Source organism: Dermacentor albipictus, chromosome 9 (genome assembly GCF_038994185.2).
Source record: "Dermacentor albipictus isolate Rhodes 1998 colony chromosome 9, USDA_Dalb.pri_finalv2, whole genome shotgun sequence".
NCBI lineage: Eukaryota > Metazoa > Arthropoda > Arachnida > Ixodida > Ixodidae > Dermacentor > Dermacentor albipictus.
Window position 1 is genome coordinate 110,639,545 of NC_091829.1, and position 64,411 is coordinate 110,703,955.

The following is a 64,411-nucleotide window of genomic DNA, read 5'->3' on the forward strand; positions in this document are numbered from 1 at the left end:
TGAAAACATTTGGCGCCATCTGGTGCCGCCGCGGCGAAGTTTGCGCGTAACCTCCGAAATGCATTGCGCGCAGGTGCGTGGGAACGCTGAAAGGCGCGCCATGCGGTAACCAAGCTCCTCTCTCGAGCTTCTTTCCGGACACGCTGCGCCATCGAGTAACACTGTGGCGAAGTCCGCGCATGGCCTCCGAGACTAAAAGCGTGAGGCGCCGGTGCCCGCGAACACTGAGAATTGTTCCCTCGCTTGCCGCACATTCAGTGCCACATACTCAGTCGGTGAGAGGTTCATTAGAGAGTTTTAGAATTGGGGACAGAAGCTTTTGGGCCTCCAAGCCGCGTTCGGTTGGCTGCTCTTGGGTTTAGAGGAGTAGAAGAGTTTGGGAATTATGTCAAATCCAGAAAGCGTTGAGTCGAGCGCTCGTGATGCTTCAGTGGCGAAAATAAAAAGCTGCTTGAAAGCAAGAAGGAAGAAAAGTTTTTCTTACATGTGAAAACGAACAGGATACATTTTTGAGCAAGAATGGTGAACGCTAAAATGTAATGAACGTAATCATTATGTTATTACTATGAATGAGTATGCTGTTGTCAAGCCAAACCACCTTGGGTCGCCCTCGCGAGTGACCCAAGACGGATCGGAGACCCGCGCTAGTTGTCGACTTTTGGGTATTGGGTGCAAGGACCCAAGACTGGCTTGGGTTCTGCGCATGCGCACTTGCGGCCCACAATTTTCTTGGGCCCCAAAGCCGCTCGGGTCCCCAATTCTAGAACTCTCTATTGAAGAGCGGCACGTACGTACGCAGTGCATTTGTAGCGCAACCTGATAATGCACGGGGTCGCTGTCCTTCAGGAACACTTGTGACGTGGGTTCCATTCCGCTATGCATCGGACAAATTTAAGGCATCTTTTTCGTCATTGTAGAGCAACACGTTCTCAGTGAGACACACCTTGTACCCAAGTTGGCATCAAAGAGGTTCATTAAAGACTATCACAGACCGAATGACACATACCCAGTATTCCAAATAGGCGTCGAACAGTTTCTTCCCGCAGTGTTATCTACGCAGTGCAGCATCTACAGCGACACAAGTCGGCGTGAAAGAGGTGTACTGAAGAGCGGCACGGTACGTACTCATTGCCACATACTCAGTTACACAAGTTGGCCCGATGGTTGGTTTCGAAGCCTGTTACCTCAGCACAGCATCCCTATGCGCTACCCATTCCACGACTGAATACCTATAGGGGACCCAGGCAGGCGGGAAAAGGGTTAGATTGAGCAGCTGAGGCGGAGGAAGCTTGGAAACAGTCTCATCCACCACATTCAAGTTTATGTCGCAGTTCTTGCAGTTCGCGACGTAGCTTGTCTTCCTTCTGCTCTGCCACATTTAAATAAATAGGCCTACGCGATTCCCGGCCGCTCGGCGGAAATTTGCTGCTGGTGCTTGCTTGCTCTGGATTCAGAGGGCGCTCGGTGGCGGCGGGCCTTAGTGTTCCTGTATATGCTCCCGCAGGGAGCAGAGTTGCGCATACCTTTTCCGACGCCGCTCGCACCGCTATTGGCCAAGAGCGAAAAATGACGTCAAATGATCCGCGCCGCTGCGAAGCCAACTTTACGGGCGCATCGCCGACTCATGCGAACTCGTCGTTTCCGTCAGTGCCATCGCCATTGCAATCAGCGGACCATCGATCGTGCGTTGAGAGGAGCAGCTGCGGGTTTCAGGTACGGTATTCGACGATGTGAAGTCAAGGACCTTGGTGAAGTGATACGAAACACATCGTACTGGCACTTGTATTCCAGTATGACGGGGTGCAGCGCACCAAACTGCACAAACCGCACGGAAGTCAGCCATAGGAGTAAATGCTTCAGCCAAGCAAACTAGCTGGAGGCACACTGATACCATAGTGAGAGTGTTGTTGCTAACAAGTCTGGGCTTCCCGACTTTCAATGCACCCATCAGAGTTTAAAATTGAAATGAAAAATATGTACCTGTCGTCAACCGCAATTTCTGAAGAGCTAGGACATCTTTGCAGAAAGCACACAAGGGAACAAGGACAAAGCGGGTGCTAAGTTGGCATATGCATATTTAGCTCTCGAGCTGCGATAATTGTAATACATTCCTTCTCCGTGTGAAGTTTTGAGAACAGTAAAATTGATTCTAGTCAATTTATTGTCTTGAAGTGCACAGGCTTATTTATTTTGTTAACTAATTGCTGCCATCGAAGCTAAGCTGCAATTGTATGTGTGCTAGCTTGTGAGCATCATGTATCAGCCAGTGGAACAAAAACTTGTGGTTCATTTAAACACGCTAGAAATCTGCGTTGTGCTTTGGTGAATGCTGTTTCCTGTGGGCGGGAGTGGAGTGAATGCACTGTTCAATGACGTAAAATTTCCTTGCCTCTGATGCGATAGGTCACAAAGCTTTGTAACCTGGCTTTTTGGCCAAAACCTGCTTCAGTGATTGCATTGATTTGATACAGTGTCTTCAACTACTGGCTTTTCTCTGAGTGGTAAGAGATCAAGAAAAATGTGTTGTCACATTACAGTCTGCACTGTGTGAATAATTACTCTGCAAGTTTGCCATCTTGAAGAGATTAGTGCAATAAAAATAACCTGTTGTTACTCTTAATGGCTTGTTGCCTTTCCAGTTTCTTCGAATTCTGCCCGCAAGGTTCCAAGAACCAGCACACTTGGCCTGCTGCCAGCAGCCGTTCATGCATTCCCTTGTATGAAATACATTTGGTCTAGAAGCTCTTGCATCTTGAATTTTTTTCTACTTGCAGATTTGCTGCTACTATATAGCTGATTAGTCTGCGGTATGAATGAATCGTAGAAGTAAGCTTTGCTTAAAATCTGCGCATGTGAACATTTGAAATGCGCTTAAATCTGTGTCTGCACCGCATGTATCGAAAACGTGCAGCTGTTGTGAACGATGGTTATTGATAAATGACGCTCTGTTAACGGTCACTGACATAACTGCAGGCACGATAGCTCTCTTGGCGACGGTCATTAATCGGCTGGTTTCGGCAGCCAAAATGCGCTAAGTGTCCACCTTACGTGTGTGAAGTTTTAAACACTCTTTAAAACATTTCTTGCTTTCTGACAGTGATAAGACAACTTCATATGCATGCTGAAAATCATTGCACCGCCTTTTGTGGCAACGTACTGCGCGTTTGCGAGCGAACTTTGTAGCTTTTCGAGCCACGGGAGTATTTTATTTTGGGGAATCCAAGGGGGTCCTACCCCCTCATTGTACGTTCATGTGTGTTTGTATATGCGTGTTTACATACGTACATACAAAGTTTCGGTTGGTTGGAAGCCCACCCCCTCCGACTGCACGAATGACTCGTTCGAGCGTAGCCTGTATTAAGAAGTGCCCTTTGCTAAGCGCCTGAGAACAATTGGCGCTTGTAGCTCGCGACCACTAGAGAAAAAGGCGGAACACCGCGCGGCATTTGGCTCCTGCGCGCGCGAGGATCGAGTGGCTTCGCTGCAGAGCTGGATCACGACGGCGGACCTATGCGCAACTCTGCTCCCTGCGGGAGCATATACAGGAACACTAGCAGGCCTGTAGCAGCCCTTGGTGGGTGGTGTGCAGACTGCCCGCTGTAAAAGGTCTGAGCCACCTAAACTATACCGTTACAAATGTGATGGTTAACGGCTCTTGTCTCTGCACAAATATGCGGCTGCAAGCGCATTATTTATTAACTGAATAAAGAGAATAGCCGTTTTCCGAGGTTCCCGGCTATTCGGTATACATTCACACTCACGGTGGACGGTTTCTGCAGATCTTGCATCTGTAGTGTCTTTGTTCAGATGGGAATTCGTGCACCTATTTGCCATGTTGTTGCCTTCGTTCGTTATTTTTCCTTGTTCTTTTTATTAATTATTGACTTCCAAATATTAAGCTTTGACGCTTTGTTCGAAAGTTTTTCCTTTGTACTTATAATTTTTTTTCTATAATCAACTATTGTGTGATTTGCCTCTGTATTTACCTTGCCCCTCCCATCTGCAATGTACAACCTTACCTTTAGGGTATAATAAATTTTAAAAATTAATAAATAAATGTGTTTCCATAGGTCCCATCACTCGACATCGACTCCCTGCGCAATCTTTATCCCTTTGTGCCTCTAAATTCCGCATTAACGACTAATCTTCATCATATGGCTCGGTTAATTCCCTTGCACAAATGTGCTTAGTTCTACAATGTAGAAAAAAACTGTGTGAAAATGGGACGTTCCCAATTTCGTTTAATGGATTTCTCAACGTAAACTTCCGTAAAGAAAACAAACGCTCCTCAAATGTGCAGTTTATGAGCCACGAACGAGGTGGCCTGCTTTCCGCAAAACTGATACTTTTTAACACCACGAACGGCGCACAACGAACACCGGAGGGTTGGATGGTATGGCATATTCATTGGCCTTTGTAAGCATGGGCATGAGTGGTGGCGGCGATCTCAAGAGCTCGCGCCGGTATCGCGGCGAGCATGTCCAGCGCCAAGCGGACGACTTCGGGCCTCCAAGCACCGTCGATCGCTCGCCGGCCCTACTTGTCTTGGTTCCAGAGTGTCTTGATCATATCGTCCAACGGACAGCCGGGAGCGGGACCACCAAGCGTGAACCCAGAGTGCGCGTGGTCGATGAACCACTAGTTGGAAGCCTTGGAGAACAGCGGCCAGGCCCTCCCGTCCGCCAGGCTCGGGAGAGACCTGCGGGCCGTAATCACCGCCGTTACCATCGTCGGCCTAAATTAAAGGTACCCTAGAAGCCAGTGTGATCAACAATGCGCCGACACAAAATTACGCGTAATAAAAGGTAACGCACGAAAAAGAAGTTAGACAGAGCGCCAACTGTAAACCTGCGCTTACTGGTGACAAGGCGTGAGCATTTTGCCGAGTTGACGTCCCCAATGCGCTACCTTGATCGCAGGAACACATTCTTCGACACTGTGCAATGCCCAAACGCTGTTACACGTCAAGGAAACATTGAACAAGTACTTCACCGTTATTCTGGCTACGGAGAGACCATTCGTGCAAGGAAGCAATGAAATGTTATTCCAGTAAAAACCTATATGCTTAGAATAGCAAGTAATTGCTTTGTTGAACTATCTACTGATTGACACGTAGTAGCTCCGCCTTATCGAAACCGCTACTTTAGGCTATGCGTTAGGTTTGCATGCCTAAATCCAAATCTTAAGCCATCAAACTCAATCTGGCAAGACTGATGATACTTTACGCATACTCATTCATAGTAATAACATAATGGTTACGTTCATTACATTTTAGCGTTCACCATTTTTGCTCAAAAATGCATCCTGTTCGTTTTCACTTGTAAGAAAAACTTTTCTTCCTTCTTGCTTTCAGGCAGCTTTTTATTTTCGCCACTGAAGCATCACGAGCGCTCGACTCAACGCTATCTGGGTTTGACACAATTCCCAAACTCTTCTGCTCCTCTAAACCCAAGAGCAGCCAACCGAATGCGGCTTGGAGGCCCAAAAGCTTCTGTCCCCAATTCTAAACCTCTCACCGACGAGTATGTGGCACTGAATGTGCGGCAAGCGAGGAAACAATTCTCAGTGTTCGCGGGCACCAGCGCCTCACACGTTTAGTCTCGGAGGCCGTGCGCGGACGTCGCCACAGCGTTACTAGATGGCGCAGCGTGTCCAAAAAGAAGCTCGAGAGAGGAGCTTGGTTACCGCATGGCGCGCCTTTCAGCGTTCCCACGCACCTGCGCGCAATGCATTTCGGAGGTTACGCGCAAACTTCGCCGCGGCGGCACCAGATGGCGCCAAATGTTTTCAGAGAAGTGCGGAAGAGGAGTCCCTCTATGGCGCACTGCTCATACATACCTCGATTTGATGGTGTTGCTATAGTGATTCAGTAGTAACGCATTACCGTCGACAGTCATGGTGAGATGAGTTCCGCCGCAATTTTGCAGCCTTGCGTTCACTCAGACCAGCGTGTCCTAACTTGCACGCAGCCGCTCAGCGGGAACCCTAGTGGGCGCTGAGCCAAACGCTCACTCCGGCAGCGGAACGTAGAACGTTGCCCGCAAGGTGCGTCTTCTTGGTTGTTTTTTTTTTTTTGCCGTTTTAGAGCCGGCTGTGAGCGCGCCGCTGGAGCCTAAGCGAGATCAACGTAATTCAAGCAGCCACCGGTGCACATGAAAATGTAAGGAGAGCGGAGTATAAGCAGGGCTCTACTCAAAAATCTCTCATGAATCCGTTCCGACTTGGCCCTCTTGCAGTCGTTCTCGAGAGCACCTGCCCATTCCATCGGTGCCAAGTATGGTGAAAGCCCTGTAAATGGGTGAAAGAGCGAAAGAAAGCTGCTTGCTCGCTCAAAGTCCTTTTGTTCTTTTCACGAGGCTGTCGTGTAACTTGCGAAAGATAGTCGCCTATCTACCGCCGACAGCCAAGGCCTCTGTGAACGCCTCGACGTCTTCTCGATTCTTTCTTCTTTATACCACCCTGCCCTTCTGCGTGCTTCCTAAGGGGTTGCAGCAAATAGCGCCTTTTCATCTTCACAATCTCTCTGCCTCTCGTATACTTACAAGTTGCGAGTCCGGGGCAATTATTTTTGCCCAGAAAAGTTATCATTTGCGTTCATCGTTCCATATGGTTAAAAAGAGGTATAAAAGACAAGCGGCCTATGCACAGTGTTTCGCCATTCCTGCTTCGAGTGTAGGGTAGACACGTGCTGGAGGAAAAAAATGAGACGGCGGCAGTGGGGAGAGCCAGGAGAGGTACAGACGCTGTTTGAGACAGCACTGAAGTAGCAGCTCCTCGGAGCCTTTGGCTATATTACGTGGCAGTATTGAAAACCAATGTAAATCCGCCTGTGTGCCTCAGCTGAAAGTACCTAATTACAGGCATATGAAGAAAAAAATCCGAGGACAGCTAAGCACTTCTTACGAGTTGCGAATGCGAAGACATTAATGTGCAATTGAACGCGTAGCTAGGCTGACGATGATTATTATTATGATGATGATGATGAACGCCACTGAAAGGCTTGTCACACGGAAGGGAAGATAGACTCCCTCAAGGGACTGTGTCTTTCTGCGATTTCAACAGCAGTTCTGTCAGAGCCCGTACCGAGCTTAGACACGGGAACGAGAAGCTATAAAGCCACAATTTGATGAAATGTTGCGTAGCAAAATAATCCAGCCTTCGAAAGGCCCATGGGCCTCCCCTGCTGCCTTGGTGAAGAAGAAGGACGGAAGCCTGATGGGAGGCTTAGTAACAGGTGTCTCCTGAATCATCGATGAGATCGAAAAGCAGTCTCTGTGTTGTCGGAGAATTTTTAGCCGTTGCAGCATACACATTGGGTAACTTGTATCGATGTCGAAGGCTGGTGCGGTAACTATGGGCGTCGAGATAGATGCTGCAGAATCCAAGAGGACAAACGCTTTGCTAGTTTCCACAATTTCCTCGATGCATGCCATCATCATGCCCTTGTTGAAGTTTGTATTCCTGGCTGAAGTTTGTCTACGTTACCTTCGCTTTTCCTCCATGTTGTCGAGCGATTCCTCACATGACGCAAACTTCGTGAACTAGCAGTGGATGTTGGTCGCCCTCTACGACGGATTTTATGTCTGCCGGTGCTTTGTTGTCGACGGAAATGCACTTTAGCTGCACAGGTTACTCTTAATGACCGCTCGATTTCTTCTCGCACTACTTGCTAGAAGAAGTCGACGCCACCTGAGGTTGCGACCTTGGGTACGTCCTCGGTAGTTATTCGCGCACAATTGGTTGGATGTTTTCGCGCAAGTCGTCGGTGCCTCGTGCTTGGACCTCGTACTTCTGCGTAACATTTTGGCAATCATAATGTTTGGTGCGCATTTCCAGCGTCGTATTTATTTATTTATTTATTTATTTATTTATTTATTTATTTATTTATTTATTTATTTGTTTGTTCGTTTGTTTGATTGTTCTGTTAGCCCAAAGGCCGATACACGGTGGTGTAATCATAAAATAAGCTTCAAATATCGCTACAGAGACGAGCGCTACAAAATCAAATCAGAAAATGCAAGCGTTTGCCCAATTTTTGCGAATTTTAGGCTAGAATATTCGCCGATATTTCAAATAAGCATTGCACTGTAGACTATAAAGACTAAAAGCAAGAACAGCCGTACCATAGATAATCCAATTTTCAATATCATACACAGGAACTTCGAAAACATCACGTGGAGCCATTTCGAATCATGTCATGTTGCACACGCTGCCTATCGCTGCGCAAAGAAGCTAACGATGTTTGAGCATGGCTGCATAGAAGAATAGGCCAGTGCCGATTTTTCAAACTGTTCTGGCAAATCAATTCTGGTTATGCTATATGGTAGCGCATTCCAGTCTTCAATCCTTTTTGGACGGGGAGTACTAAATGCGTCAACTTTTTGGCTTATACTGATCCTCGTGGCTAGATATAGCGGCCCTTGAAATCCCACACATTCTGTTTTGTGTATTCCTTGGAGTGCTAAAATTGACGCAATTATGTTTTACTAAGTAAATAAATGTTAACCTAGCCTTCTTCGCAGTCAAAGCTCGTGAAATTTTAGTTGAGTGAGCATTTCAGGCACCGTATCCCATGCACCTATATTTCGTCATAAGAAACTTTGCTGCACGCCTCTGTATTCTTTTCAATTTTATTTATTTCATTCTTCCTATATTGATTCCTTACTATGCTAGCACGTTGCAACGCGGGACGTACCGAACCGATGCCAGATATGCAGTGGATCAAGTTTAAGCCTACACCCCAGTGATCAAAGTTTAGCCTCTGCGGCATTTCATACATTACCTATGGGTAATTGATGTGCTTCTATGTGCCAACGCAATAGCGTTAAGGAACCCGGGTCGCATAAGATCCGGCGTCGTGCGTTGGCTGCCGGCGTCCGTGGTACGAAAATATATGGGTGGTACGAAAAGCTATTTTCATGCCCAGGCTTTCCATGTGACGAAATAAATTTACTTAACTAATTTAATTTCTTAACCTTAAATACGTGAACAATAGTAAACTGTGACTTACCACACAACCTACAGATATGATAACTTTCGAATTGTAATTTGATTACACGAGAAAACGCATGTTACGCGAAAACTCAAAGAAACCCCTTGTCCAGCGTTTCTACCATTCACAGACCAGCCGCGACGTCCGCCATTTGAGCGCGCCGGCGCGCGGGTGTCTCGTGGGTCACGGAGCGGCGCGCCCGGTTCCTTTTACCTCAAGGTGGCGCTCGCCTCCGTCGCATCGCGGCCCACGCAAGAGGCCGCGCTTCTACCACAAAGCCCGCCTTCGTGCGTAGGGTTCGCGGCCAGCGTTTCCCTGTAAACATCACGGTTACATACGCTCCAGTTGCCAGGAAGCGTGAGAAGCAGGCAGGGATCTTTTAATGCTATCCCTTTCCACTCTAAAAGGCGAAGCTGAAGCGTCCTCCAAATTTTTTTGTCCAGGACATCTGGTATCGTTACGCCTAAGTACCTGAAGTGGCTCGATTATTTTATTGGTTTACCGTCTAGCTTGTAATTGAAAATCCCCACATGTCTTATTTTTTCTGGCTATTCATGCGTAGAGAGTTTGTTTTTAATCTATCTTCATTTCCCATCGGGTGCACTAATCGCTAATTGCTTCTAGAGATGAACCTAATTCTAATTGGTCCCGATGACATGTGAATTTTAAACTATACTAAGCAATCATCTGCAAATAAAGGAATCGTTATCCTTGTCATTGTGACCATTGGTAATGTCAATAATATAACACAGAAATACTATAGGTCCTAACACACACCCTTGAGGAAGACCTGTTACATTTAGAATTTTTGAACTTTTACCTTTCACTTTCACATGTTTCGTCCTGTTAAATATGATTTAATACATTTAACTATATTTCAATTGACTCTGAGATCAAGTAGATTACCAATCAAGTATGAGCGGGAAACGGGGTCAAACGCTTTTGATAACTCTGGGCAAATTTCGTCTATCTGACCTGTTTCATTAATTATCTGAGCGAAATTGTGTAGTTTCCGCTAGCTGAGTGATTGTGCACTATCAGCTCCTAAATCCCACGCTGGTTACAAATGGACATGCTCTAGCTTTCGAGATAGTAAAAACAAGCTTTTTTGAGGATATGCTCGAATATTTTACAGCAAGTAGATGTAATTGAAATGGGTCTATAATTCTGCATTCCGTGTTTGTCCCCAGTTTTATGAACCAGTATGACTCGCGCCAATAAACAGTCCTGTGGCAAATTATACTGTTCAAGAGATGCATGGAAAATTATCAGCAAATATTTTGCGATAGATTCTGCATATCGTCGCAACAATTCATTACGGATGCCATCCGGGCCAGGTGACTTTTTCGTCTCTAGATATAAAACAAGTAGATGTATACCTCCTACAGTTAAGATAATCTCTTGCCTCTCTGAATGTGCATTAGTCATTGTCTGCAGGCAGTGGTAAACGAGAGTCAGAGACGGAATGGAAAAATTGTATAATTGTATTGGTTAGCAATTTGCCCAGAGTCTGTCATTATACATTCATCGCTGGTAACATCTGCAACACCCTCACACGATGGAGCAAAGTGACCCCCAAAATGCTGCGCCTCTCTTTCATAAACCGTGATAATGTGTGGAAATAGTAGTGTTCTTTCGCAATAGATATATTTTGCTTCAGAATTATTGAAAGATGTGGAATCTCATTATGGACCTTAGTTTTTCTTTTCTGTCTGCGTTTAAATTTCCTCTTTCACCGAATGATTTCTCGAGCCGTCCAAGGATTTCGCTTTTTCGGATTTTTTTTATTTTCATAGGAACACATTTGTGTATGAAGTAATCGGCAATGCCTTAAAACTTATCCCACAACGTATTGACCTCAGCTGCTCCACCGAACGACTCCAGTGCCATCTCCAGGCAATCTAAGATGCTGGCATCATCTATTGCAGCAAAATTTCTTACGTGTGTTTCTCTTTTAGGCTTGGCCGGAAAAGCCTCTTTTATGTACAATAGGGCAAGTTTGTGGTCTGATAGTCCGTCACTAATAGAAACTGCTGAATCAATAATCCTGCTGTATATAAATGCAAAGTCAAACACTGACTGAGTACTTGGTCCAATTCTAGTTCCTTCATTAACAACCCGTGTAATATCTTTGCTAAATACCATGTCAAATAAAACGCCAGGATGTTTGAATTTTCCTGAGCTAATGTGTCCTACATCCCAACGAATACCTGGCAGGTTAAAATTACGTGCTATAATTAGACGCATGTATTGCGACACAATGTCAGCCAAAAAAAGTCGAATTTATTTCAGAAAAGCAAGAGGCGCATTAGGAGGTCATGAACAGCACCGATTCCGCGAGGAAAGCCACACAGCTTTGACCTACACCAAATACTTTCGTTATCGGGGCATTCGCGTAACATCACAAGCTCAAGATTTTTTTAAACAATCGCTACGCCGTCATCCCGAATTTCTTGATCCTTACGAATATTTTGATAAGAGGGGGGTGTTATATAGCGAGCAACCAGATTTCAGTCGCAATGGCAATATCGGGGTTATCCAGAAAGACAAAGTGCCCAAAATCAGTGGTTTTGTTCGCTATAGGCTGCGAGCATTAATGTTTATAAGCGTGAAATCTCGAGTGTGGCTTCCACACTGCAACCCAGACACGCGTGCAGTTGAATTTTTCTTGCTTTTTTTCTTTCTACAAGACTTTGCATCGTTCCGCGCATCCAACTCATTGTCGATAATAGTCTTGTCGTGCATGAGTTGAACCTGCAAGCCCTGCTCCTTTTCTGCTTTCGCGCTTTCGCATAGCCTCTTCCGCTTTCGTAGCGTGTTTGTCGAGAGATAGTCCCAGATGGAAATGCTTTCTGATGGAAACTTTCTGCAGTTCTTCTATATAGTCATGACCTCCAATGTAAATTCCGTGTCTCTCTTCGGTGAATTGCGAATTGATCCAGCGAAGAGTCCTTGCTTTGTTCCTAGCATGAGGAAACGAACTCACTTTGCCTCAGACATGTTCGGGTCGGCATGGCGGAACCGGCGGGTCATCTCTTCCGTATGAGTGGCGATGTTCTTGCACAGGAACTGCACTGGGGCTTCTTGTAGAGCTTACGCCCTTTTCTTGCGCATGACGCTGGTAAAGATCTGAAGAAAGCCGTTGCGAAACAGGGCCCATGTCGTTAGGGTTGACTCTCGTTCCTCAAACCAGGTCCTCGAGCTATCTTCCAAGGAGAAGTACACATGGTGCAACTTGTCCTAGGAGTTCCAGTTGCTGAATGTCGCGACCCTCTCGCATGTCTCCCGCCATCGTTCGAGGTCTTCAAGCGATGATCCACAAAAGGTCGTCGGCTTCCTGGGTTGTCCCAGGACGATCCGATGCGCGGGGGCTGTCAGTTCAGCAGCTGGCTTGGCTTTGATCTCCTGGAAGTATTCCATAGAAGTCCTTGGTCCAGCGGTAATTATTCCAGCCTGCAGGTAGCTCTAAGGCCCGTGGTGTCGTTGCCGATGTCCTCAGGACTTGGTATTGCAGGCTGTTTCCGTTACACAACGAAGCACCTCCACCAGATGTCACCAGGGAGGGTGAAAAGCACTGCAGCAAAAGATGTATCACTAAACTAGCTAGCTATTGGGCGAACCTGTGCCCAGAAAAGCAGGTTGCACTCAAAGAACAAGAATCAGTTCTTGTACACAATGATAGCGGTGGGCAAAGTCGGCGATTGTTGTAAATTAGCGGCTCAAGCGCGTCGGCTTTTATGCATGACTCGTCGAACGTTCCAACGTAATCGCCGGTGCCCGTGTGCCTTTCAGAAAGTACTACCCATTCGCGTCTTGGTTACAATCAGATTACGCAATATTCGGTGAGCGCAGACAGCAGATAGAACTATCGATAACAGTTCAGAAACTTGTGATACATGAAGACGTCCTGCGCCAAGCGATGACGTTTAACGTGTGTTAACCCGTGAAAAGTGGTCGTCGAATAAAGATAAACTAGTGTGCTTGCTTGTCAGTATATATATATATATATATATATATATATATATATATATATATATATATATATATATATATATATATATATATATATATATATATATAGTATTACGATATTATCAGCGAGATGATGATGATGGTGATGTCCTTGGGTTTGGCGCTTACCCACTCGCGGGGATTGGCCAAGAGTCGGGCAGACTTTGCTTATGTGTTCAGAAAAGGAGCTAAAAATCTAAAATTTTGTAACATGAATTTAGGCGAGGGAAAATCGAAACGGTTCAGTAGATTGTCATGCTACGTAGAGGAAAAAAAATAATTATCGAGATGCTCACTAGACGAGCCGCCGCGAGAACGACGAAGTGGGTCTGTGCCCTTGGCGTGAGCGAGTGTCGGCCTGGCTCTCTGCCTCCAGTGTAAATAGCCTGTAAATAGCTTCTTTCATCTGTGTCTTTCCACATGCAGCATTCTGCATTTGGATATTGGAAAATTTCCATGCATTCAGCAGACAAATTGCAAACAGCGTTAATTACTCAAGGTGGTTTCTTTGAATTCACTGTCACGCCGCTTGGTTTGTAAGACGCCCCTGCTACCTTAGAACGCTTTATAGACACAGTGCTCCGTACTGGAGAATCTTTGGAGAATCTTTGTTATCTTTATGGTACCGTGATCTTTGGCCGCACGTTTGACGGTCACAACCGTCGTCTTGACATAGTCCTCATATGGCTTGAGAGAGCTGCGCTTATCTTGACTTCAAAAGAGTGTCATTTTGGCAATCATGACACTCCCGTCCTTGGTCACCTTGCGGATAAGAACTGTGTTCGACTCGACCCACATAAGGTCACTGCGGCGGCAGGTTTAAGCCACTGCAGTCGCTACGAGATTTTTAGAGCTTTTTGGATCTGTGCTCTTATTTGCGGCGTTTTTTTCAGATTTGTTAACGTTGCTTAACCCCTCACTTGCCTGCTTAACATAGACGTCCCTTTCCACTGGGCAAACGAATGCTAGTCTTCGTTTTCGCAGTTAAAGTCTATGCTTACGCTAGCACCCATCCTTCGCCACTTCGATGCATCAGCTCCAGCGGAATCACACACTGACATCAGTGTAATGCAACCGGCCCTGGTGCCGCCCTAGTGCAGCATCATGGTACTCTGCACATGTCGCTGCCTACGCCAGCCGTTGTTCGAGTAAAGCTGAAGAAACTACACCACCGTAACAGAGCAAGTGTCTTGCGGTCGTCTGCACATATGCACGAGTTTCGCCCTCACATCTATGGCCGTCTATTCTCTGTTGTCACAGACCGCCGCTCGCTATGTTGCCTCAGTGGCCTCCGTGATCCTTACAGCCGTCTTGCTCGCTGTGCCCTGTGTTTGCAAGAATATAACTATGAGGTGTGATTTAAGAGCAGCGTTCGTGACGCGAACGATGACTTTCTATCACGGCTGCCCCTTCCCACAACGGAGTGCGACAGCGAAACTTTCGACGATTATCTGGCCGCTTTTGACTCCCAGTTTCCAGATCTTGACACCTCCCGCTCATAACAACGTAACGACCGCACTTTGGCCCCTTTCTTTATATCCGCTGCCGAGAAGTCGCATAGGTATCCCTTTGTTATACAAAATGTCCTTCTTTATAAGGGGAAGTTCTCTGCAGAAGGCACCCGCCTACTTATGGTAGTACATAAAAATTTAGAACAGGAAGTTCTTATAGACTCATGCATGGTGACCCTTCATCCGGCCACATGGGTTTCGCCAGGACCTTGCACCGCACTCAAGAACGATTTTACTGCTCAAGAATGTGTCACGCTGCGCCTGCATGCGTCGTCTCCAGCTGAGCAATCGACGCTACAAACGTCCCACTAGTGCCCTGCCAGGATATCTCCATCCAATCCCTCCTCCGAGTTCGCCGTTTGAGATTGTCAGAGTTCACTTAGGCCCTTTTCCGCGATCATCCAACGGCAACCGTTGCATTATTGCCTGTGTAGACAATCTCATTCGATGTGCCGAAATTGCAGTGGTCTTTTGAGCAACGGCAGCTCAGGTTTCGGACCTTAAGCTACGATTCATAATCAGTGATCGTGGTCACAATTCGTCGCCAATGTAGTTGACGAGCTGCTCCGCGTTTCTGCTTCGCATTTTCGTCACCCTACTCCGTGCCATCCACAGACGAACGGTCTCACTGAGCACACTAACAGGACAGTCATCAGCATGCTTTCCGTGTATGTTGGCTCCAAGCACAAAACCTGGGACGCTATCCAGACTTTTATGACCTACGCTTACAACACTGCTCTGCGTGAGACCACCGGGTTCAGCCCCTCTTACCGTCTCTACGTGTGCCAACTCCACACTTCGCTTGACACGATGTTTCCGTTTGTCGAGCAGGACCAACCTTTTCATATCGAGACCCTCGGTCGTGCTAAGAAAGCACGACGCATCGCATGTCTGCGTACTTTTGCACCGCAAGACCGCTCAAAGGCTCGCTATGAATGGCCAAATCAGCACGTCTCGTAGACAAACCGAAACATATCCTGGCTGTGGATTCCACTTAGCAAACGTGGCTCGTGTCAAAAGTTTCTAGCCCACTACACCGATTCTTTCGTCGCTTTGGCACGTCTCAGTGACGCAGCTTACGTAATTCCCCGCCTCACATGTACTGGCCACCGCTCTCGAAAGACAGATGTCGTTCACGTTGCCCATCTGGAGCGTCACCGCCAATGGACATCCCAATAGCTCGCTCGGTGGGCATCGTCTAAAACGGGGGAAATGCTACGTTACATTGGCCATCGAGTGAAAGAAGAGAACCAGGTGGGTTTATATATATATATATATATATATATATATATATATATATATATATATATATATATATATATATATATATATATATATATATATATATATATATATATATATATATATATATATATATATATTGCGATGAGGTTTATTCTCGTTCACGACGTTGTGGAACGCTAGGCAAAACAAGGCACTGCAAGGGCTGTCCGAAGCACGGGGTCGCTCGAGATCACGGCACGGCCCTTCGTCTTCCTCTTCAGACGGTACATACACAGGGGCGCGTCTGCTTCATTACAATGCCCCGGGAGCTAAGCGTAGCCATCCTGGCGACTCAGGGCGCGGAGAAGATGAGCGGGTCGTAGTACGGTTTCAGGCGGTTGACATGTACTGTCTCTCGCCCACGACGACGCAGGTCTGGTGACACGGTGAGCGGCTCGACGATGTAGTTGACCGGTGAAGTGGCCTCGATTATACGGTATGGACCGTGATAACGCGCCAGGAGTTTGGAAGAAAGGCCAGGAATGTTGGCTGGTATCCAAAGCCACACAAGTGAACCAGGAACAAAGTTGGGCGGTGGTTGATGAGCACGGTCATGTCTTGTCTTTTGACGTTCTTGAGTCTCACTAGTCAGGGCACGTGCCAGCTGACGGCAATCTTCAGCATATTTGGCGACTTCGGAAAGCGGAGTATACTCTGTAGCGTCAGGTTGGTACGGCAGTATGGTGTCCAAAGGGCATGATGGCTCACGGCCATACACAAGGAAAAAGGGGGAAAAGCCGGTGGTCGCTTGCGTCGCGGTGTTGTACGCGAACGTAACAAAGGGGAGTACGGTGTCCCAGTTGGAGTGGTCGGATGAAATATACATCCGCAACATGTCGCCAAGTGTGCGATTGAAGCGCTCGGTAAGACCGTTGGTTTGGGGATGGTACGCGGTCGATTTGCGATGAATTATCCTGCACTCAGCGAGGAGGGCTTGGATGCCCTCCGACAGGAAGACACGGCCCCTATCACTCAGTAATTCTCGGGGAGCACCGTGGCGAAGGAAAAAATTGCGAAGGATGAAAAAACCAACGTCACGGGCGGTCGCTGCTGGCAGTGCTGCAGTCTCAGCGTAGCGAGTAAGGTGATCTACGCCGACAATAATCCACCGATTTCCACGCCCGCTGCATGGAAACGGGCCGTAGAGGTCGATGCCGACGCGGTCGAACGGACGAGACGGGCATGGCAGCGGCTGCAACGGTCCTGTGAAACGCTGTGTAGGTGTTTTGCTTTGTTGGCATGTAGTGCAAGACTGAATGTACTTTTGCACAAAGTTGTACATGCCTCTCCAATAATAGCGCTGACGCAACCTTGTGTAAGTTTTGAGGACGCCGGCATGAGCGCTTAGGGGGTCAGCGTGAAAAGACGCGCAGACGTCAGAGCGCATATGACGAGGTATAGCGAGGAGCCATTTGCGTCCGTCGGGCATGTAGTTTCGGCGATATAGAATGTTGTCCCGCACTGAGAAGTGGGTTGCTTGGCGACGCAGTGCTCGTGTCGAAGGGACATCAGACGGAGCAGCAAGGTAGTCGAGTAACATTGCAAGGGATGGGTCCTTGCGCTGCTCTGTGAGCATGTCAGGGATGGTGAACGGTGACAGGGTGGACGAGGAAGCTGACAACGACGCCAAATCAGGCGTCAGTGGGGAGCGAGAGAGCGCATCAGCGTCGGAGTGCTTGCGACCAGAGCGGTACATGACGCGGATGTCGTACTCTTGCAAGCGAAGCGCCCAACGTCCCAAGCGTCCAGACGGGTCTTTCAAGGAAGAAAGCCAACAAAGGGCATGGTGGTCAGTAACAACGGCGAAAGAACGGCCGTAAAGGTATGGGCGAAACTTGCTTAATGCCCAGATGATCGCTAGACACTCCTTTTCTGTGACGGAGTAATTTAATTCTGCTTTCTTTAGAGTACGGCTCGCATAAGCGACGACGTATTCATCATAGCCAGCTTTCCGTTGCGCTAAGACCGCGCCAAGGCCAACTCCGCTGGCGTCAGTATGGACTTCCGTGGGAGCATCAGGGTCGTAGTGGCGAAGAATCGGTGGTGAGGTCAACAAGTGGCGCAATTGCTGAAATGCTGCATCACATTCAGGTGACCATGCTGCTATGCCGTTACTGGCGGAAAGTAAACTTGTCAAAGGCGCCATGATGGATGCGAAATTGCGTACGAAGCGACGAAAATAAGAACATAAGCCAATAAAACTTCGGAGGGTTTTGATAGACGTGGGCCTTGGGAACTCTGCAACAGCGCGGAGCTTGTCTGGATCCGGGAGGACGCCGTCTTTTGAGATAACGTGACCCAATATGGTTAGCTTGCTTGCAGCAAAGCGGCACTTTTTGAGGTTAAGCTGTAGACCGGCAGAGGCGAGACAGGTCAGAATGTCATGCAGGCGAGCGAGGTGCGTCGGAAAATCGGTTGAGAAGACGACGATGTCGTCGAGGTAACATAAACAGGTCTTCCATTTGTGGCCACGAAGGATGGTGTCGATCATACGCTCAAAAGTAGCAGGCGCGTTGCACAACCCGAAGGGCATGACGTTAAATTCGTAGAGGCCATCGGGTGTAACGAATGCGGTTTTCGGACGGTCAGGCTTGGCCATGAGAACTTGCCAGTACCCGGAGCGCAGATCCAAGGAACTGAAGTATTCTGCGCCTTGTAAACAGTCGAGAGCGTCATCGATTCGAGGCAGAGGATAAACGTCTTTCCTCGTTATCTTGTTTAGGCGTCTGTAGTCGACACAAAAGCGAATGGAGCCATCTTTTTTCCTCACCAATACGACAGGTGAAGACCAAGGACTTTGAGAGGGACGGATGACTTTACGTTGGAGCATGTCGTCCACGTGCTCCGTGATGATTCGGCGCTCTTCGGCAGAGACACGATACGGGCGCTGTCGCAAGGGGGAGTGGGAACCAGTGTCGATGATGTGAGAAACACCGGTGGCACGGCCCAGTGACGTCTGATGACAGTCGAAAGAAGAGACAAACTTGTGAAGGAGAGCGAGAAGTTGGCGGCGATGAGATGGGGAAAGTGCAGGGTCGATGGCCTTGTCAAAACCCACTGAAGGTGATGAGCCGGAGACCGAAGCGATGGCGTCAAGGTGACGGAGGGAGGCGGCAGGAACATCGAAGTCGTCGACGTAGTCGACCGCTTGAAAGTATCCTACCGTCTCTCCACGCAGTAGGCTGATCGGGTACTGGTAGTAGTTGGTGACCAGCATCACAGTTGAGCCAGAGGTTACAGTAAGCACGGCAAACGGAAGAACAATGCCCTTGCGTTGAGCAAACACAGCGGACGGCGTGAACACTACGGTGGCGTCAGATGCGGAATCAGACGACAAGACAACAGCCATCGACGACTCAGGAGGTACGGTTGTGTCGGCATCAACAGTGAGTTTGTCGGCAAAGTGAGGAGAGCTGGTCGGCAGTGATTCACATAGCGGTAAAAGCGACACTTCTGCACGTGAACAGTCAATGGCAGCATGATGACGTGACAGGAAATCCCAACCAATGATGAGGTCGTGAGAGCACGATGGTAGCACGAAACACTCGATTATGTACAGAACGTCGTTGATGACGACACGGGCCGTGCATACAGCTGAAGGGTGGATTCGCTGCGCGCTGGCAGTGGCGAGCACCAGGCCAGAGCGAGCTGTAGTCACTTTTCGTAGCTTGCGGCAAAGGCCCTCGTGAATGACGGAAACGGCTGCTCCGGTATCGACTAGTGCCACTGCTGGTACTCCCGCTACAAAAACGGTAATTACATTTTGCGGCGAAGATTGAGGTCTTGAGAAAATCGACGTATTTGCAGTTCTTGCCTCAGGAACTGCAGCAGTCAGTTTCCCTCTTCAGTGGGAACTCGACGACGCAGGGGCGAAATCGAACGCCGACGAGGGGAAGGGGAACGCCGAGTTTCCAACCGGCGATCAGTGTCGAGACGTCGCGGTGATAATGGAGGCGTGGCGGCGTATTGTGGTGCGTAGCGGGGCCTGTCAAAGCTGGTACACGCAGTTGAGGCGCGGCGGCGACAGAAGCGTGCCACATGGCCAGCAATGCCGCAGGCGAAGCAGATAGGCCGGTTGTCTTGAGTGCGCCACGTCTCGGTGGGACGAAAAAAGTGTGGTGACGGTCGGGCAACTTGAAATGAAGCCGGATTCATGGGCGATGGAAAGGAAGCGGTCTGCGCAGGTGGCCGTGCAACCACGGCTGCATAACTGAGCGGCAGCGACGTAGGGTGGTTGGCAAAGTTGGTATGGGCCAGCGGCACACTCATAGGGTTGGGTGGGGGGGTTGTAGGAGCTGCAGGAAGCGCTTCAGATATGTGATTTCGGATGGCTTCCTGCAGCGTTGGAGGCAAAGCTGCCGTAGGTGCGTCACTGTGAGGCAGCAGCGAGAGCTGCCTGGCCACCTCTTCACGGATAAAATCTTTGATATGCTGCGAGAGGGTCGAGTTGGTGAATTCGGTAGAAACCGCGATGCTGGAGACGGAATCGGCGTGCTGGATGTTCTGGCGGGCGATGGAACGTTGGCGGCGCAGCTCGTCAAAGCTCTGGCAGAGGTTAATGAGGACGGATACGCTAGTTGGGCCTTTGGCCAGCAACATCTGGAATGCGCTGTCCTCGATGCCCTTGAGGATGTGTTTGATCTTGTCATCCTCTGACATGCTGGGATTGACCCGCTTGCACAAATCGAGAACATCCTCGATGTAGCTGGGGAATGTTTCTCCAGGCTGCTGTGCGCGCTGGCGTAGACGCTGTTCAGCGCGTAGCGTACGCACAGCTGGGCGATCAAACACTTCTGCAAACAGAGTCTTAAAGGCGGACCAGCTTGTAAAGTCTGATTCGTGGTTGAAGAACCAAAGTTTGGCTACGTCGGCGAGGTAGAACGGCACGTTGGTCAGCTTAGACTGGTCATCCCATCGGTTATGGGCACTTACACGTTCGTACGATGAGAGCCAGTCTTCCACGTCGTGTTCGGCGGTCCCACTGAAAATGGGTGGGTCGCGCTGACGAGGGACGCCGGCGCAGATGACAGTGGAAGCCGGTGGGGCGGGCAACGAGGTGGCGGGATCAGGCATAGTGCAAGGCGATCTTGTTGGCAGGGTTCGAGTGCGGAGCTCCAGGACGAGGCGAAGGATCTCAGCAACCTCCACCAAATGCGATGAGGTTTATTCTCGTTCACGACGTTGTGGAACGCTAGGCAAAACAAGGCACTGCAAGGGCTGTCCGAAGCACGGGGTCGCTCGAGATCACGGCACGGCCCTTCGTCTTCCTCTTCAGACGGCACATACACAGGGGCGCGTCTGCTTCATTACAATATATATATATATATATATATATATATATATATATAAGCATTCACTCCGACGAAGGCCGGTCCATTCGTCTTTCTTCCTTTTTTGAATGATATATATATATATATATATATATATATATATATATATATATATATATATATATATATATATATATGGGAACGCGGCATATGCTATATTTTCGGATTTGAATGTAACTCATTTGCCTCCTGTTTTGTTTGTTCCTGCTTTATTTCCCAACAACTTTACCGTGTGCCTGTGTGGTTCTCTGTTGTAGTTGTTATTGTTGCTGTTTTCTTAATGGACGATTAACAAGTGAACGTTATGCACCCACTCCTGCCTTGGCTACCAAAAGGTGGACGGTAGTATTGAACATTTTTTTTTAAATACAAAGGCAAGGCAGACTATGAGACTTGTCAGGTAGTGCGGGACCATTTTTCCCAGTCTTTTAAAACAAACAAAACAACAACATAAACATAAAGAAACAGAGCAAACGTTTCCATCATACGATTAGACGCATTCGGATACGTCAAAGACCTATATGTGCAAGATGAGCGACTAGACCGAATGCTTACGCACAATCTGGTGAGTCCCACTAAGCAATTGTGCAGTAATTGGTATTCAATGGCGACAGTTTCGAGCCATCACCTCCGGTGATATACTGTCACCTTTGGGATGCCTCGCGCGACTCTGCTGTGGAGGCAATGTAGCATTCGGCCGAAAGCATTCTTGGCATGGCCATATAAAAGCAATTAAATAGCGGTTGACATCTTACAAAGACAAGGACTTCAGGTGTGGATTAGTGATCTGGTTGCTTTTAAACTGCGATATGTCCCTCCTGAGTCGGCCTCGAGTTTTTAGGCTGCACTGTTTCGGTTTACTTCGATCCTTCTTCGCCCTAATTATGCATCACTGCTGCGGCGTAAAAAGCACTACGCTAACTTGGTTTGTTGTTTTCATCGAAAGCTTCATTTTGAGACCTTGGGGGGGGGGGGGGGGGGGGTCCTACGTGCACTAAAAGGGGCCCAAATCGTCTAATATACTAGGCGAAAGTGGCCAGAAACCGAGATCCTAGGGACTCGAAATCGATCTGAAGTCGCCAAAGCAGACATTGTGTTCAAAAGGCTGTTAGCCGCATGCGCCGACCCGCCCGGTTCCGAGTAGCGCGAAACCTCGCGAGGATGTTTGCTTCACCGATAGCGACATCTTCTAGTGCAGTTATGAGATATTTTCATTTTCAACTGAGCATCCGTCTATGTCACAGAGCGAGGTGTGTAGCTGCATCGTGGTTATGCAGTAATTCATATTTTCCTCAGAACACAATCTTCAATAGCGTTTATAGTACTTCTCCACAGATAAGAACTGCTAAAAATTATATCGAAAAAAGGGAGAAAGCATTCACACGGCAGAATAAATGCTAATTGTGCGGATAGTTCGACAATAGTAGACAAATTTATGCGCAGCAGTATTTCATTTTATCACACCAAATAAAAAAGAACTCGGGGCAGACAGCCGAGAACAAAGGCAGCGACGGCACTCCAAATAGCGGTTAGATGAGCAAGGGCAGATTGGCTTGAATAAATAGCTTTTGCGTGCCCCAGGCCTCCTAATCGCTTATCTATAGCGAGTCAATGCGAGGCCGTTTCGATAATGGCTCGGACAAAGCATGGTTCGCTTGTTGGCTGAAAGGTGAGCACGCGGACACGCTCATTGACGATTGAGCGGTCTGTTCACTTGTATCCACTCGCCCAAGGACACTGAACGATCCCCTCTTTGAGCCACGATATCGTGCTGGATTGCGAGAACACATATGCGCTTTGGCACTTCGTTATCAGGTTTCCTAAGAATTGCATATTTTTTATCGTCGAACGCAGTATCTCGCCTTCGCTGAGCCGTGCTCCTTGTAGGGCTAAAGAAAATAGCGCTTCTTCCGCTATTTTACTTGCGCTATCTTGGCTCAGCTCATGGGCTTTAAGGTGTATAGGGATGGCACTTGAGAAATGATTTTTTTTTCTTCTAACGCATGGTTTTCAATAGCAGCTTAACCTTTTGTCGTTAGGTGACGTTTAACTGGAATTGGATGGAATTATCAAATGATAACCATCAAGCTCGTTAGGAGACAGGGAAGAATTGAGTGGGTAAGTTGCGTGCTTGACTACTGGTCGCTAGAGGAGAAATATGGAGAACAGCTATGCAGTACAATGCACTAAAATGCAATACAGTAGAACATGCTACATCACAATACAATTTATTTCCCTCAATTCATTCAGATCGAGGAGGCGGGGGAAAATGTGAAAGCGCTTGACGAGTTTCCCACCTCCTCTACAGTATGCAGTGGCCGGGGACCATTGACATTCCCGCTGGGAATAATAAAGTAAATCTTGTAGAACTTGCTAATAATTCTTATTACACTGTTTATCACAGGCAACAGTCAATTGATTACCAACTACAGACACATTTCCTTTATGTCTACTTGACGAAAATTCCTAAATTACATTACACACGAACGCCTCAATGAACATATTTGACGGAGATCAACATAGTTCTTGCTCCGAAATGATGGCAACCGAACACTGTCAGTGGCGACTTCCTTTCGGTCTGGTGCCTTGGCCCTCGGTGGGTTCTGGTGGCTGCTGGGCCGACAAGCCCCCCCCCCCCCCCCCCCCCCAATAACGCGGAGGAAACGTCAAGCCACGACGCTGTGGGGCCTCGGACGGAGCGGAGCGTAGGCAAGAGGTCTCAAACGAGAGCCAGATTTCATCTAGGAACGACAGCAACCACCAGGAGTGCCTGCCACCACAAGCGGGAGCCCGCCCGTCTCTGCCGCTACGACAGTGGTGATGCCTGAACGGCGGCGCTGCCTACGGAGGGCCGACTCGCCTTCTAGAGCGTTCCAACCTATGTCCCGGTGAACCAGCTGTTTTGTGGCTCAAATTCTAGATGGCGCTACAAATTGTTCCTCGCACCCAGCGCTGCGTCGCCTGCAGGAGCCCATGCGCAGCGAGGCGTGTAGCAAGGCGAAGTGGGCTCTCTGTTCTTTGGCTAAGTCGCCTGTTGTGAAACTATGCGCACCTTTCCGCTGTTGCCCGCGTCACGTCGTGCTCCAGCAGGCCATCGAGTGCCGCTAGCCACCTGCCGAAGTTCCCGGATATTTCGTTGCTTTTTAGGTGCATGAACATTTATTACACTCGGTTCCAATGTCATGGTAGCGGCTGTTAAAACAATCCGATTCTTTAAATCGGTATGCTTTTACTGAAGCTGTATTTTTTAAGGTTCAACTCAAATTAAAAGCCATAAGGAACTGCCTTGCATTTATGGGCGCTCAGTATATCTTTAAGTCAAAATATGATATATGGGTTCGCTTACTAGTAAGCGTTTTCGTTTTGTGTCTGCGTTCATAAAGTGTAATTTACGTGCATGCTTCAGCTTGTGTTGCCGCTTGGTTCAATGAATGAACGAACGAATGAATGAATGAATGAATGAATGAATGAATGAATGAATGAATGAATGAATGAATGAATGAATGAATGAATGAATGTGCGTTGTTTAGTGGCGCAAGGGCCAGGTATGGTCAAAGAGCGCCAAGACAGTGTTAGTGATTTCACGGTGGAATGTTGAGTTCTGTGAAGTTTATGTGACGTGGCTGTAAAGAGGCCTAAAAATAATCGCTGTAAAGTACGTAAAATCTACGCGCAATAAGATTATGGCGATGACTAATGACGAGTACTATGAGCCTTACGCTGCACTGCGGAGCAATGATATGATATACAGAACATATAAGAAGCAAAAATTATCTACAGCACCACTGCCTCACCAGAGCCCTTGAAGCACAAGGGCCTGGAGGCATGTGCTATACAGTACGACTATCACAGCGGCATGAAGAGAGGAAGCGCTACGAATTTATGGGACTAATAACATGTAATACCGCATCTCTGAGGAAACCTAGGACTGTGTCTGTATTAAAAAATGGTTCTGGACCGAGAAACATTAGAGGATGAAGAGGAATGTGATGCCGGTAAGCTAAGGAAAAATGTCTCTTTCTCTCAAATTCGGCTTTCCGACACTCCAGGAGGACGTGGAGGACGGTCAGCCTCTCTCCGCATCTACCACAGGTTGGACTGTCATTTCCCGTGGGTAGAAAATTATGGGTGCCAAATGTGTGTCCTATACGCAGATGACAGAATAGGACATCTGTTCGGCACGATTTTGTAGCAGAGGGCCAGAATCCTAACTGTGGCTTTATCAGGTGGAGCTTATTATTTGTTTCCGCGTCCCACGTGCATTGCCAGTGATTTCGCCGTTTCTTTCGTAAGAAAGGCCTCAGATCTGTGAGGGGCACATCAGCGGAAGGGTTAACAGCTTGCGATGTGATTGAAGTGGCCCTCCCGTCCGCCAGAACGTTACCCTCAATGCTCCTATGGCCAGGCACCCAGCATATAATGATATGCTGGTTAGATATGTACGCTTTACACAAGACGGAATAGAGTTCATTAAATACTGGAATTTTGTGTGTATATAGTGACATCAAGGCTTTCACGACGCTTAGGGAGCCTGTATATATCGTTGATTTTTCAAGGTTTTATTTTCTTACATGCTTCACAGCAGACAGTAATGTGTAGGCCTCGGCCATAAACATACTTGTTTCCGGATGCAGTACATCGGATTCTGAGAAGGATCAGCCGACGGCTGCATAGGATACCCCGGCATTGACTTCGAAGCATTCGTGTAGAACTCTGCGCAGGGGTGCTTCTGCTGGAGTTCTAGGAAACGCATTCGGATTTCAATTTCTGGTGCGTGTTTTGTTACTTCTAGAAAGGATATGTCACATTCTACCACCTGCCACTCTCAAGGTGGTAACAGCTTGGTTGGATGCATTAAACGAAGCTCGAGGAGTGGGACATGCTTTTCACCACTAACTCCCTCACACGAAGCGAGAAAGGCTGTCTTACAGAAGGACGATTACAGAAAGGTGCAGCACACGTCATATCGTTAACAGTGCTAAAACATGGATGTTTATGATTGGAGTGTATTTTCAGGAAATATGTGAGGCTCATTTAAGTTCTCTGCAGATGCAGTCACCATTCATTTGATTCCGCGTACAAGTTTTCAATAGGGCTTGTCCTGAAAGCGCCAGTAGTTACGCGGATACCTAGATGGTGGAGAGGATCTAGAAACTTTAGTGCGCTCGGAGCGGCAGAGTTATATACGACGGCACTATAGTCCAATCGTGATCGAATTAGGCTCTTAAAAACATTCATCAGACATTTCCTGTCGCAACCCCATGTTGTGTGGGACAGAATTTTAAGTAAGTTCATTGTCCGTAGACATTTTATTTTAAGATATTTGATGTGCTGAATAAAAGTAAGCTTCGTGTCAAGTATAATACCTAGAAATTTGTGTTCTTTGTTGACAGGTATTGGATGTCCACACAGTTGAACACAATGATATGGAATCAGGCCTCTCTTTCTAGTAAAAAGAACACAAGAACTTTCGTGGGGGTTGATTTTAAATCCGTTTTTGTCGGCCCACTTGGACAACTTGTTTAAGCCCTGCTGTACCTGTCTCTCGCATACCGCGTGGTTACAGGATTTGAAGCCGATGTGAATGTCGTCCACGTAGACGGAATAAAAAATGGCAGGTGGTAATGAAGCACGAAGCGTGTTCATCTTCACGATAAAGAGCGTACAACTAAGCACGCCTCCCTGGGGTACACCTGTTTCTTGTGTAAATGGTCGTGACAATACGTTGCCGATTTTCACGCGGAAGATAAGATCCAACAAATAGCTTTCAATTATTTTCAGCATATTTCCACAGATGCCCATTCCTCACAAGTCGCGCAAGATCCCGTAACGCCATGTTGTGTCATACGCCTTCTCCATCGAGGAATATTGATAAGAAAAACTGTTTATGTACAAATGCATCGCCGATATATCCTTCAATGCGTACAAGATGATCTGTTGTGGACAGGCCTTCTCTGAATCCAAACTGATAGGGATCAAGTATGTTGCTGAGTTCAAGGAAATGTATGAGTCCGCGATTAATCCTTTTTTCAAAAAGCTTACACAGGCAGCTTGTAAGAGCTATCAGGTGATAACCTGCCGCCATGGATGGGTCCTTCCACTGCTTCAAAACAGGGACAACAATCGCTCCTTTCCATGTGTCTGGAAGGTAGCCGGCAGTCCAAATAGTGTTGAAGAGTGCGAGTTGTGTCACTTGTGTGTCACTGCGTAAGTTTGGTCATGTCATACATGACCCGGTCAGGTCCCGGTGCAGTGCTCTTGCATGAGATCAAGGCAGCTCTCAACTCGGCAATGCTGAATGGTTGTTTATATGCTTCGTCGTGTCTGCATTTACGTACGAATGGCTTAAGTTCTATGTCTTTGTGTTTAAGGAAAGGTTTAGAATAGGAGACTGTGCTCGACACGTGCTCAAAGTGTTCCCCAGGAGAGTCTGCCTGGTCTTGCATGGTGTTCCCTTGGTCGTTCACCATAGGCAACGAATGAATTTGTTGCCTTTTTAGCTTTCTCAAGCCATTCCACACTATTGCCCCCTGCTTGTATGAATTAATGTCGGAGAGGAACCTCACCCACCTTTCTCTCTTTGCCTGACTGCGTGTCCACCTTCCCAGGGATTTAATTTGTTTGAACTGGATTAGATTTTCGGCATTAGGCGATCTGCGCAATACGACCCATGCCTTGTTCTGTCTCTTTCGCGCCTTTCTACAGTCTTCGTTCCACCAGGGAACACGTCTTTTAACTGAACCACCATTTGTCTGCGGGATAAACTTTTCGGCTGCATCAGTAATAAAAGCGGTAAAATATGCAATGGCATCATTTATAGTAAAATTATTGATAAAATACGCTGGTAAATAAGATAATTCTTTGAAATGCTCCCAATCCGCGGATGCTAATTTCCATCGAGGAATATGTGGAGGGTTCTCATGCAAAGTTATCAGGTGTAAAGTTACAGGAAAGTGGTCACTTCCACATAATTTATTGGTCACGGACCATTCTATGTATGGCATAAGAGAAGAAGAACCGATTGCTAGATCTACCGCTGATTATGTGTTGTTTTGGACACTGTAATACGTCGGCTCCTTCTTACTGAACAGGCAGGCACTAGAGATCAGAAGAAACTTTTCAATCAATCGGCCTCTCGCGTCGCATCGCGGATCTCTCCACATCGTGTTGTGGGCGTTAAAATCACCTGCGAGTATGTAGGGTTCAGGAAGCTGATTAATTAGGTTATAGAAAACGGTTTTTATCAGGTGATAGTTAGGCGGTATGTATAAAGAGCACACAGTCACCAGTTTGTTAAAAAGAATTGCCCGAACTGACACTGCCTCAAGGGGCGTCTGGAGGGCGATCTGTTGACAAGCTACAGACTTGTTCGCAACTATTGCAACACCACCGGAGGCATTAGCCTCGTTGCGATATTTACGATAGATTGTGCATTGACGAAGAAAGTTTGTGTGTGTGGGTTTCCAATGTCTCTCTTGAACACACAGCAGCCTTGGATTATGTTTGTGTAGTAGTTCTCTAATGTCGTCGAGGTTATAAAGAAGTCCTCGTGCATTCCACTGTAGCATCTGTATTTACATTATGACGAATGTTTTGGGTGCTGTGTGTTTAAGAGATTGAAATTAGTTCACGGGCCCTTTGGAGGCGCCGTGACGAGAGTTTTGTCTTTTTTGAAGCAGTCGAAAGATGCTCGCTCCTCCTTAGGCGCTGGTGCCGCCGTCTTACTGGTCGTTGTGTCCAGCGCCTCGCAAGAGGCGCTGGACACGTGCTCTTCCGAGCGCTTTGTTGGACGTGAAGGCCTCGGCACGTTGGACGAGACCTTTGAGACCACCTGCCCGGAGGTAGATGGCCCCTTCTGCTGGGGTGGCGGAGCAGCGCTAGCTGCAACCGCTGCGGGGGCATATTGCGTAACTGCCGACTGACTGCTTGTGGGTCGGACAGCCGCCGGAAGCCTTTGTGTCGCTGCCCCCTGACGCGCCACATCGGCAAAAGTGTTCTTGGGCAGATAGGATACCCGCCTGCGTGCCTCTTTGAAGCTTATATTTGCCTTTAGTTTAATTGTTACAATTTCCTTTTCTTTTTTCCATGATGGGCACGACCGCGAGTATGCGGCATGCTCCCCATCACAGTTTACACAGTGGAGAGAGTTCTCGCAAGCTTCAGAGGTGTGGTCACGGGCACTACATTTCGCGCAAGTTTGACGGCCCCGGCAGCTCTGCGAACTGGGGCCGAAACGCTGGCACTTGAAACATCTGAGGGGATTTGGCACGTATGGCCTAATACGGAGCTTAATGTACCCGGCCTCGATGTACTCGGGCAGGGAACTTGAACCAAAGGTGAGTATTAGGGGCTTGGTTTCAATTTCTTTGCCATCCCACCTCATCTTAATTCTCTTGACATTGATAACATTCTGCTCACTGAAGCCCTCCAAGAGCTCTGCCGCTGTCAGCTGCAGCAAATAATCATCAGAGACAACGCCGCGGGAGGTACTCAGAGTGCAGTGTGGAGTTACTGTCAATGAAGAATCCCCAAATGACACTAGACTACAGGGACACGCTACAGGGACCTTAAAAACAGGTCCTGGAGACGCCTGCTGTACGTTATCACTATAACCAAATATGGAATAACCTAGGTTGGCTATTTACACAAGGTTAACCCTTGCTGCCTGGAAAAATTGGAAGTAAGAGGAAGCTAGGAAAAGACAGGAAAGACGAAGGCTAGAGGGAGAGAGAGACAGGAAAAGGCAACTACCGATTTCCCTCGGGTGGGTCAGTCCGGGGGTGCCGTCTACGTGAAGCCGAGGCCAAAGGGGTGTGTTGCATCCACCGGGGGGCCTTAATGGTCCCAACACCCAGCATCCGCTCAACCCCCAGAATCCCCCTTTCCCCGGACACGGCTAAGCCGCGCACGGTTAAACGCGGGAGGTTCCAACCCTCGTGTGCTCGGGTACGTGGTGTCGCAACACACCAAACACCTGCTGACGCAGACGCCAATGCGGGGCCGCATGGTTCAGCCGACATGCTATACATCATACGAGTCCTGTGAGCAAGCTCACATCTGTAGCTAAAATTGTTCAACTGTTTTTGGCACACACTACGCCGCCTAATTCGGCGACGGGTAGCCGCGCTGACCGAAAATTAGTAATGGCGCGCCACAGCACCTTAGATACATCGGCAAAAATTATGTTTCATTCTGGGACGCTCCATAAAACAACTGCAATGTTATTCACGCAGCGGTCACGAATGTAGCAGCGGGACTGGCATTCACCCCAAAAAAACCGTTCGTATTCCTTTCTACTTGCGTATTGGCTTAGTGTCCGCGACCACCGTCACAAACCATTGTGCGACTGCTGCTCTCTTCAAAAACGGCGTGCTGTTGTCGCCTTCATTACCGCTAGTAGAACGGCGAGGGCTAAGTTCGGCGACACACCGATATTTTTTACTCATGGAAATAGGCTAATCGTATCTTTACTGGTTGCAGTCGGGACGGTTCGAGGTCGTCGACCCTCGTCACGGAAAATACGGTTTGCTCCACTGGAATGCCGTTCAAGACGACCCGTCCCTTCCACCTGAGCGCTTTCTAGGCGAAGAGGCAACGCCCGACGGAGGCAGCCATCGAAGAATATAGCCGATGGAGTGTCCCCATTGGCCGAACATGACGCCACTTGCACGGGCCCTACGATTGGATGACAGTGAAAGACACCTTTTCGGGCTCGGCGATTGGATCAAAATGACACCTGCATGGGCTCGACGGCTGGCTGAAAATAGCGTGACCCCGACAGACTGAAGGGGCTATAACCAAAGGAACCATCGGAAAAGAGAGAGACGTTCTTCTTGCAGCAGGCCCCAGCGTTCAATTTGTTGCTGGCCGTCGATGGCATTTTACTGTTTTGCGTCCCTCTATTTATGCGCATAATGTAAATAAACTTTCATTTCTCTAAGTCCCCCTCAACGTCGGTATACCCCTGCACTCAAATGCAAGATCAGATAACTTCCTGCGCGGTATTCCTCCGTCTGCTGCCTCTAAATTCTACATTTACGACTAATTTCGCTCAGGTGGCCCACTTTATTGCTTTGTGCAAATGTGAATAGTTCTACAAGATACAAAAGAAAACGCGTGTAAATGGGTCGTTCAGTGCCTTGTTTAATGGGTTTGTCATAGTCGTCATCATCATCAGCCTATTTTATTTCCACTGCAGGACAAAGGCCTCTCCCTGCGATTTCCAATTACCCTTGTCCTGCGCCAACCGAATCCAACTGGCACCTGCGAATTTCTTAATTTCATCACCCCACCTAGTCTTCTGCCGTCCTCGATTGAGCTTCCCTTCTCTTGGCACCCATTCTGTAACCATAATGGCCCACCGGTTGTATAACCTACGCAACACATGTCCTTCCCAGCTCCATTTTTTTCTCTTAGTGTCAATGAGAATGTCGGCTATCCCCGTCTGCTCTCTGATCCACACCGCTCCTTTCCTGTCTTTTAACGTTACGCCTAACGTTCTTCATGCCGTCGCTCTTTGCGCGGTCCTTAGCTTCTTTTCAAGCTTCTTTTCAGTCTCCAAGTCTCTGCCCCATATGTCAGCACTCGTAAAATGCACTGATTGTACACCTTACTTTTCAGTAATAATGGTAAGCTTCCAGCAAGGAGCTGACAATATCTGCCGTAGGCGCTTCAACCCATGTTTATTATTCTGCGAACTTCCTTCTCATGATCAGGGTGCCCTGCGAGTAATTGACCTAGGTAAACCTACTCCTTCACAGACTCTAGAGGCTGGCTGGCCATATTGAACTATTGTTCCCTTTCCCGGCTATTGATCATTATCTTTGTCTTCTGCATATTAATCTTCAACCCCACTCTTTCTCTGTGTTAAGGTCCTCAATGATTCGTTGTAACTCGTCCCCTGTGTTGCTGAACAGGGCAATATGTCATCTGCAAATAGAAGGTTGCTGAGATATTCGCCGTTAATTCTCACTCCTAAGTTTTCCCAGTTTAATAACATGAATACTTCTTCCAAACACGCAGTGAATAGCATTGGAGAGGTGTGTCTCCGTGTCTGACGCCTTTATACGTATCTTCCTACTTGTGGAAAATTAAGGTAGCTGTAGAATCTATGTAGATATCTTCCAATATATTCGCGTAAGCGTCCTGTACTCCTTCATTACAGTAATGCCTCTATGACTGCTACTATCTCTCCTGAATCAAATGCCTTTTCTTAATTCGTGAAAGCTATATAGAGAGGGTGATTGTACTCTATAGATTTCTCGATTACCTGATCGATGACATGGACGTGATCCATTGTAAAGTGTCCCTTCCTGAAACCAGCCTGTTCCCTTGGTAGACTAAAGTCCAGTGTTGCCCTTATTCTTTGCAATTTATCTTGGTGAAACCGCTGTAATGAAAACAAACGCTCCTCAGATGGGCAATTCATGAACGACGCACAACGTGTTGCAAGCTGATACCTTTTTAACACCCCGAAAGGCGCACAGTGAACACTGGAGGGTTCGAGCGTATGACATATTCATTGGCCTTTGTAAGCATGGGCATGAGTGGTGGCGGCGATCTCACGAGCTCGTGCCGGTATCGCGGCGAGCATGTCCAGTGCCAAGCGGACGACTTCGGTCGTCCAAGCACTGTCGATCGCTCGCCGGCCCGACGTGTCCGGGTTCAAGAGCATCCCGAGGGTCTCATCCAAGGGACAGTCGGGAACGGTGCCATTAAGCGTGAACCCGGAGTGTGCGAGGTCGACGAACGAGTAGTTGGAAGCCTTCGAGAACAGCGGCCAGGGCTTGCCGCCCGCCAGGCTTGGGAGAGACCTGCGGGCCACAATCACCACCGTTAACATTGTCGGCCTAAATAAAAGGGACCCTATAGAAGCCAGTGTGATCAACAATGCACCGATACAAAATTACTCGCAATAAAAGGTAACGCACGAGAGAGAAGTTAGGCAGAGCGCCAACTGTGAACCTGCACTTACTGATCCCGAAGCGTGAACATATCGCCGAGTCGACGTAACGAATGCGCTGCCTTGATTGCACGAACACATTCTTCGACACTCTAATGCCGGAATGCCGTTACACGTCAAGGAAACATTGAACAAGTACTTCACCTTTATTCTGGCTAAGGAGACACCATTTGTGCAAGGAAGCAATGAAATGTTGTGCCATTAAAAGCCTATATGCTTAGAATAGCAATTTCCTGCTTTGTTGAACTATCTACTAATCAAAACTCAGTCCACGTTATCAAAAACGCTACTGTAGGCTACGCGTTAGGTTTGGACGCCTAAATCGAAATCTTGAGGCATCAAACCTAACGTAGGAAGAATGATACGTCGGTCATTACATGAAGGGTTAAACAGGCGTGCTAAAGATCAAGGAACCCTGTATCGCTTCCGATATATTTCTCTGTGTATGAAGTTAGCGCTCTGTCGTGTTTCTTTCTTCCCGTTGGCTGTCTTTTATGGCGCCTAATTTTGTATTTTCCTGTGGAAATCCCCAAAGGAAACCAATGGTCTTCGTTAACAACAGTGGAATAAGGGAAAGCCCTCCTTAGCGCTTTCGTTTGAAGAAGGGCACATCCAACGAAATCTTTATTTTATTCGAAAGAGTCTAAGTGCCTTTTACTCCCCGGGGCAAGAATATTAATGGCACATTTGTAAGGCCGCTTTCTAGCGCTATAGAGAGCTCTCGCAGTGCGGTTCCCATTCGGCTGGTCCCGTCAGGGCGCCGCTCTCCCACTCGAAACCTGGGAGTGCGAACGAGATCACCGCGATCCGCCCGAAACTCGATCACGCGACTATGCAGATTGCACCAGAAGCGGCTAGTAGAAGGTTCAGCTTGGGCGCGGTTTTCCTCGCTCCCATGTGGAGAGGGCTCCAGATCGCTGCAAACCGGGTTGGAGCGTGCTAGGAATTTCATTCGAATAAATGGGTGAAAATGTGTAAGGATTAGTTTTGGTGTTTGAGAACAATGGCGGAGGAGCTGCCAGGGTGGTTCAAAAAAGAGCGACCAGAAATGAACGTGACGTGTAAGCAGGCGTCGTCCAACCCAGGGGCTCAGTTTTCCCGGACACAATGAAGTAAGCAACACAGATATGCTCTGTAGAGTTCATATACAAGTCCTTAGAAACTGACTTTCAACGCCCGGGTTGCGGGAAATGCCGTGGCGGATGGCTTCGGACAAATTTCGGCCGTCAGGGGTTCCAACACGTGCACCTAGCCCTAGCGCTCACTGTATATGAATGTGCATATTGTACTGTAGACTACCCATTCTGCCACTTTTCGAAGTGAAAGAAAGAGACGCTGACGAACTCTGTGATTTGCGCCGAATCGGTTTCAGCTGAGACTGTCCCGGTGTGTATATATATATATATATATATATATATATATATATATATATATATATATATATATATATATATATATATATATATATATACCTTCAGGTAGCCAGCACAACGTCGTTGTCTTCTGTCTTGGATGCGCCCCATAAACAATATATATATATATATATATATATATATATATATATATATATATATATATATTGTTAAACCCATGTGCGTTTATGTGGCGCATCCAAGACAGCAGACAACGACATTGTGCTGGCTACCTGAAGCTCAATAGGCACTCGCCTGATTGAGACCGTCGGGGCTATCTATACCTGGCCTCTGAATAAAGACCTTTCATGGGTGTAAAAATATGTATGCACTGAGGACCAGATCCTCGTGTTACAAAAGGGAACCGCCAGAACTGTAAGCACGTTCCTTATGGTTCAATATTTCGCATAGTGGGCCAACCTTGCTCAGAGTTGAAAGCCGAGACTCCAACCCGCGACCTCGTGCGCACAGCCACAGTAGCCACGAAGAGCCACTGTTAGGCGCACAGCCACGAACAGTGGCCACTGTTCAACTGCGGAACGGAACGTGCGGAGTACTTTCCCAAAACTCTCGTGCGCTGATATTACAAGCAAGTCAGCAAGCATTAACGATCGAAACCTTAATGAAGTCTGAACATCGCGTGTCGGGTCGCACGTGTACCTACAACGCGGTCATCGAAGGTTATTTATTTATTTATTTTTATTTATTTACAATACTGCCAGTCTCATATCGAGACCATAGCAGGTGGGCATATGATTATACATACATTTCATGGTTTATATACCGAATGGTAAGAACATGAAAACATGTAAATGGAAATACATAAAACAGGTTCAATGCACAATTTTACAACACTAATAATATGAATAACAAGAGAAACTCACAGAAATAGTACACTTCAGGTTACATATACGTAAGGATTATTACAATGTTATAAAAACAAAGAAAGAAACAAAGGGGTAAATGGCTGTGCCTCTGAACAGGAGGTCGCTTGCTTAATTTCCGGCTGTGACGGCCGTATTCCAACGCGAGCCAAGCGGAATGCAAAGAAATGAGTGCGTCTAGCTTTGGATGGACGTTAAAGAGCTCGAAGCACTGACCCCGAACCTTCCTCCCGCGACGTGTGGGTTGCGGACGTTAAACCCAACGAACCAGTTGGTAAAGGAACCCCAGATTCATTTGCAGCAAACTTCGTTTCCCAAACCACTCACCCGTCTTTTGCGAAGCTGGACACCATCGTGATCATGCGGTAGGACATCGCCCTGTCTTCGTCAGTAGCCAAGTTCGGGTACATGTACGGGAGCCCAAACAGCATTGGCACATCGTCTCCGTGCGTCGCCCCTTCTCCGGAAAAAACGGAAAAAGAAGGTCTGGGCGTGTACTGCAAGTAGTACACATTCTTTCCCAGGGTGGCCAAGCTTTTCCCGAAGGAAGCAACGGGGCAACGGAACATGGCATCACCGATAACCCGTATCCAACCGCGGTGGTTGGGGGCTTCAAGGTCGTAGCTGCTGTTCAGGAAAGAAATGACGAACTTCACGTCAAAGTCCGACAGGTCCCCGAACAAATAGGGAAAAGTTTGTTTCAGCTCTTGCGCCGTGATCTTTTTTTGCGTACCTGCTATGTGCGGCATGAGCATTTCAAAGAAGGCCTGCCCTTCCTTCGCGGCGTTGGAGATCAGTGTGTCCCGCGCTCGGGCCGCTACGAACCGCCGCTCGAGAGAGTATATATTGCCAGGAAACAGGGGCGCCTCGTAGGATGGCATGAGAAACAGGGAAACACCCTTGGTGGCCTCCAAGATATCCGGCGCGCTCCGGTTTCGGAGGCAGTGCACAGTGTCGGCGACGCGCGCCAACTCGCAGCCGGCGTTGGCGGCCAGGCGCGAGAAGCTCCGTCGCGCGTCGGGTCCCTCGTTCCGGGGCAGCGGAACGTGCGCCGAGCCGCTCATGAGAAACGCCCTGCGGTACGGGCCGTACTGCGACATTATCGGGCTCGCCATGAGCATGGAGGACGCGATGGCGCCGGCGCTCTGACCGGCGATTAGTATGCGGTCGCTGTCACCGCCGAACCGGTGGACGTTGTCGCGAAGCCAGCGGAGCGCCAGAAGCTGGTCGTACAGCCCCATGTTGCCCGCAACTTCACGGCCCGTTCCCGAGTTGAGGAAGCCGAAGGTCGTCACCCGGTAGTTAGGCGTGACGACGAGCACGTCTCCCAAGCCTGCCACGAAGCGGCCGTCGTAGAAGTCGTAGCTGTTGCCTCCGCTCACGAAGGAGCCACCGAAGAGCCAGAAGACGACGGCGCGCTGGTTTTCGCGGCCCAACAGCTCGGTCACGCATTTGCCGGGCACCCAGACGTTGATGTGCAGGCAGTCTTCGGTGGTGTTCGAGGCGTCGATGACGTAATTGCGACTAAAATGCGTGTCCGACTGGGCGCAGGGGGGTCGCTTGTACGTGGCGTTGAACAGGTCGTGCCAGGGCTGGGCGCATCGGGGCTCAGCGAACCGCGCGTCTCCGGTCGTCGGGGCGCCGAACGGGATGCCGTGGAAGGCGACGGAGCTGTACGATGTGCCGTTGATTTTGAACTGAAGCAGGCTTCCCTGGGCGTAACCGTTCGGCGTCCTCGCGATGAGGCAGCCTCTTGGTGCTCTAGTGCCAGGTCTTGAAACCATTGGTACGAGCACAAAGACGGCCAAGGCAGTGATGAGGCAGCCGCTCAGCAAAGCAGCTACTACCCTGAAACAACAAAATTAAATCAGTCGAATGGTATCGAACTATATAAGAATGGCGAGAACACTATCAATGCGTAGTATTAACGCTAAAGAAGCGTCCTAATGCTTTTTGAAACAGTTTTACCTGTAAAAGCAAACAAAACAAATAAAGTCGCAGTTTTGTCTTAGAGGCGAAGCATCGATTGCGATAGCAAATTAATAGACTGCTATACGGAGTAAGGATAGTAGCTTTATCGGTCGTATAAACGTAGCAACAATCGCTTACGAACTAATACCTGTGTCACACGGGCACATTTGGAAGGCCTTCCAGTCGACGGCCTTCGAAACGCCACAACTCTATCGACTCAAAGGAGTTGTCGCGCTGCTACACGGCAGCTTTGAAAGGCCGTTGAGTGGTTCAGGCGTTTCTCACAAAATTATGTGGCGCTGCGGATCTTTATTTTCGTTTTCATGTCACGAAAAGTAAAGCAACATTAAAACCACTTAAAAGCGCTATGGCGGCGGTATGACAGCAGCCGGCAACACATGGAGTAAAGGGAGAGTGTACTAGACAACATGGAGGAAGCAATGAACACTAGCACGTCGCTGTTGTCGAGAGTATGTGCAGTTTGCACACATCAAGTGGCAAAAATACCTTATTGAATAATTAATAACGCTCATATATAGTATTTTTAGACCATTTTGGTTTGATTTGTTCTTTCTAACAGTGAGTACGAGCACACTGTGAACGAGAGGGCATGTTCGCGCTGTTTCCGCTTCCGTTGCCCAAAGACCATCGAGATTTCGATAGAGAGAGAGAGAGAGAGGGCTCTTTATTAGAAAAACAGAGAATTTTGCCGGCGCGTATATAACCGCTGGCATGCTACTCTGTATAGGGATGGGGAATGGGATTAAAAGATTCCAGATATTAGTGGGAGAAAAAAAGGATAAAAATAAATATGAAATGTCCGACTGGACCTGATACTAATTTTTACAGGTGGCATGGCGGGTAAATTTGGGCTTTTGTATAGGAAGGATGCAATTCTTAAAGCTTTCCTATTTGACCAATTTCTGTCAGGTATTTGAACAATAAATCCAAAACCCGTCGCTGTTTTGAAGGGCCGGGCATTGGACCTAAGATGGTCGGTAACGTTAACGGTTCGGGGCAAATCATGTCCATTTGGTGCTCAAAAAATTGTCTCTCGTCGCGGTACGCGGGGCATTCTAGTAATACGTGCTCAATTGTCTCTAAGTTGCGACAGTTATCACAGTATGGGCTAGTGGTAAGTCCTATGCGGTACAGATAATTGTTCGTGTATGCCACGTTCAGTCGAAGACGATGGTACAATGTCTCTAAGTGTCGAGGAAGTGGTCGTGGAATTTTCGGTCTCATTTCTGGGTCAATGTAACGTAGGAAGTTGTCTTGGTGAAGCGGCAGATTCAAGATGCGGTCTTTTTCTTGATAGGCATATTTTTTTGCCATGGTTGAAGCGTCGGCTTTTGTAAAATATGTTCTTCTGAATTTGCGGTATTGGAGTCCATTTCTGGCAGCTTCGTCCGCTCTTTCATTTCCCGAAATGCCGGCATGGCCAGGTATCCACTGAAACTTTATGCAATGCCCAGCAATCTTAGCCCTGTGGTGAAGATATGCAATGTCAAATGCTGCTGGTTGATTATTGCAACGCTTGTGCCTGTTCCACATACTTTGTAGGGCTGCTTTTGAGTCTGTGAAAATCACCCATGTCTTTGGCGGCTGCTGTCGAAGTACATACACAAGGGCCTCCTTAATGCCATATAGCTCCGCTGAAGTAGATGATGTCGCTCGCTCAAGACGAAACGAGAATCGTTGCCCTGTAGAGGGAACAAAAAGTCCGCATGATGAACGATGTGGGGTTGTAGAGCCATCTGTGAAAATGTGCGTTGCGGCTGCGTATTCTTTGTGCATATATTCTAAAGCTATCTGATAAGTCGCTGCTTGAGGCATTTTCTTTTTCGCTCTGATTCCAGGTATGTATGGCACGATTTCCAGTGGGGACAGTGTCCATGGTGAAATGTTTCGCGGCATAATTTGTGACGCCTGAGCAGGAATCGAAATAGATATGCTTCCGACGGCCAGCCCAAAGCTAGATGTAGCACAGGTTCTGGAAATATCCTTTAAAAAGTGAGTCTTCGTATGAATGACGTGGCGGAGGTGTATCCGAAGTGTCTCCTGCGAACAGAGCACTTCCAGAGGCAGGCATCCGGCTTCTGCTACAGTCCCTGAGCGGGACGACCCCTTCGGAAGGCCAAGACATACGTGAAGGCAGTTGTTTCGTGCTGCCTCGAGTTTTCTCTTGCTTGTGGGAGACACTTTGTGCAGGATCGGGAGGTAATATCGTAGTGTTCCGTCGACGTAGGCCTTATGGAGGAGCACCATTGATCGACAGTTGCTGCCCCACTGTGATCCGGCTGAAAATCGGAATACGTGCGACGCCGAGGAAATCTTCTCACTCAATTTTTTCACTTGGGGCGACCATGTGAGGTTCCTATCGATCGTCACTCCAAGAAACCTTTGCGTCTTGACGTATGTAAGGGCGCGACCACCCAACACTAGTGGGTATTTTTCCATACACCTCCGTGTGAAAGCCATGGCAACGCTTTTGTCGGGGGACAATTTCAGACCCCTTGGATTTAGGTAGGCCGATCTATTTGCTAGTGCTCTCTGGAGGCGTTGTTGGGTGGTACTGCGGGAACGCGCCGCACTCCAAATGCAGATGTCGTCCGCATACAGTGTGATTTTGACGCCAGGGGGCAGGTTTCTTTTCAGATGGATGAGGACTAAATTAAATAATACCGGGCTTAACACAGCTCCTTGTGGCACTCCCTTCTCGACGGCATGAAGCGCTGTGGGGCCATCCGGGGTACACATGAAAAGTTGGCGTCCTTGAAGATAGTCTGCAATCCATGCGTAGAGCCGTCCTCCAAGACCAAGAGTTTCCAAAGCGTCAAGTATCGCTGTATGATAGACCGAATCGATAGAGTTGTAAGGTGCTCCGTTGACTCGATAGACTATTGACTCGGCGGCCTTCGAAACCGCCCGTGTAGCAGCTCGAACTTGACCTTTGACTCAACTGGCTATCGGTTGGAAGGCCTTCCAAACGCCCGTGTGACACGGGTATAAATTAACAAGCGTAGTGGCAGCGCGCTCAGGAAGCCTCAACACATCACACTCTATGACCGTAGACAGCAGCTGTAATCTTGAGACGACGACAAGCGCTGACTTCCAGCTGAAGCTTTATTTGGAATAACAAGCATATATAGCCAAGTCACCAAGAGAAAAAACGCCTCCTCGAAAACAAGTTGGTTATATATGCTTGTTATTGAACATAAAAGTTCATTTGGAAGTCAGCGCTTGTCTGCGTCATTCTTTCGGTCCCTTTGTCTATGTACACACTGTAAGTCAACATCCTTGCAATATAATACCAACTAGCCCTCACGCAAACCCTGCTATCTCTAATGTCTGACGGTCTTGAGAATATTTGAACAAAATAAATAAATAAATCAACAAACACAGTAGAAAGTTAGGTGCAACACTACTGCAACTCTCTGCAATAGTTGGCAGAAAGCCTCCGGACCAGTGCGCTAAGAGCTAGGTGGATTTGTACCTTATACAAAATCAATCGTTTCCCGCGCCCTCAGAGAAGCGGTTGAAGTGAAGCTCGAGCCGACATGAGAAGTCGGTGCACCACAAGGAAGAACACGCAACAGATTTCGGAGACAAACGGGCTTCAGCCACGGTGGCGTACCTTGAGGAGAGCAATAGGCAAGTTTTAATGCATAAGGATATGTTCAAAGAAAGTAGCTAGAAAGTCTAAGGCTACTTTCACCGGAAGTCCATCCGTCCGGCTGTAACTAACGTGGTGTAGGATGCGCTCCATATGTAGACAGGTGGTCCTACCATCATATGGGATTGCATACGTTGCATATTGCCACCTGCAGTAGTGGGGACAGTGCAAAAGAAGAGGGAGGAAGGCCAAGATGTAAGAAGTGCGCGTATTAACCCCGCCAGCTCAATAGCCCGGTCCCACCGCCTTTGTTTTTCAGAAGCCAGCTGTCCCCATTGAACGTATCCAGTCCTCTTTGGAGACACGTGACAAACTGGTGGAGATGCTGGGTATTTCTCACTCATGCCGCATACTCCTAGGAGTGGAACCACCAGCCCAGTGCCAATAGAAAGACCCGTCCATCGGGCCAACCGCTGGTCAGGGAACTGCTTCCAGAAGACAACACAGCGATTCCAACCACCTGAACTGGTATGGATAGCGCGATGACCGACCCGGTAGACACTTCGGAACCCACGGGTTCCAAAGTCGTTCCATGGCGACGTATTCGAAGACGTCGAAAATTGTATGGCCGAGTACAATGTCTCTGTTTGCTAGGAGGACGGTTCGCGTATGTGGTTCCAAAACCGTGAGGAGCAACTGATGTCGTGGCATGAGTTCCGCCGTCAGCTACTAAACACCTACACCAGTGCTGATCGCCGCGAACGAGCAGAACGAGCGATCCAGCTTCCCAATGAGAGTGTCACCGCATTCGTCGAAAACGTGACGCGCCTCTTCAGACAAGCAGACACTGGAATGACCGCGGACAAGAAGTTCCGTCACCCGATACGACGAGTGAAGGAGCAGCTCTTCGATGGTCTTGTGCGGAGCCCTCCGAAGACTGTCGCCGAATTTTTGTCTCAGGCTGTAAGTATGGAGAAGATGCTTCATCAGCGATCGAACTTCTACGAGCTCAAGTAAACGCAACATCCACTTCAGTTATTTTCACATTTACCGGAAGCAACAATCACAACCTCCAAGAACTCATCCGCACCGTTGTGCGGGAAGAGATGCAAAAGATTTACGGCGCGTCACAAGCTACGGTGAGCTCCATTGCCAATGTTATAAAAGATGAAATACACCAAGCGCTCCGCTCCAGCTTTCCTCTTGCTAACACTGCGCCTGCACCGACTGAACACCGCCGTGCGACCTACGCAGAAGCCCTGAGACTCCCTGCTTCGTCACCCCCGCTGTTTGTTCACGCCGCTCAGCCGGTTGGACTTTCACCAGCCCAACCGGTGCAATACATCGCAGAACGACGCACGCCTCCAGCGTTTCCGCCTGGCGCTCCTCATGTGATGCTTCAGCCGGAGCAGCCAGTGCATTGCGCAGACGATCGACGCATGACGCACGTCGGATGTTTGACGCACACCGGACCGCTGTCCTCTGTGCTTCCACTGCGGGGAGGCAGATCATTTGTGCCGCCAGTGCCCATACCGACGTCTCGGGTTGCTGGGCTTTTCCGCTTCCTAGTCACCACCCCGACCTGGCCAACGACTCCAAGATATGAACGTTATCTGGCTCAACAGCGCACTTCTTCCTTCTTGGCCTTCCTCCCTCTTCTTTTGCACTGTCCCCATTACTGCAGGTGGCAATACATATATATATATATATATATATATATATATATATATATATATATATATATATATATATATATATATATGCGGCACATGCGGTAACATGCGGTACATGCGGCAACAGAGGCAATGCACTGGGAACTTGCTGTCTTGAGTGACAGCGCAGATAAGGGCGTCATTACTTTTCGAAGCTTGCGGCAAGGTTCTTTCGTAACTACCGAAACGGCGGCGCCTGAGTTGACTAACGCCAGTGTGACGACTCCTTGCACAGATACTTCGATTACGTTCATCCGAAGAGAGCGAGGCCTTGTGTGGTTCGACTGGAACGCAGCAGTTCTCGCCTCTTGAACTGCGGTAGCTAGTTTTCCTGCTTCGATGGGGCCGGATGCCGCCGCATGGGGGAAAGTGAGCAGCGACGAGGAGAAGGCGAGCGACGATCACGGGCAGAAAGAATGACGTTGCTCGTAGACGGCAAGTGCGAGTCATTTGGTGGCGAGAAGGACGAAATCTGGCGAAACGCAGGAGCGGACAGGTTGGTCATTAGCTTGAAGCCATAAGCGACGGCGACAGTGCCATACCACGTGACCAGGGATTCCGCAGAAGAAGCACACGGGGCTATTGTCGGGTATACGCCAGGGTCTCGTGCCAGCTGGTGATCTGGTGGTGTACACTGGAGGGATTGGACGTGGCGGTGCAGCAAACGGTGGTGCTGAAAAAGTCTATGGAGGTGGTCGTGCTGCAACCTCGGCGTAGCTTAGAGGTACAGGCAATGGTGGCACTGCATGAGGGGATTGAATAGCTTCGGACACTTGTTCCTGGAGCATCTGACGCAACGTAGGAGCCATGGACGGCGTAGGCCCTGGGACGTCGTTGAGTAGAGATAGCTGGCATGCGACTTCAGGGCGTAAAAATTCCTTGATTTCGCCGAGGAGATGGTCGTTGTTAGTCACAGCGGCTAAACTTACTATGGAAGTATCGGGGATCGATGAATGTCGAGTGAGTAGACGTTGCCTCCTGAGTTCGTCGTAGCTTTGACAAAGTTCAGTGACTTCGACCACGGTCCGCGGGCTTTTCGAGAGGAGCATTTGGAATGCGTCGTCTTCGATGCCCTTCATTACGTGACGGATCTTGTCAGACTCAGTCATCGATGGATCGACGAGCTTGCAAAGGTCCACAACGTCTTCTATGTACTTGGTGAAGTTTTCACCGGGTTACTGGGAAAGGTTGCGCAAGCGCTCTTCGTCACGGAGCTTCCGCACCTCAAGGCGACCGAAGACTTGCGTAATGCGCGCCTTGAAATCTGGCCAGCTGCTGAGGTCGGATTCGTGATTGTGGTACCACACGCTATCGACACCCGTGAGATAGAAGTTCGCGTAACTGAGCTTCGCAGCATCGTCTCATTTATTGTGGGCACTCACCCGCTCATATATCCAGAGCCAATCTTCTACGTCGTATTCGTCGGAACCGCTGAAGATGGGAGGATCACGTGAACGCACTGAGCCAGGGCAAATCAATGTTGGCGATGCCGGAGGTATTTGGCTCGCGTCGTCAGGCATGATGGCCGGCAGTGTCCGATTACGTAGTTTCAGGGTGGTTGGGGAAGTACTACCCACCACAGCTCCACCAACTATGTAAAGCGGTTTATTGAGCACTAAGAAATGCGCCCGTCTCAGTCGAGCGTCAGACACCGAGAGCGCGTGCCCCTCTTCGTCGGCGGGCCGATGATGATAGTGCGTCCATAGGGCACGCCAGTCTTCTTCGCTACAATATATATATATATATATATATATATGTGTGTGTGTGTGTGTGTGTGTGTGTGTGTGTGTGTGTGTGTGTGTGTGTGTGTGTGTGTGTGTGTGTGTGTGTGTGTGTGTGTGCGTGTGTGTGTGGAGAGAGAGAGTGATGCGAGTGTTTATTAGTCTCGTGCACCCGACCTGCGTCACGGCATCTGACCTTCATCACAAGAAAGGCAAGACAGACTATGGAACTTGTTGGATAGTACGGGAGTATGCTTTGCAGTCTCTTAAAACAAAGAAACTAACAAAAAATAAGACATAATAAGAATCCAATCAAACGTCGCCAAGACGCGTTCACTTGCGTCAGAGACGTATGTGTGCAAGATTAGCGACTGGTAAGAATGCTTACGCAAGTCCCAGTGGGCGGCTTTTGCAGTAGTTTTAACCGCGCGCGTAGACCACCCCGTCTGTTAAATCGGCGAAATTATGTTTGTCTCCGCGAGGGAGGCGACCGCCGGAGGAAGAATCCGCCTGGAGGTGGAAAAGAGAATTACCGCGTTCGCATCCTTTCCATGTCTGCTTCGACGCCGCGGTGCTCATTGTGCATTTTCGGGGCGTCTCTTCTTTGCATGTGTAGCGGTATGCGCGTTCCCTGTGGCACGCCACAGGCGTCCCACCGTCGAGATCGACCGCATTCGCGCCCTTTCCGTTTGTGCTTCGACGCCGCAATCCATGTTGGCAGCGTCCATACGCTTGCGCGTTACCCGCGTTCATGAAGTGAAACGTCACGGTAACTTTTTATTCAGTGGTCATAGCCTCGAGCGATCACCTTCTGTGATACTGTTACTTTTGCAAAGATTCGCACGACTCGGCTACGGACACAATGAAAGTAGCCGGCCCAAAGCACTCCTGGCACGGTGCGAAGATAGCGAGCTTGGAACGCCCAGAAAAAAGGCGACTCAAAAGCAGCGGACATCAAAGACAGGCAAGGAATTCTGGTTTTTACAACGCAGCTGTCTATGGCTAGGATCTGGTACATCGCGTCCGATTTTTCATGAGTTTGTCATACGTTTTCAACATTTTATGCGAAGGATATTACTAGAGCTTAACCCAGCTCCTCAGGCGCGGCGGTGTCGCCTTCAATACCACGTGACACCGTGACGTCACGACAGAGGAGAAACGGAGCTCCAACTCGCGCCGTCGCTCGCGGCGTCGCCTTCAAGGCTGACCACGTGACACCATGACGTTACGACAGAGGAGAAACGGGGCTCCAACTCGCGCCATCGCTCGCGGCGTCGCGGCGGTATATAAGCAGCTGCGCTTGCCTCTGCTAGACACTCACGAGGTGAGATGCCTCCTGGAGACAAAGCTGCTCGTTGGAATGAGAAGCGAAGGTTGCGGCGTGCTACAGAGACTGATTTTCTAGGTGGCTTTGCTACGGCGCAGCGACTACGCGCCCCGCGTCGGACGCGGTGAGTGTCGAGCAACGCAGCGTTCGGCACGACAGCGAAATGTGCACCTGAGCAAGCGCCGCACGCCTGAGCCGACGCCGACGACACCGGCTTTTCTGCGACACGAGCTCCTTAACGCTGTCGCGTTAAAATAAAGGCTAGTATGCTTCGCATCCTGGGCTTAACCTTAGCTAAGCCACAGCCATTTTTTTTCATACGTGGGCCCGAATATAGTGGAATAGCGGGCTGATCCGCGGCAGAGGTAAAGCAGGCGTTAAAGGGGCTGGCTGTGAATTTTCATGGTACCCATTTTTTTTTTACTACGAAGGAAAGTTTATCGGTGCGAGTGTATAATCGTGAGGTGCTAACGCGGAAAACGCCGTGTAACATTTTTTATCAAATTTTTTTTTATCTGCAGTGGGGATGCAGTCGTCCACTGGAAGCATAGTGAAAACGGCGATAGGCGAGCGCGATAGCGATTATACGCCGGCATTAGTGGCAGGCAAACGACAAGTGCGGCCGTGCTGTAACAAAGTATGATTTTGTTTATCAGGTCCGCGTTCCTGCTGTTTTTGTTTTCCGAATTCTTAAATAATTTCTGCGGCGATTCCTACATGTTTTGGTGGTTTCCTGTCCAAGTGCTTTGGTATTTAAGCACTCCAAATGAAACCAATCGGATCGAAAGCGAAACGCGCCTTTACGCGTGACAAGGAGTTCAGCGTGTCGCCGTAGCCGAAGCATAGAATGATGCGCGAGTGTCTATTAATATACGAACTGGTGTTTTAAGGAATAATTATACTGCACCTAATAGCAGTCGACTTACGTACAGTAATCTCATACAATACATCCGAACTATCAAGATTTCACCACCAGGTCTCGCCGCTTACTGGTTTTGGTGACTTTTTTTGCCAAATTTTAGGTACAATTCTTGCTTAAATCGCGAACAGGGTGCTGGAATGGATCGCTATAACTCATGGTCGTTTATTTACATCAACGTCTCACATTACGGCCAGTTGCCAGTCCGTTTAAGTACTACCCATATATACGTGCGCCAATCCCGAAGATAGTGAAATGCCGGGCCGACCCGCGGCGGAGGTGAAGTTCGCCGTTAAGGGGTACACATGCACAGCTAAGCTGGTCATCCTTTTTCACATTCTTTTTCAGAGACAAGATTACGGTGAGAGCGCGAGTTAACATGTTTCACCTTGCACGCCATGTTTCCCTCGTCCCGTCAGAGCCAGAGCGCACAGACCCGTACCGCCATCCGTCAAACACGGTGCCTAGCTGCTAGATAAAAGCACGAAACCTCGCGATCACCCGTAGTAAAGCCCGCCGTACTCTGCAGATGCCGTCGTCCCAAGCCCCTCGTTGAATCACGAAAACAAGCCTGCACACAACTAGGGGCCGAATACGTCAACTGTGAGAGACAGCGGGGGCGGGAAGCTTTCAGCTACAAGACGCTGATTTCACATAATGCGTATGCTTATAGTCTGGAATCGTGAGCCTCACCAACAGCCGCATCGCTTGCTTGAGGAACGTGGCCGCCGAGAGACTCCGTCGTGTATATTCTGCCCTTGAGAAACAGTCGCTTTTTCCGTCGGAACGGCAGCCATCTCTGGTCCTCCACTTCTTCTTCCTCTTCCTCTGCCTGTTGATGTTGATCACTTCAAACAAGGCACACACCCGCGTTTTTAATATGCCTCACAACGACAGATGAAATGGCTAGCTACATACTGTAGCGAACAAAACCACACATGGTGGTTTCGGGAGAAAAACAAATGTTACCTACGTTTCCAAGCTGTCGGCTACAGTTTTAAAGCGAAGCCTTCCTTGCGAACCCTCCGGGATTTTGCTAACCGTGGCTGCTGGGTACTGCTAATGTCTTACCTAGCAGCGCACAGTTAACAAAAAGAACATTTGAATTATGTGCCAGATGTTGGGGACCGAAGGTAGTTTCCCCAGCATTAAGTCACAAGCCGCAGTATTTTTTTTCTTTTATTACAGGGAAGCAAGACATTAGCGCTTACACTAAACCCACCAGAAGTGAATTATCAGTAGAAGTTAAACACAAATCAAACAAGTAAAATCAGTCAGGGAATCCAGCCAGTTCTTTGATATGATCGCCGCTTCTGTCACATTGCGCAGCGAGCGTGTGCCTAAGCACAGGCTTTTTTTACATGCCTACCTACGCCCTAAGGCATTGTTGTGGAGCAGAAGTAGACAAACATAAGATACAAAGCAAAACAACATTACAACTAGCAAAAGAAAACGCACACACATGAGCTACGCATTAGGAGAAATCCAGAATAATGCAAGAGGGGGCAAATAAATATAGACAGAATGCTTAATGCCATTGCAGTGGACATTGCAGTCGCCGCTGCTCCAGCCGAGGCCGAAGCCTCCGCGACGCCATCAGCAGAGCCGGACTGGTGATCTTGAAAAGCGGAGGACCCACCTATGTCCGCCGAGGGGTGAACTCAGCCATCGATCTCTCCCTCACCACAGAACAGTGCTCCTAATAATGGGACACAACTCCGGACACTTGGGGTTCGGACCACTTCCCCATTCTGATCACCGCTGTACATGGAAGGAAGCCAAAGACCAGAACTTTCCTCGTCATAGACTGGTCTCTGTTTAGGAAGCATTGCAGTGAGGCGGCCGATCGCTGTGACTTTCTAGATGCCATCGCGGAGTGCGCCCAGGCGGCTACCATTCAGTGCTCTGCGCCACCGGACACCCCTGCCCCGGATCTCCGCCTACTCAATCTCCGCGCCTCCAGGCACCGCACGGAGCGCAGAGCAATTCGGACAGGGAAGGCAGAGCACTGGACTGAATACAGACGGGTGGATGCTTGCTGTAGAAGACAGGCCCGGCGCAGAAGGAATCAGAGCTTGGTGAGCCTGTGCTCCAGCATCAAGGACCGTTCAAGGGGCCCCCTTGCCTGGCGACTACTCAAGTCACTCAGCGGCAAGAGGACGAGCCGTCAACCCATCCTCGCTGTGGCCATCTCGCTAGGAATCAGCGAAGAGGCCCTTGCGGAACTTCTGGCGGACCGGTTCACCCCTTCCGTGCCACAGAGTGCAGCAATCTTACCGGTCGGACACCCCAAGTGAGCCCAGCTGCCCACCTGTCTACACAGCATCCACCCTGCTTGGATGTCCAGCCAGGTCGCTGCCCTCTGCCGAGAGCCACTTGCCCTGCACGAGCTCCAGGCGGCTCTGAGGAGAGGTAAAAGCCGCAGCGCACCAGGAGCAGACGGTGTAACGCCACAGATGCTCCGTAACCTGGGCACCAGCGAGCAACAGCGCCTGCTCGAGTGCTTCAGTGAGATCTGGCAGTCAGGGCAGGTGCCAGCGGCATGGCGCACAGCCATTGTGGCACCCATCCTTAAAGTCAGAAAACCGGCTAGGGAACTGTCATCCTATCGACCAGTCTCTCTCACCTCCGCTGCCTGCAAGGTGATGGAGGCCATGGCCCTGGCACGACTGGACTGGGTGGCCCGTGCTCGCGGCTTCCTGGCAGACCAACAGAAGGGCTTCCGGCGGCGGTGGTGCACTGCGGACTCCATCGCTGACAGGGTGTGCACCCGGGAGGACGCCAAGGCCGGCGGGGACCTTGTGATGCTCTTGCTGTTCGACGTACAGGGTGCCTTCGACAGCATCCCTCACGCAGTTGTCCAGCAGGGTCTGGACCTCCTCGGCATCTGCGGCAACCTGTGGGAGTTCCTCTCGTCGTTCCTGCACAACCGCACCCTCAGGGTAGGTGTGGGTCAATCGAAGAGCACCCCCCGTCCAGTCGCTGCAGGCGTGCCACAGGGGTCAGTGGTGAGCCCCTTCCTTTTCAACCTGGCCATGGCACGGTTGCCTTCTGCCCTGCCAATCGACCATCACTTCCCCGTGCAGTCCTCAATATACGCGGACGACATCGCCCTATGCGTGCGGGGACCACCGCAACACACCCGCAAGGCACGTGCAGCCCTACAGAGAGCCCTGGACACTGCGGCTGCCTACTTGTGCAGCATCGGCTTACCATCTCGGCAAGGAAGACCGAGGCCTTGCTACTGCACCCCAGAGCATCAGCCCACCGCTCCGCTGGCCGGCTGCGGTTGGAGGGCGTCCAGATCCCATGGAACAAGGCAGTCACCTACCTAGGGCTGTGCATTGACCATCGGCTGAACTGGCTGCCGGCTACCAAGGCCCTGTGCGCCCAGGCGCTTCGGGTCCGCAAGGCTATCTCACAGCTCCTTGCCCGTGGACAGGGCTGTCCCACCAGGTGGGCCCTGCAGCTATTTGAAGCTGCAGTCACTTCACGGCTACTGTATGCCCTCCCTCTTGTGGCGCTGCCCCCACCCCGTCTGCGGAAACTGGAGCTACAGCATCGATCAGCAATACGGCTCTGTCTTGGCGTTCCCCGAACCTCACAAGTGGCCGCCACTTTGGCTGAGGCAGGTGCCTTGCCCCTGTCATTACTCTTCCTACAACAGGGGCTACGACACATTGATGGCCTACACCATGCCGCAGATGGTCAAGCACTCCTGATCCGCCTACGCTCCCGGCCAGCATCACACATGGGACGGCTGTGTGGCCTTTATAAGGAAATCATAGGGGACACGCCTGCAAACGCTGTACAGCCTCGCCCACCACATCGACCACCAATCCCTATCTCGACGGAGCTGCCAGGTGTCTCGAAGAACCGTTCCCCAACATGTGCCCTACAGCAGACATCAGTCTCTCTCCTTCAAAAGAGACTTGGGGACCATCTTCACATCTTCGTCGATGGATCCGTGATACCGGAGACTGGCTCATCCACAGCAGCTTGCGTTGCACCAGCCCTACGAAAGAGCAAGCTGTGCCGTTTCCCGGGGCACGCAAGTTCTACCGCAGCAGAGTTAGCAGGACTCCACCTTGCTATGGACCTACTTGCAGAGGAGCTACCAGCGACCCCGGCAGCCATCTTCTGCGACTCCAAGGCGGCGATGTTCTGCCTGCAGAACCCTGACAGGGCTAGCCTTGGGATAGCGCTACTCTCCTCAAGACTGACGGCCCTTCCGGACGCAAGATGCTCAGTATCTCTGCATTGGCTGCCGGCACACATGCGGATCCCGGGCAATGAAGAGGCGGACACTCTGGCAAAAAGTGCCCACCACTCAAGCGTCCCCCTCAGCCCTGCTGTAACGGCCGCAGACTTTTCGAGGCACAGGCTGCGCCGGCACATCATCGCCTGCCACCCGGACAAACGGGTATCCCTGGGCCGGCCTCCACGGCCTCTTCCACAGCACGGCCTCCTACGAAGGGATGCCTCGTTGCTGCTCCGACTGCGAGTTGGCTGCTACTGGACGGCAGCCCGCCGGCACCGCCTTGGGAAAGCCACCTCGCCAGCCTGTGCCTCCTGTGGTGAACCAGAAACTCTGGAGCACCTCCTGCTGGCCTGCCCTGCTCACCTGCAGCACGGCGGTCGACTTCTGCAAGCGTTCCAGCGCCTGGGGCTCCCATGTTCACGACAGGAAGGTATCCTCTTCCCCTGTCGTAATCAGCTTCCAGCCTTCCTAAGTGTCGTCGAGTACCTCGACTCGTCGGGGCTCTCGGCGAGACTATAGGACATTTCTACAAAGACGGATGGCCCAACGGCCATCCCACCACCTCGGGCTTCCTGATCGGCCACTACTTCGCTTCCATCTCTACGACCCTCTACCTTTCTCCCTCCTACCCTCTCTCTCTTTTAATCCCATCCCCTCCACCCTGCTGGCGCTGAGCCGTGCTCCCGCATGAGTTGCAGAAAATAGCGCTAGCCTTTTCTCCTTCCCCTCAAGAACCACTTCTCTCACTACAAACACTCAATCTGCCCAGCTACAAATCATGTTGAGATTAGAGAGTTTTAGAATAGGGGCCCCGAACGTTTTGGGGCCCCAAAGAAATAGCGTCGAAGCCACTGCGCATGCGCGAAACGCAAACTGAGTTTGGGTTTTGCGTCGGGCACGCTATTTCGCCGATTTAGCGGGAGCCCCGAAAGTTGCCCCAAAAGATTTGCCTAAACAAACATGGCGCCACCGGTCGAAGCGACGGCTTTAGCCTAGCACCAAACTGAGTTCGACTCGTGGTAACGCGTGAAGTTCGCAAGCTAGGAGAAGTGACTGCGGTTATCGCTTTCTCTCACCTAGCGTGTGTTATGAAGATTGATTCATTAGACACCGCTGATTCCGAATTCGATTGTGGACTTTATGGCTCGTAGGCCAACATGGGTTAGCTTGGCTGGTAGAGCCACGTAAAGTTGGTTACTCAAAACTAAGCGCAACTAATTGTTTGCTGCTTACAGAATAACCTCTAAATTGTAATTAAACGCGAAAACACGAAAGGGCAAAGTTAATATTCTTATCATAAAATGGTATATTTTATTTAATTATTTCTAATAGCTTATCTATGACGCCGTAGTGGCGCTGTCAGCGCAAGACGCTATCAGCAAACGCAAAGCCCTTTTCTAAAACTCTACACTCCTGCGTGCCCCAACGCTAACACCCGCAAAGCTCTTTGGGGCCCCAAATTATTGGGGCCCCTATTCTAAAACTCTCTATTGTGTGCACAGTGCAGCCGCAAACATATCTTAAGGCACGCAGAAGTATCAGGCAGGCTGTTCTAGTGTGCACTCGTACGTGGAAAGAATGACACTTGAAATATAGATGAATATTCTCAATATTTCTCCTGCTGTCCTTTCTTCTAACTATCTACGCGGAAGGCTGAAGGTACTGATGGTGATCAGCAGCTACCTCTCCTCAATCTGCTTTAAGAACGAGCACCCAAAGAAGGTGTGACGAAGTTGAAGAGTGCCTATGGCACATAGCGCTTTAAACTTTTAACTTTAATAACATAACCATAGTAATTAGTCACAGAGCGTATAAAACGATAGTGTTAACTAAATTATCGTGTTTTACGTGCCAAAACCACGATCTGATTATGAGGCACGCCATAATGGGGTACTTCGGAAATTTTGACCACCTGGGGTTCTTTAATGGGCACCTAAATCTAAGTACACGGGTGTTTTCGCATTTCACCCCCGGCTAAATGCGGCCGCTGAGGCCGGCATGCGATCCCGCGACCTAGAGCGATATTGTATTGCCTGTAATTTATTGACAAGAACTTAAAAAAAATTAAATTATGGGGTTTTACTTGCCGAAACCACTTTCTGATTATGAGGCACGCCGTAGTGGAGGACTCCGGAAATTTCGGCTACCTGGGGTTCTTTAACGTGCACCAAACTCTAAGCACACGGGTGTTTTCGAATTCCGCCTCCATCGGTATGCGGCCGCCGTGGCCGGGATTCGATCCCGCGACCTCGTGCTCAGCAGCGCAGCACCATAGCCACTGAGCAACCACGGCGGGTGATAAGAACTTCGGCGTTCGGGTTCCAGGCCAGAGAAGCATATTCGAGTATCGAAAGCTCGTTAAAAAATATTGCTTTTGTTTCACGTCAAGTGAAGCTTTCTTAAAATGTATTTTAATGATCTTCAGGACACGCTCAGGTTTTAATGTGATGTACTCCACATGTTTGTCCATGTAACACCAGACAAAATAGAAAAAAATGCTGGCTCTCCCGTAATCGAGACTAGATGCTTTGCTGTTCTTGCTGTTTTATATGCAGTGCTTATCTGTTCATTCTTTTTCTTTTTTTTTCTTTGACATCTGTCTGTACATATGTAAATTTCATCGTTTTGGGCCAATGTTTATACTCTTCTGTTTATGCATCGATATCTCTACCGATTGTATCTTGTGATGAACTGTACCATACGCCCCTGTCCCGCTATGCCTCTTCGTAGGCCTGTGAGGTCTTTCTAAATAAAAAGAAAAGATGTAAGCATGCAATGGCTACCGGCAAAACAGATTGGTCGCGGATGGTACTAGGCAGTGCATGTTCGCAACGGCACACCCCGCCACACCGCACCGCCCCGCACCGCACCACGCCATACTGTTCGCTGGGTCATGTGGACGCAATAGTTTACTGCCACAGAAGGAACCTTATTGCAAATCTCGTGTAGGGAAAACAGCCTTCCGCGGCGCGCCGTATATACGCTACTGGCTTGTATGCTGCTGGACGCTTCTGACGCTGCCGGCGCGCTGGATGCTCCGCGTAACTAAAGGACTGTTGGAGTTTAAAAGAGCACAGGCAACCCTGTCTCAGCGCGAAAAGATGATAGTCAAGCGTATAGTGCCCTGCATCTTCATTTTGAACCTCGCCCTAATGTAAATGTCAAACAAAACTTCCGCGTACTAGAAGTTAAGGCCCAAACAATGAAACGTTCCTTTCCTTCGAGCGCTTCCTAACCTTACGTGAGGCCTCCTTACAGCGAAGGACCGATGGAGGAAGCAAGCATACTCTGAAAGCTCCCTTCACCCGTCCTCACGTAAGGAGCGCTTGCCGCCTTGCCTGCGTTCGAGATTATCTCTTAAAAGCTTTAGGCGAACACCAGAACACCAGTATTCAATAAAAAAGGTTGTATCGTCACACAATTTTAAGTTGATGAGCTAATATAGAGAAGCGTGGACGCTTTTTTCTAGTTTTGTTTACTAAACCTAAAGAAGTAGCGCATTACAGTGCAAAACTTGATGTGCTCCAGCAACGCTGGCACGCCGGCGCCGTGCAACGCCTAGCAACGCCTAGCAACACGGAGGAAGGAAACTAAGGAGAGGCCCTGACGTCACTCTTTGTGAAGCAAAAGTGAAGCCGGAAGTTGGCGTTGCTCTTGGCGATGCTCCGCCTTTTGTGCCACCCTCCTCTCTTGTTTACATCTTTCGCGAAACCAAGCCGCGCTGCGCGTGGTTTCGCGCGCTCGCGCAACATCCGGCAGAGCACGGTGCAGGTAACACAGCTCAACAAGACACGGTGACTAACGCAAACCCGCCTACACAGCGCCTTTGCCACGGCACGAAACCTACCAGAGCAACACGTGTGAGCGCTCAAAAAATCAGAACAACGCCGCCATTGTGGCCCAAAAGGCGTGGCCATGCAGCAAAAAAATAAAAAAGCAGCAAAAAAATGAGAACCTATACGTCATTTCCGCCACACTTTTCTCCTAGCGCGCGGAGGGGGTAGGGCCTCTCCTTAGTTTCCTTCCTCCGTGCCTAGCAACGCTTTCATGCCGCACGCGTGACTGAAACGAACGTACCTGGCAAAACGTACCGTGGGGCTCTATTCTGGACACGCATGGCGGCTGCACGGCCGCCATTATCCGCCATGTTTACTCTCTGATTGGCTGTCGAGAGGTCACGTGTTTTGAAATTTGTGCCGGGAAGCGGAAGTATTGCAAAATGCAATTTTGCGTTTTCATCAAGATGACGAAACGTGACGTGGAGCTGCAAATTTTATGGACTAATACATTTTTGTGGTCCTTGGCAGATATATTGAGATGTTAGCGCTTCAAAAAGAATGTGAGCGGTAGCGTGCAGAAGCCAGTGCAATGCATCTGCAATTGCGCGAATATGTGGTGGCGATCCAAGATATGCGCCATGCCAGCTTGCTGATTGGCTGAAGGAATATCTCGTGAAGAGCGTCACAGGAAGGGCTGTTTCGTAATCGTCATTTTGACGGTGCGTGACGTTGCGCTGGGCCGCCATTGCTGAGATTTTCCGCCATAATTTTTACTGGGACGAGCCGCGCGAATTATGCTAATGGGCAGCCATATGCAATGGCAGCCGAGAGGAATGCGTATCGCCACATTTTCCCCGTCGTTTGGCGCCACGAAAATCTTTTGTTCATAACGCGTACTCATAGTATTTGCATCGCTCTCGGGTGGTGTTGGCATTTGTGTTTAGGGCCATCGTTTTTTAAAAGAACGCGTTTATACGAAATAATTTTGGTTGAATATAGCAAACTTTCAGCAATGTTGTCCACTTTTCACTGCTGCATCTGTATTGTAATCGAGATTAATGCCTTTTCGCACAATCAGACGTTATGACAACGGCCTCTTTCTAATTTATAAAAAGAAATGTACGCAAGGCGGCGCCTTGAAGTTTCCTCCCGCGGTGCGAGAAACCAGCGAAATGAACAAGAGATGGCAGCGCCGGCGCTTGCGTCGCTCTAGTGGATATCTCTGGCGCGCGCAACGCTATCGGTGATATTCGGCCGTTTCTCAGCCAGCCGAGTCAGGCTGAGTCACTTGCGTTTCACGAAATAGCGATAACGTGGCCTAGAACGTGCGCGCATCACCACTGGTAGGTCGCGTATGTTGTCTCAAGAAAGAAAACAAGCGCGTTGGCGCCAACATGCGATGACTCATTCCATTTTCCAGGGACACGCATCCGAGCTACTGAAGCAGACGACGGCTTGTACGCAGCAGACGACGGAAGCGAGAAGCGTTTTCGACAGAATAATTGTACGCTTTGAGATAGCTGCTTTATTTTTACTGCGGAGGAAAACTGTTTTGATTTACCGATAACGCTACATTCAGTGCCTTCATTTCAGTTTCTTAGGCGAAACGTCAAGTTGGTGTCACGTTACGTAAGCAAAACCGGGCCACCAGCGCCATTTTGTTTGCGTCGCGCCTACGTCACGCATCGAAGAAAATGGTGGAATGTCCAGAATAGCGCCCAGGGGCTCTATTCTGGGGTTCTATTCTGGACACGCATGGCGGCTGCACGGCCGCCATTATCCGCCATGTTTACTCTCTGATTGGCAGTCGAGAGGTCACGTGTTTTGAAATTTGTGCCGGGAAGCGGAAGTATTGCAAAATGCAATTTTGCGTTTTCATCAAGATGACGAAACGTGACGTGGAGCTGCAAATGTTATGGACTAATACATTTTTTTGGTCCTTGGCAGATATATTGTGATGTTAGCGCTTCAAAAAGAATGTGAGCGGTAGCGTGCAGAAGCCAGTGCAATGCATCTGCAATTGCGCGAATATGCGGTGGCGATTCAAGATATGTGCCATGCCAGCTTGCTGATTGGCTGAAGGAATATCTCATGAGGAGCGTCACAGGAAGGGCTGTTTCGTAAACGTCATTTTGACGATGCGTGACGTTGCGCTGGGCCGCCATTGCTGAGATTTTCCGCCATAATTTTTGCTGCGACGAGCCGCGCGAATTATGCTAATGGGCAGCCATATGCAATGGCAGCTGAGAGGAATGCGTATCGCCACATTTTCCCCGTCGTTTGGCACGACGAAAATCTTTTGTTCATAACGCGTGCTCATAGTATTTGCATCGCTCTCGGGTGGTGTTGGCATTTGTGTTTGGAGCCATCATTTTTTAAAAGAACGCGTTTATACGAAATAATATTGGTTGAACATAGCAAACCTTCGGCAATGTTGTCCACTTTTCACTGCTGCATTTGTATTGTAATCAAGATTAATGCCTTTTCGCACAATCAAAAGTTATGACAACGGCCTCTTTCTAATTTACAAAAAGAAATGTACGCAAGGCGGCGCCTTGAAGTTTCCTCCGTCGGTGCGAGTAACTAGCGAAATGAACAAGAGATGGCAGCGCCGGCGCTTGCGTCGCTCTAGTGGATATCTCTGGCGTGCGCAACGCTATCGGTGATATTCGGCCGTTTCTCAGCCAGCCGAGTAGGGCTGAGTCACTTGCGTTTCACGAGATAGCGATAACGTCGCCTAGAACGTGCGCGCATCACCACTGGTAGGTCGCGTATGTTGTCTCAAGAAAGAAAACAAGCGCGTTGGCGCCAACATGCGATGACTCATTCCGTTTTCCGGGGACACGCATCCTAGCTATTGAAGCAGACGATGGCTTGTACGCAGCAGACGACGGAAGCGAGAAGCGTTTTCGACGGAATAATCATACGCTTTGAGATAGCTGCTTTATTTTTACTGCGGAGGAAAACTGTTTTGCTTTACCGATAACCCTATATTCAGTGCCTTCATTTCAATTTCTTAGGCGAAGCGTCAAGTTGGCGTCACGTTACGTAAGCAAAACTGGGCCACCAGCGCCATTTTGTATGCGTCGCGCCTACGTCACGCACCGAAGAAAATGGCGGAATGTCCAGAATAGCGCCCGTGCTCGCGCTTTTCCGAAGGTGGGCGACAGCGCGCATGCGCAAGCAAAGGTCAGGTGGTTAAGCAGTGAGGCGAAGCGCTCGTTCAGGGCCAGGAGCGGCGTAAGGACGTATGAAGGTAGCTTGGCCCGAACAATAAAACGTTCCTTTCCTTCGAGCGCTTCCTAACCTTACGTGAGGCCTCCTTACAGCGAAGGACCGATGGAGGAAGCAAGCGTACTCTGAAAGCTCCCTTCACCCGTCCTCACCTAAGGAGCGGTTGCCGCGTGCCTGGGTTCGAGATTATTTCTTCAAATCTTTCCGCGAACACCATTATTCTATTAAAAAATGTTGTATCGTCGCACAATCTTTAAATTGAATAGCTAATATAGAGAAGCGTGGACGCTTTCTTCTAGTTTTGTTTACTAAAGTTTAAAAAAAGTTGCGCATTACAGTGCAAAACTTGATGTGCTCCAGCAACGCTGGCACGCCGGCGTCTTGCAACGCCTAGCAACGCCTAGCATTGCTTTCATGCCGCACGCGTGACTGAAACGAACATGCCTGGCAAGACGTACCGTGCTCGCGCTTCTCCGCAGGTGGGCGACAGTGCGCATGCGCAAGCGAATGCCACGTGGTTAAGCAGCGAGGTGAAGCGCTCGTTCAGGGCCAGGAGCGGCGTAAGGACGCATGAAGGTAGCTTTGGAGCTACCTTATGCTGAGGAAGCACCAAGGAAGCCTTCACCGAGGGCCCCTCAGTAAGGAAGCTTTCAGAGTGACATAAGGTAGCCTCACCGCAATGAAGGCTTCCTTAGTGAGGCAAGGAAGATTTCATTGTTTGGCTCCTTATGCTGAGGAAGCACCAAGGAAGCCTTCACCGAGGGCGCCTCAGTAAGGAAGCTTTCAAAGTGACATAAGGTGGCCTCGCCGCAATGAAGGCTTCCTTACTGAGGAAAGGAGGGTTTCATTGTTTGGCCCTAAAGCTTGAGTGATATAGCGAGCCAACGTTAAGAACTCGAAAGCAATATTTTTTCTTAACTTGTTTGTGCACTAACTAGCGTATGTAATGCTCTCCTGCACGAAGGATTGGGACCCAAAGCCCGCATTTTCTAGTTTTGACTGGTTGCCCACATGATCTCGTTTTGTTCTCGCAACGGGACATCGTCGCTACGCTCTGTTTCCCCTTCTGGGGATGCTCTGCTCTGAGATACTTGTCGTTTCTGCCAGAGGAGTTGTTCTTCCTTGGAGAAAAGGGGTTCCTTCGACAGTGGTCATGCCGTTTCCTGTCGGTGGTTGATGGGCTCGTATGGCTTAATTTTCGATCAGCCTCGTTCTCGTAGTCAGTCGAACAGAAACATTCACTGCATGTGCATAAAATGTAGGTGCCCATGATTTCTGTAGGCGTGCTCTCGTATACATGATCATTTTTATGTACACATCTCATAGCATCGCTACAAAATTATGCAAAGTGTCTCTGTCACATTATCAGTGTACATAACCATTGTGTACATGGTGTATATTGAACATCATTTTATATATGCGACAATTAGTTTATGTGTCACTGGACGTTTCCGTATGTCTATGGGGTTATATCTTAGTGAGAACTCGAAGACTTTTGAAAACATGCCGTGAATTCAATGCTTCGTACTTTGTATATGTTATCGTCCTGGTGGAATTAGGCCGTGATTGTGACTCAGTATTTGAATCGCCTCTTCTTGAAGTAAACTTTTTTCTAAACGGTTCGCAATGATCACGGGATGTTCTCGTTCCATTCTCGTTTTGTGTGCCCGCGGATAGCGGCTCAGGATTTTGGCTCATGGTTTCTTGAAGGTCGCCGACGACGGAAACTAAAATCATTTTGTGCGTGACACAGATTTTCACCAGTGCCCCCTTAAGACACATAGAAGCAATGGCCCTCTTTACACGTACGCTTGGAATGCGCCACGTCGAAGGGTAACGTAAGGATAAGTTAAGGGTAAGTAAGATAAGGGTAAATTGGAAGTAGCACCTTTGCAGTCTTCTTTTCGGCGTCCGTGTCTTAGCGCGCTCGAGCTGCCTTAAGGAAAAGGTAAAAGCTCCTTCCGTCAGCGTGGCCAATGAGCCCAACATATGAGCTGCTTCGAGAATGTCAGGCGCAGGTCTAAAAACTGCAACTAGCCGTTAGTGGAAAGCTCACGCGTAAAAGAAATCCCTCTGGCATGTTGTCTAAATAATGCTGAAATTTCATCCGCTGAGGAAGTGGTGGTCACAGAATGGTTAGCTTTTAAGATCATTAAAAAGTTAACAAGCCTAAAAGTATTCAACACGCTTGCATCGTGAAGTACTTGAGCCAGTTATCTGTCCAAGGCACCCAAGAACATGTTGCACCAAACTGGCGCGACGCACGCGCCATTACAGATAACTTTTGTGAACAAAAGTGATCATCGTAGGGGACGAACGTAGAGCGCAGATAAAATTCTAAGAAGGACATAAACATAACAAAACGGCCTTTGAGAGAGCCTGCGGCCCTGTCACAGGCGAGAGCCGCATTCCATTAATTGCAGCTTCTTACAATTAAAAACAGCTCTGCGTGTAGTACACAATGAAATAAATATTCGACGTCAACAGAAAAGACACCGCCACCGCCGTAAAGGCTTTGAAGTGCATACATTAACTGAGTTCTCAACAGCGAACCGATGGTTCACATCAAGCGCATTAAAGTGCATGAGTAAATATCCGCTTACATGGTGCCATGAGTCCCGCTCACTGGAAGTACATCATAATCTAAAAGAAATGGTACATCATCATCTAAAAGAAATGGTAATCCTGACAAAATTGCAGAGTTCAATGATGCCAAGAGGGAACTGCGCCAGAAACTAACATCTGCCAAGGATTTCTACTATGCTGTTACTTTGCCAAAATTAATGAAAACAAACCCTCGTATGTTCTGGAAATCGATAATGCCAAGTAACAGCACAACTAACAGTTTAGTTGTTAAGGACGTGGCAATTTCAGATTCACTCACGATTGCTTCCGCTTTTAACACCTATTTTCATTCCGTGTTCACACAGGATAACTCTTCACTTCCACCTTTTAGCTGTGACTCATACCCTCCTATTGAGGACGTCGTCGTCTCTAGCTCAGGTGTTCTGAACATGATCCTCCATTTAGATACTAAAAAGAGCTGCGGCCAAGATGACATACCTAATTCTTTCCTCGTTCGCTACTCCCTTTGGACAAGCGATACCTCTCCGTTATCTTCCGTAAATCATTATCCACTTCCACTGTTCCCCAATCCTGGAAGCTTGCTACGGTCATTCCGATATATAAATCCGGTAACGCTCAACTTCTGCAGAACTACAGACCCATCTCATTAACTGCCCACTCATGCAAGTTACTCGAACATATAATTTTTAAACACATCACGGAATTTCTTGAAAGCCACAATATCCTATCCCTTTACCAACATGGTTTCCGTCGCGGATATAGCACCACATCCCAACTAATCGAATTCACGCACGATATTTGTCAGTCATTAGATTTAGGTGGACACATTGACCCCATTTTTGTTGACTTATCCAAAGCTTTCGACACCGTCCCACACCCAAAACTCCTCTACAAGCTTAACTCCATTCTAAATAACCCTTTTCTGGTTGGTTGGACACATAGCTTCCTAACCCAGCGTTCTCAGTCTGTGCAATTTAACGGCTCTATTTCCTGTCCTGTCACTGTTTCATCCGGCGTCCCACAAGGTTCCGTTTTAGGCCCGCTTCTTTTCTTATTATATGTTAATGACTTGCCGCATTGCGTGTACGTTAGTATTCGTCTTTACGCTGATGATTGCGTCCTCTATCATAGTATTAACACACCAATGGATCATGATTTACTTAATGACTCCTTTGCAAAATTTTGTAGGCAAGGAATGGCAAATGAACATTAATTTCTCTAAAACTGTTTCCATGTCCTTCTACAGACGCCCATCTCCATCACTTTTCACGTACACTTTGCATGGTCAAGATTTAAAAAGAGTAACCGAATTTAAATACCTTGGTCTTCATTTCTCCCATGACATGTCATGGTCGAAACACATTGACATCATATGTAACAAAGCTTTTAGACGTCTCGGTTACCTCCATCGTTCATTGCGTAAGGCTCCAAAGGATACCAAACTGATGACGTATAAAACACTTATCCGCCCCATTCTTGATTATGGCTGCATCATATGGAATCCTCATAAGAAATCCGATATTAAAAAGTTAGAATCAGTCCAAAAGAAATCAGTGCGCTTCATTTTTCGCAACTATAGCCGAGATTTTTCCCCTTCTTCCCATTATACAGCTACAGGTCTTACAGTTCTTTCATCTCGCCGCCGCTTAGAATGCATGAAATTTTTACACACGCTGATTCATTCTGAGCGCCTTGACACACTAAATAATTATTTGAACTTTAGTCCACCTTCTATCACTAGGAGTTCTCATAATCTCAACCTTATCCCTTTCTTTTGCCGTACGGAGATGTTCAAGCACAGCTTCTTTCCACTGGCCATTGAGCTCTGGAATTCACTGCCTGGAAGCATCCGCTCTTTGCCTATGCAAGAATTTTTGAAAGCAATTACTTATACTTGATATTCATATTTTTTGTACCTGTATTTCGTTTTCTTGCTTTCCTTTTTTTTCACTACCCACTCCTGCAATAGCCTCACTGAGGCTGCAGTATGTATAAATAAATAAATAAAATAAATAAATAAAATAATGGCATGTCTGGCTTATGTGTTTTGCACTGAAAAAAGCCGACAGCGCAACTCACTTGAAACCGCTGACGGCCTTAGACAGTTTTTGAAGTTCCACTTTTTTGCACAGCAAAATAGCATTGGTCTTTACCCTCTTTACTCGTGTCTTGGCTAAACCAGAGCTTTTGTGTCCTATAACGTAAAACTATTCCAATATGTTTTTATTCCAATCTCCTGACGTCAACGTTGCGCAACCGCCGACGCAAGCATCGGGCGGTACACCCACAGCGTTGCCTCAACAGGCCAATCAAACGGTCTCTTAGCTTATAGGAATTTTATTTCTTTTCATCAAAAGGAATAACATTGCCTACTTTGAGTGGTTTTTCGTTTGTAATTGGCTGCCAGGAGGCGAGGAGCACGCTCAAGTGGAGAGGATTTCGATGGGGCCGAGCCAGCGTCCCGAAAATAGATAACCGGATGAAGAGGGGGGAGGAGGGCGGGGCAGCGTTTGCAATTGGTCCGCTTTCCCTTACATAGCTTGCTGTGGCTTTTTTAAAATCGCGGTGGCGTGCAATGGAAGGCTAAGAAGGTCGCTAAAACAAATCCTCAGCAAAGAACACTTGGCAGAGCGAGGTCGTAAACGTGCCGAAAATGCTCGAAAACGTCACACGGCCACGCAAAAAGCTTTATTATACGCAAATAAACCCGTGCTTTCCGGCAGGTACGACTAGCCAGCGCCTGAGCGATCGGCGGCAGCCATCTTTTATTCCTTTCGGAACGGGGCAACTTGCGGCTACTCAGAAAAAAAATTCAGTTTTGTTCGATCGGCATATTAATACATCCTTAAAGCGTCACGTCACTTTGACGCGGTGAGTTTTCGCGGTTATACCCATCATTCTTCTTTCCATAGCTCGTTGCGTCGTCCTTAATTTAAGTAGAACCCCTTTTTGTAAGCGTCCAGCTTTCTGCCCCGTAGGTGAGTGCTGGTAAGACAGAGCTGTTATACACTTTTCTCTTGAGGGATAATGGCAGCCTGCTGTTCATGATCTGAGAATGCTTGCCAAACGCACCCTAGCCCATTCTTATTCTTCTGATTATTTCAGACGTATTCCCTTACCACTTTCAGTGCCTCGCTACCTGTCGTAAACTGCTCTTCTCTTCCGAGACTGTTAAACATTGCTTGAGATTTCTGCAGATTAAGTTTTAGACAAACCCTTCTCATTTGCCAGTCCAGGTCAGTGAGCATACATTGCAATTGGTACCCTGAGTTACTAAGCAAGGCAATATTGTTACGTAGGAAGACACCGACGAAAAGCTATTTACAAGTATATTTACAAGGCAATACGCCGCAGTTGACCAAGAGGCAACAGCCCGCGCTAGCTTCCAATCGTCGTCTTCGTCTTCTTCCTGCTCGGCTCTTCGTCATTGGGAATACTACCCCGTAGCACTACCCCCGGCGGCAAAAGCGCCGTCCCGGAGCGACTAAAGGCTGGACTCTGAAGCAGTGTAGTAGCTCTTGAGCCTACTGACGTGCACGACATCACTAGACGGCAGAGTAGATGACGAGGTTGAGCTCACAGGAGCAATTCCATAAGTCACAGGCGTCACCTGGCGCAGCACGCGGTAGGGCCCTGTGTATCGCGAAAGGAGCTTTGCGGAAAGTCCAACGTGACGACAGGGCGACCGCAGGAGCACGAGTTCACCAGGCGAAAAGTGTACGTCACGGTGGCGGGCGTTGTACTGACGCCGCTGCGTGGTTTGCGAGTCCGTCAGTCGAGCACGGGCAAGCTGGCGTGCATGATCGACGAAGGCGATGGCGTCGCGCGCATACTCGGTTATTGAGGTCGCAGCAGGAGGAAGTACCGTGTCAAGGGGCAAGGTCGGTTCGCGACCGCAG

General features: G+C 48.8%; 1 protein-coding gene and 1 long non-coding RNA gene across 2 annotated transcripts; both read right to left on the bottom strand.

Annotated features, from left to right (window-relative positions):
* Positions 1–4,219: 4,219 nt before the first annotated feature.
* Positions 4,220–32,502, bottom strand: LOC139049614 (uncharacterized). The gene is made up of 2 exons (XR_011508424.1): positions 32,398–32,502; positions 4,220–4,699 (listed from the first exon to the last, which is right to left on the bottom strand). It is a non-coding gene; the product is annotated as an uncharacterized lncRNA (long non-coding RNA).
* Positions 32,503–32,537: 35 nt separating this feature from the next.
* Positions 32,538–47,473, bottom strand: LOC135897480 (acetylcholinesterase-1-like). Its single transcript, XM_065426104.2, has 3 exons — positions 47,346–47,473; positions 35,714–37,234; positions 32,538–32,941 (listed from the first exon to the last, which is right to left on the bottom strand). Exons 1-3 carry the CDS (start codon positions 47,447–47,449, stop codon positions 32,647–32,649), a joined length of 1,920 nt encoding a protein of 639 aa, XP_065282176.2. The 5' UTR covers positions 47,450–47,473; the 3' UTR covers positions 32,538–32,646.
* Positions 47,474–64,411: the final 16,938 nt, after the last annotated feature.

Bases quoted from the DNA above. Each gene is read 5' to 3' on its own strand.
- LOC135897480 (XM_065426104.2), bottom strand. From the start codon at position 47,449: ATGGCTGCCGTTCCGACGGAAAAAGCGACTGTTTCTCAAGGGCAGAAT. The intron at 37,235-47,345 runs GTGAGGCTCACG...TTGTTGTTTCAG, and splicing joins AGCAAGCGATGCGGCTGTTG to GGTAGTAGCTGCTTTGCTGA. The intron at 32,942-35,713 runs GTGAGTGGTTTG...TGTGGCCCGCAG, and splicing joins TCCAGCTTCGCAAAAGACGG to GTCTCTCCCAAGCCTGGCGG.